The 72089-nt window shown below is 35.7% G+C and overlaps 2 protein-coding genes across 4 annotated transcripts; one reads left to right on the forward strand and one right to left on the reverse strand.

The window, feature by feature from the left end:
* The first annotated feature begins 17789 nt into the window (after nt 1–17789).
* LOC110665990 (uncharacterized vacuolar membrane protein YML018C) lies at nt 17790–21336 on the forward strand. 3 transcript variants are annotated; one of them, XM_021826321.2, is made up of 8 exons: nt 17826–18131; nt 19317–19718; nt 19868–20085; nt 20179–20249; nt 20339–20440; nt 20627–20744; nt 20846–20981; nt 21090–21336. In XM_021826321.2, the coding sequence occupies exons 1-8, from the start codon at nt 18060–18062 to the stop codon at nt 21150–21152; spliced, it is 1182 nt and encodes a 393-aa protein (XP_021682013.2). In that variant the 5' UTR covers nt 17826–18059; the 3' UTR covers nt 21153–21336. The 3 variants fall into 3 exon arrangements, with proteins under 3 accessions (XP_057995282.1, XP_021682013.2, XP_021682012.2); XM_021826320.2 differs by having other exon boundaries at nt 17833–18140; XM_058139299.1 differs by having other exon boundaries at nt 17790–18140; nt 19868–20249.
* Nucleotides 21337–22457: 1121 nt separating this feature from the next.
* LOC110665989 (ubiquitin C-terminal hydrolase 22) lies at nt 22458–26975 on the reverse strand. Its single transcript, XM_021826319.2, has 3 exons — nt 25829–26975; nt 25441–25565; nt 22458–23781 (listed from the first exon to the last, which is right to left on the reverse strand). The coding sequence occupies exons 1-3, from the start codon at nt 26707–26709 to the stop codon at nt 23009–23011; spliced, it is 1779 nt and encodes a 592-aa protein (XP_021682011.2). The 5' UTR covers nt 26710–26975; the 3' UTR covers nt 22458–23008.
* Between the last annotated feature and the right edge of the window lie 45114 nt (nt 26976–72089).

The raw sequence follows: 72089 nt of genomic DNA on the forward strand, positions 1-72089 counted from the left end.
TCATATACAAAATCAATGACCTTCCCATCACTGGAGGAACCAATATTGGCGGATTTGACAGGTACTGTTTAATATTTTCAAAAGCCTCTTGATAAACTTGATCCCACTGAGCGGTGTTATTCTTCTTGAGTAGTTTAAAAATGGGCTCAGCTTTAGTAGTGAGATTGGAGATGAATCTCGAAATGTAGTTCAGTTTTCCCAAGAAACTGCGCACCTCCCTTTTTGTCTTTGAGGATGGCATTTCTTGAATGGCTTGAACTTTGTCTGGATCCACTTATATTCTCTTCTCGCTTACTATAAATCCCAATAGCTTACTAGACCTAACCCCAAACACACACTTAGCCGGCTTCAGCTTTAGTTGATACTTCCTGAGCCTTTCGAACACCTTTCTCAACACTTGTATGTGACTTTTTGCCCCTCTGGATTTGATGATCATATCATCCACATATACTTCTACTTCCTTGTGCATCATATCGTGGAATAATGTGGCCATGGTGCGTTGGTAGGTAGCTCCGGCATTCTTTAACCCAAAAGGCATGACCCGATAGCAAAATACCCTACACTGGGTGATAAAAGCACTTTTGTCTTTGTCCTCCTCATCCATGGGGATTTGATTATACCCCGATGCCCCGTCGATACATGAACACCTTCCCAACCCTGCAGCATTGTCTACCAGCACATCTATGTGTGGGAGGGAAAAATCATCCTTCAAGCTTGCCTTATTGAGATCCCTGTAATCAACAAATACCCTTACTCTTCCATCCTTCTTCATCACCGAGACAACATTAGCTATCCACTGGGGGTATTTGACCACTTCCAGGAATCCAGCATCATACTGCTTTTTGACTTCATCCCTAACTTTAAGCAGCGTGTCAGGGTTCATTCTTCTCAACTTCTGTTTCACTGGAATTATCCTAGGAATTAAAGGGATTTTATGCGTTACTATATGAGGATCCAATCCAGGCATGTCATCATAGCTCCACGAGAATACATCAATGAATTCCTTGAGCAAACTGATCATACTCTCTAATTCTCTGTTATTCACGACCTTAAGTTCCCTCTTCATTTCCTTAGTCCCTAGATTTATGGTGTGCATTTCATCCCCACAAGGCACCAGGGAAGGTTCATCTCTTTTGCCCTGTTCTTCTACAAACTCTTCTTCAGAATCACTCGAACCAATGGCAGTTATGGGAGTTTCAAAGTTAACATATGGAATTTCAGAGTCAATTGAATTATTAAGTCTGGATTGGTCAATGGTCCTGGAGAAATGAAAGTGGAGTATATATTAAAAGAAATAGATTTTAATGGCAAAAGGAAAAGAGAATTGGACACGAAATGTGCTATTAATTTATTAATGCATCAATCATAAGAAAAGGGTCCATTTACAGTATTACACTTGCCACTATGGACAGAATGATCAAGTGTTGATAACAAAATGTACTTTACTCAAGATTAAGCACGGGGATATCTTCTGCTTCTAAATTATCAAGCTCTTGCCCCTCAGCGATTGGTGAAATCAGTACCTCAGATAGGGAGTCTAGTTGTATGACGTAGATGGATGGTTCCTAAGGAGACTCTTCACTTTCATCCCTAAATTCTATCATATTCACACCATTGCCTGCACCGTGATTAGGTAATGGGTTTGAAGTGACATTGGGAAGAGAGCCATTTCTCTTAATTTTTAACCACCCATTTTTTATCAGAGCTTGTACCCTTCCTCGAGAGCTCCACAATTATCAGTTGAATGCCCCACTGCCCCACCGTGATATTCACATAGGGCACTAGCATCATACCACCTAGGATATGGTGGTTGAACCAGGTCAAGGGGAATGGGCACTATCTGATTTATACCTAATAGGTATCGGTAAATTTCACTAAACGGGAGGGGGAGAGGTGGATCAGGATTCCTTGGTGGTCTTGGGTTGGGTTGAGGAGCAGGCAGTCTGAAAGAAGTATTTTGATCAGAAGGTCTGGGATTGTAGACAGTTTGGGAAGGATATTGGGGGCGAGGATATTTCGGGGATGGGGGAGGAACATTCGCTACCATTGGGTTTTGGGTTGGAGGATATGGATTTTGGGCTGGGGTATATGGGCGAAAATTGTTTTGTGATGGTAGGTGAGTTTGCCTCGAAATGGAGTGGACGTCCCCTTCCTTCCTTTTCCAGAAATTATTAGACTTTTTTATGGAACTCTCCCCGACCACTTCTTGTAACCTTCCTAATCGGAGATTCACTTAAATCCTTTCTCCAGTCTGGATGATATTAGAAAAACTATTAGAAGTATTCTCAATCATTAAATTGAAGTATGGGGCCTTCAGTGTCTCAATGAACAGAGAGGAAAGTTCATTATCCGTCACCAGAGGATAAACTTTAGCCGCCTTTTCTCTCCACCTCTGGGCATACTCCTTAAAGCTTTCCCTTTCCCTCTGCACCAGGTTTTGGAGGTCTCTCCTTGTGGGGGCAACATCACAATTGAACTTGTATTGCTTGAGGAAAGCATCAGCCAAATCTTTCCAGGAGCATAGTTTGCTCCTATCTAGTTGTATGCACCAACGTAAGGCTGTCCCTATGAGACTTTCATGGAAAAAGTGTACCAAGAGCCTGTCATCTTCCGTAAGAGCAGACATCTTAGCTATATAAGTGGCTAAGTGGATACGCGGGTCTGAGTTTTCACTGTATCTGTCGAATTCCGAGACTTTGAATTTCGGTGGGACAATCATATCTGGTACTAATCTCAGTGACAACACATCGACTGAGCCGTACATATTTAATCCTTTGATAGCTCTTAATCTTTCCTCCAGAGTGGATAACTTCTCATTTTCTCTTACTCTACTTTCTCCTCCTACTGCATGAGCTATTCCCCCAGTTGGAAAATTAGTTGCGGGGTAAACTGAAGGGATTGTTGCTGAAGGATGAAATTCCACATTCAGGACAGCTTGGTGAGAAGAGATGAGAATTTTGCAGGTAGGGAATGTTGGATTAAAGGTGATTGTTGGATCAGGAATAGGAGGCTGAAAGGTGAAAGAGGTTGAAGCTCGATGGGAATCAACCATCATTGCTAGTGGGGGAGGTACCAGTAAATTTGGTTATGGTGAAGGTCGAATGGTTTCTCTACTATGGGACATCTCCTTCATCAGTTTCCTCAATTCTGAGACTTGGTCTCTCAATTCCGAAACTTGTCCTTGTAGGCTCTGCACTTGTTCCTGGTATTCCATTATCTTCTTTGCTCGGGACCTTGTTAGGTACACTCTTTTTGGTTAAACTGCTTGCTCGATCGGGTTTGCTTTGTTTGGAGTAATGTTGATTTCCTGTGGAAAGTTGGTCTGCAGAATAAATTCAGATAATTTTGAATTATACTGCTGGCATGGCAATATCTATACACCTGACAGTATGACTCAAAATTAGCCTCATGTTATTTAAGAAAAATTTAAAAATATATGCAGAGTAAGGTGAAAGCAAGTATGTCCCTTTTTGTCCTAAAATAGGGAGAGTCCTAATACCCGGTAGGTACTATCTAATTGGATAGTTCTATCTTATGAGGTAGTTTGCTATGGCTTTCAACTAATGTAATAGTTTAGCTTAAGGTCTAATTTTCTAAAGCCACAGGTTCCCAAATCGTCCCTACTGTAAGCAGTAGAGCCTCATTCCACCACTATGATACTAACGGGAGAATTTCACGGGTATCACAGTAGATGGAATAAGTTCCAATCTGAGCAGAAGCCTTCACGGATACTAATGGGGTAAAACCCACGGGTACCGCTAAATGACTCCCTCCTATTTCTTAAAAGGGTAAGAAAACTCGGGTATAAGGCTGAAGTGTGTGAGGACATTGTGTAAGTAATCAGTGTGTGAAGGGACATATTTACCTCTTCCCTATACAGGGGGGTGTTTTAGACAAAAATTGCTATAATAAATAAGATAATAAAAAAAAAGTAAAATGGTTAGAGAGAATAAAAATAATCAATATATTAGGACTTTCGAATTTCATAAATTAGCCCCCCCCCCTCCCCCCTCCCCCCTAATTACTATTTTAATTTACATGAGCATAAAATTAAATCTGCTTTTGGACCTCTAAACCAGGGTTAAGGTGAAAAGTCCCCAGTAGAGTCGCCAAGCTGTCACAAGGGTTTTGCGGTTGCCCGACGAGTACTCACCAAAGTGGGAAAAGTGAGGAGTCGCCACTTTAATTTTGAGGGAAATTAAAGAAAATCATTTTTTTTTTAAATAAAACCCACTTTGAAAACAGAGATTCTAGGTTTGAGGTCCGTATACGGGTGGGGAAGGTGTTAGGCACCCCACCTCGTCCCTCAACGAGGGTAAGCAGATTTAATGTTATGCTCTTTATAAATTAAAATTGATAATTAGGGGGTTGGAATGATGATGTTAATCCTTTAGACGGATAAAAGGAACATTTGATATTTTACTATTTTGGGTTACCCAAGAATATGAGTACATGAGATGACCCTTAGTTAGTAGGTGTCGTGTAATGGGTTTTTGTTGGAGTTGATATGAATGCTGAAGTTTGTGGTATTTTAGTTTGGATTTAAGCTAAGAGAATTCAGGTAAGAACTCTCTCCCGATCTCTTAGTGTATTTTGTTTAAACTTTAAGCAGAGGATTTCGGGTAAGAACTCTCCCCCGATCTCTACCTATTTTATTAAGATTTTGGGCGGAGAACTTGGACAAGAACTCTCCCCTAATCTCTTAGTGCATTAGGAATTTAAGTTGAGAATTCGAGTAAGAACTCTCCTCAAATCTCTTATTGTATTAAGAATTTAAATTGAGAGCTCGGGTAAGAACTCTCCCCTGATCTCTTATTGTACTTTAAGTTGAGAGCTTGGGTAAGAACTCTCCCCTAATCTCTTATTGTATTTTAAGTTGAAAGCTCGGGTAAGAACTCTCCCCCGATCTCTTAGTGTTAAGAATTTAAGTTGAGAACTAGGGTAAGAACTCTCTTCCGATCTCTTAGTGTATTAAGAATTTAAGTTGAGAGCTCGAGAAAGAACCCTCCTCCGATCTCTTATTGTGTTGCGTAAAAAATTAGACTGAGTTCAGGTAAGAACTCTCCCCCGAACTCTTAATGTGTTCACGTTAAAAATTAGACTGAGTTCGGGTAAGAACTCTCCCCCGAACTCTTAATGTATTTATTAGGATGGTATTTTGCAAGAACTTTGAACTAAGGATTCTGGTAGAGGGTCCTTCTTAACCCTTTTTATATGGGAATAAAGTACCGAAGGTGCAGGAAAACCCGTGTAAAGCTTTTCCTAACCTACGGGACCTTATACCTAGATAGTAGAGGTAAGACCGAACTTCTTACCGATCTTCCGCATGATCGTTTTATCAAAACTCTTTGATTTGCGACATCCGAACTCTTTTTAGTTGCTCGCCCGGGATTCGAACTTCTTTTAATCCCCGATATATTGTCTTATCGCCTGGGATCCTTCCGAGGCCCGATCTCTTAACTTGTTTATTTGACCGAATCTTGTTTCCAACCTATCCGATCTTTGCTACACCTATCTTCCTTTATCATTTTTCATTTATTCAGACCAAAACTCTCATGTTAAAGTACCCCTGCCTATATAGTTTTTTAGAGTATTTACGAGTCGTCGATGACTCAAACATCTATTTTTAAAATGAATGAAAACTAAGAGATGATAAATGGAGTTTACGAATGAATAGAAAAAGAAGGCACAGGAAATAACTTCGGGCCTAGATAACCTATTCTAAAACTTAATACGACTGGATATAAAAGAAACTTTTAAAAGAAAACTGGATAAAACAAGCCAAGGATATTTAACAAAATAATAGTTTAGGCGCTTACCTATGGAAAGTTAAGGAGACAAGCGAGCTGACTCCGGTATCCACAAATCTTAGAGAGGTGAAAACTGATGGCTGAAGGACTTGAGCTTACCCGAGATAATGAGAATGGGTCAGAACGAAGTTAAGCTCAATGGGTAATGCACTGATACTAGGCTGGAGGTAATGAAGCAGAATGAAAATGGTTTCATAGAGCAGTGCATTGGCACTGAAAATGAAAATCTCAGGATTTAGAGCCCCTTTTAGTGAAATACTTCAGAAAACTGGTTTCTAAAGTTTCTCAATACTTTAGAAGCTGAAAATGGCAAGACTGAATCAAAATCCAGAGTCTTTCCATAATAATCACCACCTCCTCTTTTTTTTCCATCAGTATTGCATGCAGGTATTTATAGGGAATGGGTGCTCAAAATGAAGGGTCAAGATCTCGCCAGGGGGGGGAGACGGAGGGCTTAGATTCAAAAGGACATAATATGATGTCTAAGAATTAAAGAGAATCAAAATGTAGGGTTGGGATTCCGTTCAGAATATCCATCCTTTCTCTTCTTAATCCAACAGTCCAGGGTCTTGCCTTATAAAATGGATCCAAAGGCTGGGAATAAAAGGCACCGAATCTGCCATCTGCTTTTGATCTAAGGGCTCTAGATCTATCCTTACAATTATAATCAACGGTGGAGATCGGGATGTACGGGGCTGCTTTAACTGTTTTAGCATCTGGCAGCTAGGAAGGCGTCCTTGCAATTCAGATGTGTGGTGAGGATCTGATCATGCCTGCAAATGCTTTAACTAACTCGGATCTGACGATGAAGAGAGTTAATTAGAAGTTATTTAACCCCTTTGCGTTCTCCGATCTCTATAGGTCGTCTCCCGTTTCTTCCGATCTTCCCATTATGACCACCCCCTTTTGGGATCATTATTCTGATCTCTATCTCTTGCATCGGGTCCCCTCTTATTTCTCGATCTCTCTCATTCCTGATCTTTCCTCTCTATCTAACTTGCATTGGTTAAAGCAATAGATTCTTTAGTTATCGATGCATCCGCTTTGGGTTTTGTATGCAATAAATGCCAAGGCCCTATATATATGCAGCAATAGGAAATCACCTTTACACTTCACTTTTCATTTTTTAGTTTATTTTCAATGCACCGCTTCCCCAATTCTAGCTTTTTCGGTGATAATTCTAATTATGATTGGCTATTTTGATCTTTTTCTGACTATTTCCTTTGCCCCTCGCCTGAAAGTTTATGATCCCAGCAATCGGAGAGCTATGAGAACGTCATCTAATGACAGTGAGGGAACCGAACTAATTTACCGATCAAGATCAAAAGTGACGGCTATGCCGATCTCGAATCGGTCTATCAGTACAATCAGTAGACCGATCTCAGACAAAAGGACTGCTAATTTCAATCTTGATATCAGTGACCGCCTCTTGAAGTTCATTTGGCTTCCAACCATATCGAGCGTCCCGATTGCAACTCGGTTCTGGTCAATGACATCGGCGATGACTCCACTCAATATCATGAGAGTCATAGTCACCCTATTTGAGCTGCACATCTATCCAATATTTGTGGCTAGCTTTCTGATCAAACACATCTTTTGATTTATCCATAAGACTAGGCTTTGACATAGGCCAACATTCTGGGCCTCAGAGTAGTCTTAAGCTAGGTAGAATGTAGTGCTGATTTTGAGAGATCGCCCAAATGATGTAATTGAGATCGCCAAACTGATGTAATCAAATCTTTTGAGATCGCCCAAATGATGTAATCTGATCTTTTAGAAATGAAATGAAATTTTTATTTGAATGTTTTTGTTTTGTTATTGCATTAGTTATTTTTGCGATCTCTGATAAGTGTACTCGATCTGATCCCTAGACAAATCGCCATTCACCGATCCATGGGTTTGAAAATTTGTTTAATCTGATGACCTTAGTTGACCGATCTCATTTATCAAATTTTTTATTATGTTTCTGGAACCTTCTTGCGACGTGTCAAAGAGGTGGCCGGGTCCCACTAACCAATACGTCACTTGGGACTTCGTGAGCATTTAATGCTCAGACGGGTATAAATAGGGGAAAGGTGAGTCATTTGTTTTCTTATGTCATTTTCAAACCTTCCCATAGTGATTTCAACACTTCCTCTTGTTTTCTAAAGTTTTCAGGCACCGATTTATACTCCGATAAGGGTTTCGATCTTTTCTCGGTTAATTTCTCTTTATTTTCTAAAAATGAGTGGTACCGACAGTTAGAGATATGCTAGTCCTCCCTCCATTCATATCTCGTGGACGTCGGACGAAGTTGAGGTGGTCAGGCCGAGTGGGCACCTTGAACTTTCTACAACCTCTGTCTCAGCCCACGGTCGGGCGGCCCAATCAAAACAGGCCTCTTCTTCATGGAAAGAAAACCTACTCGTGGATGAGTTGCCGTCGGTCCTCCAGGAAACCAATCTGCAGTCCATTAGTCAAGAGTACAACCTTCGGACTGACTCCTTTGAGCTTAGCAGATGTCATGGCGATCTCCAAACCGATCATTTCTTTGAAGAAAATGATGTGATCAGGATGTATGAAGAACAATTAAAGGCCAAACTTCAGTTTCCCCTGGATGACTTCTTTAAGGCCTTTTTGAAGTTCCATCATGTATGCGTAGCCCAAGTGCACCCGAACTCATGGCGGATTTTGGTGGCTTTCAGAGGTTTATGCCGAGCCAAAAAGGTCGAGCCTATAGTAAAGATTTTGGCTGAGTTGCATAGGCTCACTCGATGGAAGGACAACGAGTATTGATTTTTCCAAGCCAAACCGTATTGTGGGCTTTTTACCGATCTCCCTTCTTCATTGAAGAATTGGAAGAACCTGTTCTTTATTTTAAGGAGTAAGATTTCGAACGACTTCAAGGGTATCCCATGCAGTTGGCAGCACCTGGTCCCTTCAGTTCCAAAGAAGATCGCCCTAAATAGAGACGAGGACATCATGATAAAGGAATTAAAGGATCAGGCGGCCACTCATAAGTATTCATGTCTAGATGCCATTATGGCCGAACTAAAGTGGTGGCTAATGTAAATGATCGCCAATGAAGATTATGAACTGCAGCTCTTTGACCTTGGACCCGGGATCGGTATAACCTAAATCTTTAGCCTCCTGACTTAGGTGATCTCACTAACTTGTTTTCCGTGCAGGTATGGCTGGAGGCGAGGGCACGAAGGAGAGCCGCAAGCAAAAAAGAGAGGTCATTCCAAAGGTGTGAGAAATAAAGATTGCTATGATATCCCAGACACTAGGGCAAGACTCAGTAGAAGTCTCGGGCTCTTCGTCCCGACCTTCGGGACAGCCGATCCCAGAGGTAGAGATCGCTCCTTCCCCTCCTTGACAGAATGAACCACCACCTCTGCTGATCTCTTCAAGTGCGGAGAGAGGGTCTTCCCAACCTGTTGTGAGGACCCTCTATCGTGGTGCCCAGGTCCTCATCCAGTCGCTAGAGAAGAATCGCTCGGTTCGGGGGAATCCTGGCCTGGCCAAAGTTTTGGGTGCCACCATCTGCTTTCAGGACAATTGGAATAGGCTGACTCCGAATAGCATCGACAATCTCCTGGCTCAAATGATGAGCTTGAGCATAGAGAGCCTTGTGAATCAACACATAATCAGAGAAAAGGCTCATCTCTTAAGACAAGAAATTCTGAAGGCGGTCTAGGACGTGGCTTCCGCCAAATCCTAACTTTCGTCTGCTCAGGACTACATCACTGAGATTGAGGGTCGGACGAAATCTTTTAAAGATAGGATAGCTGAACTGGAGCAAAAACTCGAAGAAGCTCGGGCCTATTGAACTGCCGATGTCACTTGCCTTACCGAAGAGATCAAAGTGAAAGAAGAAGAGGCCGTGACGAGGGAAGCTGGTGCTTATTTGAATGCACATGGCGATCTTCTGGCTGAACTTGTAAGGCGCTATCCTGAGGAAGACTTCTCCTGGATGGTGGATCTTATCCTTAGGGGTGAGGAGGAGAGTGAGGAGGAGAGTGAGGAGGAGCCTGAGAGAGAGGGAGAGGATGAGAGAACTGATAATGTACCTGGGGAGTAGGCTGGGGAGACCCTCCTGTCGAATGACTTATACATTTTATTTTGAAATGAATTGAAGTTTTTTGTTCAATTTCTTGATGAGATCAGAAAGTGTCCAAACCAAACTGTCTGAGTATTTAATTGATTGAATATAGTTGAACATTAAACTTAAAAGCGACTATTAATCAGAAGATAAGAGATCGGAAAAAAATTACACGTGAACATGAGATCGGACTAAGTCATGACCAAATACTGGATGAAACTTTAAAATATTATAATTGCAGAGATTTGACACAGACTTGAACTTTTAAGGTCAGAACCATTATTAGACCAGATAAAAACCTTAACTTCATTTTAAGGAATATCTGGTGCATTCAAGCGAGAAGTCCGACCACAATATTAGCCAAATGAAGTTCAGTAATATTTGTACGGAGAGATCGGAGAATATCAGTAGGCAAGATTGGATGGTCCGGAGACCCAATGTTGACTCGAACTTATCTGATAAAGACTAAGAGATCGAAAAACAATCTATCTTGAGCGTGAGATCGATTTGTTCCAGGGACGAGCAATCGGTAAGTTCGGAAAAGCTACTTGTGATTGGGACATCGGTAGAGAACGGATAATAAAGTTTCGATTTTAAAAGACCCTTGCCTTCGGAGGTTGTCCAAAATATGGTGTCTACAATGTATATTAACTGTATGTGTGTAATGTAATTGGTATTGAGCAGTTGTATATTAAAGTTGTACAGAAGTGTTGTAAATTATTTAGTTTTGTAAAATATTATAATATAAACCTTTTATTTTAATATATGAATGCTTAATTATTTTCTCCTTTTTGAGATTTGATTTTATGAATTAAGTTTAGAATTGAGTTTGGAATTGAATTGTGTTGAAATATATTGGAGGTTGGGGTTGAGATTAAAAATTTATCGGGAGTGTTTTCACAAGTTTTTGAAGAACTGTTTTTCCCAAATATAGACGGCACTCTATCGAAATTTAAAAAAAAAATTTTGAGGCAAAATAAAATTTACCAAAATTTTCACCTAGTATTTAAACTCCAACTAAAAGTTTTAATACCAGTCAAAATTGCTCACCACCTTTAAAAGAAATTAAAATTATTTTAAAATCCCTTGTAGTATATTTAATAAGTTATCGGTAGGCGAAGTTCGGTAATTCATTAAGTATACTACGGGATCATGTTATGCCTTACGGAGGGGTAAGGTGTGACAAGTTTAATTAGTTTATGAAGCTTAGTAGAATTTAAATTATGAACTTTAATAATTAGAGTCCTAAGAGGACTAGATTTTAGTGGCCTATATATATGAATAGTTGGTTGATCATTATATGGAATGTATTGCAGAGAGCCCATAAAGTGGAGATGTGTGTTGAATTCCATGAGTTTTGTTTGAGTGATTTTGAAGGTGAAAAAAATAATTGGTGGTTGTAATTACTTTTCCTTGATAGTGAATTTAGTTGGTAGAGTAGGCTTACGATGATCCACATTAAATTTTATGCTTTTTATTTTGTGTGGGTGTGATTTTTACACAACATAAACGTTTAATGTAATATCTAAAAACTCTATTCAATAGAAAAGTATAATAGTCAAGTTTGTGACTAATTAAATTATAAGAAATAGTGTTATAAAATTTGTATGAGTATCAATGATGAATATCGAATTTTTTTATATAAAGGACCTATAAAATAATAATAATTAAAAAAAAAGAGAGTGATCCAGTGAAACTTAATGGGAACAGTAGTTCGATACTTCAATTAGTTTCTAACTTTAATGGAGATATATAAAGAAAGAAAAATAAAGAAAATTGAGATAAACAAAGAATAAAAAAATGAAAAAGGTTCATTGTATTGTCAAAAGAAGATAATTGTTTGAAAGAATGTCCTTTATAAAATAGGAGGAAGCAGGCTCTACTTATTAGGTTATCATAATAAGTTATTTGTAAGTTTCCACAAGGTTATTTAGTGTTATTGAGGCAAATATGATCAGCAGATATTTTAGAAGGATAGGCGGTTGATGGTGTCCTATCCCTGTCAAACATTAAATGTGGACTCTTTTAGAGCTTATTATGTGATGTAGGGTCAATTGGATGGAGTCAATCAGTCTCTATGAAAGTGGGGAGGCCTTTGAGCAATATAAGTTGGTAAGGAGAGAAGCTAAGAAAATGGTTAAGGAGTTTCATGTTAATCTCTAGCCAATTTGTACCAAAAGTTTGGACATAGGAGGACTAGAAGGAGATGTACAAGCTAGGACGTATAAAGGAAAAAAAGGGTAAAGATCTAAACCATGTCAAGTACATTAAAGATGATAATCAACAAGTTCTGTCAGGAGATAGTAAGATCAAAAAGAGATGGAGGCTCTACTTTCAATTATTCAGTGTGAGCTGAGGATTATTTTATAAACCTTAATTTTCCTTTGGCAAAAAAGAACCTTAACTACACAATAAAATTAGGTTCGTTGAAGTTGAAGAGGTCATGAAGATATAAAGAAGGGAGAATTTGTGGCCCAAATGGTATCCCTATATAATTATGGAAGTACATACCTTAGGGAGATTGGAGTAGATTAGTTAACCAAGCTATTTAATGGCATACTAAAATCTAGAAAGATGCCACATGAGTAGAGGAAGAGCACTTTGATACATATGTTTAAGAACAAAAGAGACATTTAAAGTTGTACAAACTACCATGATATTAAATTGATGAATCATACAATAATGATTGAATGTAGACTTAGGACACTACTAAAGTATTAAAGAGTTAGTTTGGCTTTATGCTTAATAAATTTACACATAGCCTATCTTTATGCTAATTAAGAAGATTAATAGAAATTTATAAGGGAAGGAAAAAAGATCTCCACATGATATTTATTGACCTAGAAAAGGCATATGATAGCATACCGAGAGATGTTCTTTGGTGGCTGTTGGAGAAGAATGTAACGACTCAAACCAGGGGCTGTTACTAGGACTAGGGATAGGGTCAGCTTAAAGCTGTCAGAACCTATAGTAAGCTTGAAACCTGTGAAATATACATACATTCTTATATCTCACCATCTTAACATATATCAAACCATTACACTTTAGTCTTTTCATCCATACATAAACATTCATAACATAATAATGGTTCATAATTTGAACCTTAACATACATAAGATCCAAAACGCAATGGTTCAACATGTGTACCCTCACAAGGGTTAACATAACATATAAATCATCATACTTAAGCAATATTACATACTTCCAAAATTTTTTAATCACTAGCACAGTACTATCTATTCATAAATTACATGTCCATCTACCCATATATCATACATAAGGAAGGGCTAAGACTACCACTAATGCTCTCTCTTCAAGGAACTCTTCTAGTCTTGCAACTCTGCACATGGGAGTTAGGAGGATGGGTAAGCTTACACAAGCTCAGTTAGTAAACTAACCATTATTAATTATGTCATTCATTATGCAATGCATCATTCACATAGATTTTTACATCACAGACATTTCACATAAGATGGACATTATCACCAGTAACTCTCTAAATGTTCCTTTTAAACATGACCTGTGCCATGTACCCAAGGGCAACTATTAGATCTCCCTTGAAGGGCAACGTTAAGATCTCCCCTTACGATTTACTTATAGATCCATAACATTGCATAACATAACATGGGGGGAGTAATAGGTCATGCAATATCCATAAATGCACTAACAATAATTTATCCAATATGCAATATCTTTGTATTCTAGATACATACATCCTCAATAAAAATGAGGTAATACATAAGATGCTCATTAATTACCTGTAAATAGTTTTCATTTTGTTAAGGTTAGAGTTACTCACATTTTAAAGCCTATCAACCTCCTTACTTGAATGGGAGCTATCCTCGGATCCTTACTCTTCCAAGTCTCTCAAGCCTGATCCTATAAAATTGGATCCTAGAGTATTATACAAGGCTCTAAAACTCTATACATAATATAAACATCCTATTCTAAGCTCTTAAGAACCATGAAATTAGGTTTTAAAACCTTACAATCAAAAGAGAAAATAAGTGGACAGAACCGAGTATGGCTGCCGAAGCCTTGGATTTCAACTGACGAACCTTAGAATGTTAGGTGCCTATTTTGAGCAGTAGCCACTGCTGCTGCTGAAGTCTGGGAAATTTCCAAATTTTTCAGGAAAATGCAAGCTTCGGCTACCAAAGCACTGACTTTTGGTAATCAAACTTGGAAATTTTCAAAATTTTCAAATCAAAAACCTGTAGATCCATTCTCCCAAAAGCCTTAAAACTCTTTTCAAGGTTCTAAAACACAATGTCATCACATATACAGATCTCTAGCACCTAGAACAACTAAAAAACATGCTTAAAACCCACATATATTTGTCAAAAACTCAAATCCTAGGTTTTACCCAAACCTAAAATGCATAAACTTCATTAAAACTTAACTTAAAATAACTTTTTATGAAATTAAAGCTTTAAAAACCTAATTCCTCATCAATTCTCTTAGATCTACCTATTAGATCAAGAAAAAAAGAAAGTTACATCTTTTCTTAGAGCTTTGAGGTGAGAGAACCAAAGCCTCAAAGCTTGAATCTACTCTTCTACACTTCTAAATGGAAGAATCCACCTCCAGATCTTGATAATTCTCAGGAAATCTCTTCAAAGAGTTCCTTGTATGCCTCAGTAGTTGAGAGAGACAGAGAGGAAAGAAGAAAATCTAAAGTGTTTTGAGTTGAAAATGAGCCGTGATCCCTTTTATACCCTTGCTATCGAGGGACTTTCAGCTGCCAGAGTCGGTTTTGCCCAAATGGGCGGCTGTCGAAAGTCTGTCCTTCGGCTGTCGAAACTTTTTCTAGCCAAAAAAACCACTTTAAAACTTTTAAAGAACAAAACCCTTAAAATAGTCTTTCATTTTTAAATGCATTTTGAACATTCTAACACATACATTCTCACTTCTTACCGTCACTCTCTTGTCAGTGAAGTCTTACTCTTCACCGAAATATTTCATCAAGGACAGGTATTCCGACATCGAAAAATGGCGAGTGTTACAAAGAAAAAACTCCATCTTAAATATATAAATGTCATTAAGGATATGTATGAAAGGGCGGTTACAAGTGTAAGAAGAATGGAAAGGGATGCAAATGAGTTGCTTGTATCAAGGACTGACTTTGAATCTATACCTATTTACTTTAGTTATGAATGAACTAACAAATTATGTTCAAGATGATATCCAATAGTGTATGTTATTATAGATGATGTTGTCTTAGTGGATAAAATTAGTGAATGAGTTAACCAAAATTTGGAGTTGTGGAGAATGACTTTTGAGAATAAGGATCTTAGGCTAAGTAAGACAATATCAACGTCGCAAGTTTAGTTCTTATATAAGGAATGGAAGTGAGGTTGATTAGACAGAATTTTGGTACCAAAATGCAACTAATTTAAGTATTTAGTTTTTATATCTAAAAGAACGGCGTGATGGAGGATGTAACTCATAAGATCAAATCATGATGGATGAAATAGAGGAGCGTGATGAATGTACCATGTGACCATAAGATCCTTGATCAAGTGAAAGATAAGTTCTATAAAACTATGGCTAAGCCAGTTATGTTATATGGAGTTAATGTTGGGCATCTTAAGGTACAATATAGCTACAAGATGAGTGTGATAGAAATGTAAATGTTAATATGAATGTCTAGTAATATGAAAATGGATAAGATTATCAATGACCACATTCGGTAGAGAGTGGATAGTAAACATTGGGAATAAAAATGAGAAAGGCACAATTAAAATGATTTAGCTATGTCCAACACAGTGTATCAAATGTCTCAATATAGAAGTGTAATAAGTTAGATTGAAATGAGTAAGAAGGAAAAGGGAAAATCTAAAATGGTCTGGAAAGAATTAGTATCAAAACATTTATAATTTTTGGATGTTGATGTAGAAATAGTTTTAAATAGAGTTAAATAGTGAAAAAAAAAAATCAAAGCTAACTATTTTGAAATTAAGGCTTAATTATTACTTTGTTATTGTTAGCATAAATTTTCTAATTTAAAAAGAAGAATAATGTTAAAATTTCTAAAAGAATAAATGTTGAATAACAAAATTTTTTTTTTTAAATTGTCAACAATAATTTAGAAAATATTGAAAAAAATTGCATTGCTATTGAAAAAAAAAATAAATTGATTAATAAAGGAAATTTCGGGAAGTCTCTATGTTTGAAAATCATGACTTTTCCTTTTTTCTTTTTTAATCTCAATAATCTATGTAGATTAAATTATTTTTATAACATAATTAACAAACAATGATAATTTAAATGATAAATCAAAACCCCCTTTTAGAGACAAAGATAACAAATGTAAAGCCTGATACTCATCCCAATGATGATGCAAAAAAATTTGCAAAATGAATATGCTACAATAGTGAAAAAAGAAATCCAAGAATTCTTCTTGATTAAGTTATAAGTAGTGCTAATTCAGAAAAAAGCATGTATAAAAATAGATTAGGCTGAAGATCAGGACAAATACTTAGGTAGGTTTTGCACTACATATAGAGTTTAAAGGTAAAAAGACATCAAAACTTTTTAGCAATATCAAAAGAACTGTCTGCCACAACTCTTGGGATAGCTTCAATATTGATTCTGATAACAACTTTCAAACCCCTTCAACACCTTCAACTAGTCAAAGATAAAACTTTTCTGAATTACATCTCTCTCTCTCTCTCTCTCTCTCTCTCTCTCTCTCTCTCTCTCTCTATATATATATATATATATATATATATATATATATATATATATATCTATATATTTTTTCAAGAGTTCTCATTAAATTTAAAAATATTAATAAATATGTCTTTAAACTTAAAAATTAATATGAAATCTTAGAATTTTAAAATTTTTCATAATAAAATTCTTTCTGACTCCAATAGCCAATTTATAAGTAACATATTGATGTTGACAATTTAAAGTGGTAGTAAGATAGATAATTGCTATTACTTTTTGGAAACAAAATGTCACTTGTTAGGTGCTATACACTTGGTGCTTGTGGCTGAAATTCTTTCATGATCAATTTGTGAAAAAACTTATAATTGGTTTGTCATTATCATATAAAATAAAGAATTATCAACAGCACTCTGGATTCTCCACATCAGAGCATTACCTATAAATTGGCTATTAAGAATTAAAAAAAAATTTATAATACAAAATTTCAAAGTTTAAAAGGTTTTACTTTATCTTTTTTAGTTTAAACATAGCTCTGTCTAGTTTAGGTACAATTAAATTTATCCATATATATTTTTTCGTTTGCCACGTTATCAATATTCTAGTTTTTTTTTTTTTAATGTTTTGGGCTCTAACGAAATTTAAAATAATAACTTCATAATTAAGATATCCACTCTTATTTTTAATCTTGAAAATGATTAGATTATCATTAAGTCAAAACTTACTCATAATTTTCTAGTCTTTACACACAAACTTGATCACCCTCCAAAATTGTGCTATAAAAATAATAGAAGTCTTCTTGTTGCCATTGTAGTGTGCTGCTTTATTTGTTTGGCGTTAAGTTTCAATTTTAGATATTGACACAGGCCTGATATATAACCAAAAAATTTATATAATAAAAGAAATTTATATTGTGGACTCTAATTAATTTGGACTTAAGGTTTAATTTTGTTGTTAAATAAGTTTCAAATGGATCCAAAAATCCCTGAAAATTTTTAATTGGTCTTTTCGTTTATTATTAATTGTGCTTTTTAATAAAGTATATTTGTTTGGTGTTAATTAAGTTTCAATGGGTAAAAATCCCCTGAAATTCCTTAGTGGGTATTTTTATTTATTGTTAATTATCCTTTAAAATAAAGAAAGAGGACATCATCAATCTTTGATGGTGCAACTGTCAAAACCAGTGGAAGAAAGAAAAGAAAGACTAGTGAGCTAATAATATAACAATTTTTCTCTTTGCCGATCATAAATCCTTTTATATGCCTCATGGCCTTGTGCTTTTTTGCTTTTTATTTTTTTGTCTCCATTTTATTCTAAAGGGAGAAGAAGAAGGGACACCACTTGCTACTTGCTTTTTAATCATCAATTCATCATTGTGAAAGGGCTTTCTGTAGAGAGATAGAGAGAACATTATAATTAAGGAAGAGAGGCAAAGAGACAGCTTATGTATGAGAAGAAGAGATATATTCTTTAGTTCATGACCAATTGGAGAAATGGGTTGGAAATACAAAGGAGGTTTGATACTTATCATCACAGTTGTGATCGTTTGGGTCACCTCTGCAGAGGTAACACAGGTCAGCTCTCTCTCTCTCTCTCTCTCATGATAATGGCTTTATGTATATATTTGGCTCAGTGGGTTGTCAGTTGTTCCTGTCAAGATCTTCAAGTTACGATAATTGATCTATTTTAGTTAGACACACACTTTTGTGTAGGGTTGGTGGCCTTTTCTTGGTAAAAAAATCTTAACATAGCCTTCTTGAACTAAGAAGCAAGAATGAAATTATGCTATATTGGCATTATTTCTTGGTGACTGCTATCCTAGGTTAGCTTTTACTTGAATTATTGTCATCAAGAATCGTTTTTGGTAATGATTATCAACTTTTTTTTAATAAATTACAATCTATCATAATTTGTTAATGGGTTCATATATTTTTGAAAATTATTTCTGAAATTTGATTTTGTCGATTAATATATCCATCCATTCAAAAAATTCATCACAATTTGCCACTGATATTCAATGAAAAGACCTTATTATTCTTAGGTTGAAATTAATTAGTTTCAAATCATGTCACCCTCCCTCTGCTATCTTTCCTCTTATGCTTTCACCATTGATAGCAGCGGCTAAAACCACAAAGAATCACTTCAGTTCTCTAACACTTGCATAGCTCTTTCACTACAGAAGATAATAACCAATGATAGATAGACCATTTAGTTAATAAAATAAAATCTCAAAAATCAATTAGTATAATTTTTCAGATATAAAGACTGACTCATGAATAATGATAATACTTGTAAATTAAATATAATTATTTTTATTGAACATTAATAATAATGATAAATTGTTTTGACAAATGAATGAATGAATTAATTAATTTTAAAGATTAATTAATATATAATTTTTTGGAAAAAATTAATATATAGCTTTTAAAATATAAAATTTATTTAATAAATAATAATAATACTTAAGTACTAAATTATAACTCTCTTTATTTTTTCCCTTTTCTTCAAATGATCGTTGTTCTGGTGTTAGTGCTCAGTGACATACAAATCGACCACTAGGTTGTCTATGAAGTGCACTAAAAAGCTCACACTTTTTCATTCCCTTGCGTACCTTTATTTTCTTTATTGATTTCTTTCTGTGGTGGTCTAGGTTGGATTTTTTTTTTTTCTCTTTTTTTTTTTTGTTGGGCTGGGTTCGTTTTCCTAGGATTGGCTGCTGAGATTTCACCTGACTGATAATTGTTCAACAGGGTGTTTTCACAGAATATAATCACCCATTTGCAGTTACATATCTGGGAACCTCTCTTTTAGTTGTTTATCTTCCTATTGCATTCATCAAGGATTGGCTGCTAAAGTTTATGAGACATCAGTCAAGTAGAAGTGATAAAAATGAAGGAACCACTGATAAGCCATCTGCAGGAATTGATTGTTCTGTCAAACAAAATAAGACACCAGATAATTTTGAAATTGAATTCCATGGAACTTCTGCTAATAAGGACTGTGCTATAGATCTTTTCTTAAAGGAGGATGGAAATTCATTAGTCTCTCAGAGCAACAACAATGTAGACAGCCTGAAAGCAGACAGTAAGCTTACTGCCTGGGAAACTACTATTGTTGGCTTATGCATTGCTCCTCTGTGGTTTCTCACAGAGGTAAGGCTTGCTTGTTTCCAGTTTACATTTTCTTTTTGGCAGCTAATTTCGTTTAATACTATTAAGAAGTGCAGTATTGGAAGCAAAATCTTAAATTTAGAGGGGACCTGATCTTAGCTGAATTAGTTTGTTGATTATGTCATCTGCAGTATCTAACAAATGCGGCACTTGCAAGAACAAGTGTTGCCAGTACAACATTATTGTCTTCAACTTCAGGCCTTTTTACTCTTTTGATTGGCGCGCTTCTGGGTGAAGAATCCATCACTGTAGTCAAAGCAATTTCTGTTCTGGTGAGCATGGCTGGTGTTGCAATGACAATTGTGGGCAAAACTTGGGCTGCTGGTGGATCACCATCAAGCACATCTAAGTATGTTCTTCTCCTCATTTGGCGAAAATGGTCAAATTATGTAATTATTAGTTTCTTTTCTTCACTTACATGTTCTATAATCTTTGTGTTCAGAGATCATAAGCATTCTCTTCTAGGAGATCTTTATGCTGCTCTATCAGCTTTGACTTATGGACTGTTTACAGGTTGAGTTTACAATCCCTTGTAAATATTTATGCTTTCTTCAAAGCTTTATTCTTTATGATTATAAGAAACTAACAGAAGAAACTTGCAGTGCTTCTTAAAAAGTTTGCAGGAGAAGAAGGGGAAAAGGTAGATGTGCAGAAGTTGTTTGGCTATATTGGATTGTTCACACTCACTACCCTTTGGTGGATTGGTAAGAACAATTAGGTTTCTTGCCTTGGTTTCTCCAAGTAATCCATGGCTTTTTCTTTGCATGATTGGACACTGTATCTGCACATTCCAGGCACTTAAAATTCAGCACTTACTCTCCCACCTTCAGAGTATCTTTGTATAATATGTTTTCTGTAACCATTGATTGTTTTAACATTTTCATCTTCAGTGTGGCCTCTCACTGCCATGGGTGTAGAACCCAGTTTCAAATTTCCACGTTCTGCTAAGATGGAAGAGATCATCCTTCTCAACAGTTTTGTTGGGAGTGTCCTATGTGATTATTTCTGGTACTTCTAGCACAATAATCTTTGTGAACATGATTTCTATGCTTCTTTATCTTTTTTTTTTTTTTTTTTCCCTTGACCTGGAAGCTAAATCACACTTGCAGGGCATTGGGAGTCGTTTGGACCAGCCCTCTGGTGGCAGCACTAGGCGTTTCCCTTACCATACCACTTGCCATGTTGGAGGACATGATGATCCATGGTCAGCAGTATTCAGCAATTTACATCATTGGTTCAGCTCAGGTAATATATCTGAAATATCATGATTACAAAAGAAATTATTTCTTCAGTAGTTCTATAATTTCCATTGATGGATGAGTAATTTATATGCTAATCGGTGATGTCCCACAGGTACTTCTGGGATTTATAATAGCTAACCTCGCAGATTGGATTTCCCAAAGGCTAAAATGGTAGTCCTTGACATCACCAGAATTTTTCAAGTACTGTTTTTTTTTTTTTTTTTTGATATTGTTTTTCCCAGTGTACTGACTTATTGCTTGAGCCCTTACTATGGATGTGATGATGAATAGTAATGATGTTCTTGGCCTTTTAATGGCTATATATTTAACAAAGATTACAGAGCTTATAAATATAGAAACCATGGCCATATCAAGTCAAAATTGCATTTTTGTTAATTGATATCAATAAGCCTCATTTCCCACTGGGTTTGATATTCTGCAATTGCAGCACCAACTTTGAAGCTCAGCTTGTAAAAATGACTGAAAAAGTTTTCACTAAAAACGCAGCTTTGCGGGTAAATAACTTGGACTACCAAAACTGACAACTCCCCTCCACCAAGGCTAAATTTGTTGCCTTCTCTTGGAACCCACATGGCACAGGCACTAAAATTGTAAGGAAAGATGGTTTGATTGTACGAAAAGTGAACATTATCAGCAATCTTACATGAGCAAAGCTTCTCATCAATATTGGGACAGGATAGCATATGCTTTATCCGTTCAATTAAAGCATCTAAAAGAACAAGTGCAACCAAAAATAAAAGAACCAGTACTGGATAGCCTCGAGGATATTATATTCGTCTTTCTTGAGTTTTATCTTTTTCTGAAAATATTAGTCCTTTACTACTACAGACATTGCTGTGAACAAAAAAGATTTTGTGCCCTGCTTTCTTCCTGTTGTGAAGACTCCGGAGGTGAGAAACATTGCGTCAAAAAATTAAATTTGGGTTTGCTATTGCATCTCAACATCACAAGCATTGCCAATCACACATTCCATTTGATCCTCGTAAAGAGAATGACATGATCAAATTGGTCACATTAGCAGATCTAAATCCCACCCCAGCACCACAAGGCATTGTTTTCTGGATGAGTTTATTCACTTAAGGGAACATGAGATATAAGATCACACAGGATAACTCTAATACTGTCACAAACAATACCGAGTTATCCAGGGCAAGGAGGTTTTAGAACGTTGATAATAACTCAAACGCTTTAATAAATAGGGCTATAATAATGTGTAAACATATACAAACAAAAAAGATAATAATGCTAATAAGACGCCTATAATTAAGAAAGTTTATTATTGTAATACTGTGTGACATGCCAGACATGACCCTACAACAAGCTACTAATTGTTGTGAGTCACTAATTTGCTATGAATTTATTTTGGGAACACACTTTCACCCTGGCTCCTTTTTGACTAAAGAATGAGGCAACCATCAAAAGTGTTCAAACAGCAGAGAGAGAGAGAGAGAGAGGGAGGAGCCAACATAAAGCATCAATTCTTTATATTTAGTCTATGAGCAAGCATGAACAGGCACAAACCAAGCATCAAAGTCTTAGCGGAAAAGAAATGAACTCATATCAGATTTTATATGCCATGTAAGGAAGATTAGTATACTGTTGAACTACACTTCCAAGCATTGCAACTTCTGAGAGGATCCATAAGAAAAAAGAATCAACCCACTAACAATACTTGAATGAGCAGGGGAAAAAACCGCGTAAGGGGAAAATTTTAAGTCAGGAATTAATTTAGAAAAATCCATACCTTCATAAATTTTATTTTTCCCAATGTTGAAGTGCCTCAAAAATCCAGGCTCAGTTTATGTTCCAAGTATAATAAGCCACCACTAGAACTCAAATAGTGTGCTGCTTCAGCTTCGTTAATTGAAAGAGCAGCTTTTGAACATTTGTTTTCTTGGCATATAAAACAAGCCATGACATCTCACTCATGGAGACTTCTATGCCCACCGTGGCTTCATTGATTACTATTTTTCAATGCAGTTAAGTCAACCACCAATTCTGGTCATTATATCACAAGGCTACTTGGTTCTCACTTGCTTTATAATAAAACATCTTCTGTACATAAAAAATCATGTAGCCTTGTGCAGCCCTCACAATATTCTCATTGACTTGAGTGACCCAAGCATCATCACACTTGTACCATTGATTACTCAAGCGCAAATAGGTCACGTAGTGACCAGCATCAAGTTTACCTCTGTGTGTGACAACAGCAAACAACTCAAACTCAGATGACATCTCATTTGAAGCATCTGGTTCATCTCCATCAAATGGGAAGATCCTGTTGCCAAATCTACTTCTCAAAATGGAAGAAGAAAGATAAGGTGTCATGTCCAATGAAAAAGGGAATTGCAAATAACGATCAACTTTCCTTGACATTTTCCTTATCGAAGAATGCTCAAATCTTTTGATGTGAAAACAAGAAACCAAAGGAAGCTTTCTTATAGACATCTGTTTGAGAGACTCCTGCCTCACCTGACATTGTTGGCAGAAGAATTTTTGGTCAGCTCCCAATCTTTCGGGTCTAGTAAACCGGTCCAAACATCCCATTAGGGTAGATATCCCACAGTTTTGGCCTGAATTCAAGCTATCTGCCTCACCATTGCAAGAAGGATGAGTCTTCATAGAAGCTGACTTTGCAGGACCCCCTTGGTGAGGTTCTAAATCCAGTGAGATGTCCACACATGGATCATATGTTGTGGATGTGAAACCACAAGCCATGCACATGACATCAGATCGCAAGATACCAGAAAAAACTCTATGAGTGATACAACAGTCTCCGTGGCCTGCACTTCCAAAAGCACAATCATCACGAACAATTCATAGGATAGACACTTTAACAAACAAATTTCAGGAAGGAATGTGCACAGAAGAGATTACAACATCATTTTTAGGAAGACAGCAAAAGACAAGATCCAGTTATAAACACAACACAGCTTTTTATAAATAATAATAATAATAATAATGTATCTTCTATTCCTTTCAGTTTTCACTAAGTTCCATTTCTTGACTATAACTGTAACAGCCACTCAGCCAGTAGAATTAAAATTCCCTCTCATCAGAAAATCAGTAATAGCTGGGATGGCACTATAGTGAATTATCAGATGAGCTGCTGTAATCTTTAGAGGTAGACTAGTAAATTTGTCACTTCCCTATTTTTACTTTGCAAAATGTGCACTTGTGACAGCTCATTTACATTTTATATCACGTTTAAAATTACTATTTATGGCCAATCAGCAAGATAAATAACTAACAACAAATTGGAAGATGACAAAAGTAGCATATTTGCCAAGAGATGGAAAACTAAAAGGATGGACAGATGCTTGAAGCTGAAAATAAAATATGCAAGCAGCTGACAGTACATCTAGATGATACCAATAATATTCCAATATCTTAGTCAATATAAAAAGCTTCACAAAGAAAGTGCGAAACAGAAGCAGCATGAGAGCTGAAATTTTCCAACGCATAAACAGAATTTTATGCTGAATGAGAACCTAATGAAACTTCTTCATTATTCTGGGACTGGGATCAGCTTTTTGATCAGACAAGACACTAAGAATCAAAGGTTGGATTAACATGAGCATTATGACAGGTGAGAATCCTATGATGAAACCAAGTAGGCTATGAACAAGTTGACTTACTGGAACAAAGCAGATGACATCACCAAGTCTGCATGTTGATGTTGAGAATTAGCCCTAATTCTGGGAGCAGTTGTCAACTCCTAGGGCAATGACAGAGACCTAAACCCACACCCTGCAGTTAAAAGTTATGGTTACTTGTGAATCGTTCACAGTATTTTGGATCATTTCGATCAAAGAGAATTACCATAAATAGAAAGTGAGGGTCATTAGCAACTTAAGAGAACTCTAGGTGATCTTGAAGCTTTTGCACGTTAACTGCTTCCATTCATGCTACATGACCTAATACTCACTCCCTCTAGTGCCTCAACCAAAGTGAAATCCAGGAAGTGCTCCAAAGCCTTCTAAGGGTTCCCTCATAATGTTAGCCATCTAAAAACTAACAATACAAGAATAAGAAATCCTAAGTTCACCAATGCAGAACAAAATCATTATATACAATTCAGAAAATGACGTAATTAACAATTTAGAGCAACCAAGTCTTAGAAAAGATAATAATAGAATTAGGCAAACTCAAATTCCCAACAAAACACAGCCAATATACCCTTGCACAATGCATGAGAAGATATGGGCCCCACATCTATTGGTTCTAATACCATAAGTGCTATAAATTATCAGAAAAATAGAACCCGGAAATCACTATATCCGCATTCCACATGTGTTAGCACAAGTGCAAAATACAATTTACAATAGCTTATTTTCTTAGTTGTAACTATTACACTACTAACAAAAGTAACTGGTACTCCTAACGTGGCATATATATCTGGCAGAAAGCATCAGAAAAACCAAAGAAGACAGAATCTTTACCCTGATTGTGGGGCTTGCGTCGATCCTTATCCACCTTTTCATGAATACCATCAAGCATGGAGATGAAAAACTCATGGGCATCCTGTTGTTGATAACTTGCCAAGTTAGATGCGTGTTGCCACCAACTGCAACCAATATAATTCAAACCAATAAGAGGGGGGAAATCTTAGGGAACCTACAAACTAATATCCAAATAAAAAATAAAAAGCTTGTGAAAATAAGATACAGAGGTACATAAATTCCAACTGCTGCAGCATAAGCAGATAAACACAGACAAACTAAATCCCAAGAAGTTCTCCCATAAGAACAAGTAAACTAATAATTTGGCACACTGAAAAACCCAAAAGGAAAAAAAAGTCGAAAACTTCACAATGCAAATGCTCGATACCTGTACAAAAACTTTGCGGGGCTATAAGGCGTCCGATCCCCGGAAAATATAGCTGAAAACATTGCATCCATGTCACAAGCCAAGCACAATCTCGCATTCTTGTTGCCATTACCATCACCAGTACCCACATTCCTCTTCCCACCTGCGTTACTATTGGTAACTCCATTTTTCTGCTTACAATAGTACCTATTATGCCGATCGCTCAAGAAATAATTCCTCAATGGCGGAGTATGAAGCAATGCCTGAAGCACCGAGTTCATGAAGCAAGTGTTTCCCAGGTTATTCAGGCCTCGCAAGCCTCGGGGCATATCAGACCCGTAAACTAGTGGACTCGAGCCGCTCTCCATCAACACGCGATCCCGCATATCAGGAGACCATGGAAGGTAATCAACTCTCCGCCGTTTACAGAGATTTTCGGGTTTCGCCGATTGGATTGTGGCGGATTTGAGCGTAGTGGATTGGGATAAGACCACCGCAGCATCAAAATCACGGTCATAGATCTGATCGCGGCACGCGCAGCAAAAGAGTTCCGCGCGATCAACGTCCACCGCGATCTCGTGTCCTGGAGGCATGGACGTGGCATGCGCAGCCGCATGTGATAGTTCGGGAGGCGCGTGGCACGAGATAGCCGCACACGCCACGCAAGCGTAGAGCCGGGGCCGCGCAGATTCTCCGCAAGCGCCACATCGAGGAACCTCGGAAGGTTCCCGGCGTATGGCGGCGCGACCGCACGGTGGTTTCGCCCGCAGACAATCTTCGAGGGACCGGAAGGGCATGGAGCCGTTCCGGGCACGGAACTCGGCTAAGTGGGGACAAGGAGGAGGGAAACTCTGGGCGTTGAATCTGTGGTGGTAGTGGTGGCGGTTGACCTTTGATGACATGGGTGGAGATTAGGGTTGTATGGCGGTGGCTGACGTTGGAAACCCTCGATTTGAAGAACATAATATTCATGGACAAAGAGATCAACGGCTGGGATCGAAGGAATGGGAGTGAGGGACCATGGAGAATAATGAGGATGAGAATGACGTGGTTACAGATTGTAAAATGAGATCTCGTGAGCAGTGATATTTCACTTCATTTTCTACTTTTATATTTTTCTCTCAATTTTTTATTATTATTTTTTTCAATCTATTTTCTTTCTAAAAAGAAAAATCATGCTCCTTACTCTTTTGAAGTTTGAAGCAGAATCCCATAAAGTGAAACTGCAAGAAAAAAAAAAAAAAAATATATATATATATATATATATATATATATATATATTTGAGTGGACACACGTTTATCAATTATTTATTTCTTTGTTAATTATATTATTGTAAATAATTACTTAATCTTACTTATTGCATATGGCTAATTAGATAAAAAAATATTAAATATTTATGTTAATTTTGTCTGAATATTTATATCTTTAAAATTTATTATTATTTTATCTAATAAAATAAAATTAAATTTAAAAAGTTAATAATAAATTATAAAATAATACATAAAGTTTTATTTGATTAATAAATAAAAATTTTGAATATAATAGTAATTTAATATAAATATTTAATATTTTTAGTCTATTAATTAAATTTTATATTTAAAAATAAATTTTGTTTTATATTTATTTTTAATAAAAACTTTATAAAAAAAATTATTACATAATTATCTTTTAAATGAAGTCAAATAAATATATGTATTCGAAAATAAAATATAAAAATAAATTCATATTTTTTTTAAATAATTTTCAAAAGAATATATAATTAAAAAAAATATATTCCACATGAATTGTAAGAATCATTAAATAAAATATATATTTTATATATAGTTTATTTTAGTTAATATATATATTTTATATAATAGATGTTACAATTCATGATAAATTGGTTTTAAATATAAATTTTTTATACTATTTTTTTTTCTTTTTTTTTTCCTCATGAAAAGAAGTGTAGAACTATGAATATTATTGCATTTAGTTTTTTTTCTCTTTGAATTAGAATTTAAACTCATTAGTAAATTTTTCAAAAAATTAGTAAGTAATAATTGAAAAAAAAATCATAAGTAGATCTAATTTATCATGCGAATCAAAATATATGATATATAATATTAATATATATAAATCATACAATTTATATGAATTCTTTATATTTTAAATTTTGTGAAAATGGAAAAATAAAATATACAAATTATTCACAAATTTTCATAAAATTGTTTTTTCTTTTCATTTTTTTCTTTTTTTTTGGAAAAGAAGAATAAAATTGTAGAACTATGTATATTTTTGCATTGAGTTTTTTTTTTTAATTTCTCTTCAATTAAAATTTGATATCATTAATGGCTGTCACGACCCAATTTTCTGGGTTGGACCGGTATTAGGACTTGGGTTAGTATGTGGCCTTCGAAGCTCATAGTAAGCCAACAATATTTCTACCCCAAACATAAAGTCCATAAAAGTAGTTTGATTTCAAGAAAACAAACGAATAGAGTCCGACCATAAAATTGGACTATCCAACGGGGAGCGTTAACTCCCCCGACCTGTAAACAATATAAACCATAATATAGGAAGCTCAGCTCACCCTCCCAATCCTCAATAAAATAAATCAACAATTAGGAGTTCAGCTCCCTCCATCACAATGGCTGTATCACATGCATCCAAGCATTCTCATACAGATAAGTTTACAACTCCAAAATTTAGTTATTACAATCTCATATAAAAATAATACACTACTGGTACATGCGGAGTTCTAGAATTAAATAAAAAATAATAAAAGTAAAATTAAACTTTTCTGATTAAACCTACAAGAAAAGAAAGCAGGTTATTTCCATAAGTTCATCTGTCACCTGAGGAAAAATAGTTGAACAGGGATGAGCGTTCGACTCATAGAGTAAGATATTGATTTTAAACATAATTTCTATAACTATTTAGATTTAAGGCATTTCCTATGTATGAAATACAGCATAATCATATAGTATCAAATAATTCAAGCAATACTCGCACAAAAGAAAATTTAGAGCATGCACACACCAGTGTGTCTCATCAATACATATATGGGAGCCGATCCTCTCTATAGTTCTCTTAATCTAATACTTGCCAGCGAGGTCAACTCATGCAGGAATTTCGCTTAATAATCCAAGTGCGAGGGTCAGCGAGATCAACTCAAAGCTATATTCACCCTGACTTATCCATATATAAAGATCGAGTCCCAGCGAGTCAAGCTCCAACCTTGACTACCCGTCCTACCATATCCATATTCATACCATACTCATGCCAACACATGCACACAATTCCAAATTACCATAAGGCGACATCCACAAACAAGTTCAATGAAATATGCAATAAAAGAGCATGACTAGCATTTAACTAAATAAATATATATACATATATGTGAATGCATAAATATGCCTTGAATATAAATTATTAATATTGAAATTATAAATAAAATCAATATCTACTCAATGATTAACCGAAGATTACTGAGGCGGTTAGGAAGAGGAGGAAGCTTGATTCTGTCACCTAAACAATTATATTTATGAATTTATTAATATTAAAACAAAATAAGGACTTAAAGAGTTAAAGACACGCTAAATTTATATCGAAATTTGGTGGAGTTTTTCCTGTATCTAGAACATACCCAACCTACAAAATAACTCAAACACACTTCCTAATCCAATGGCCTCAAGTCCACAACACAACAACAACATACTGTTTCTCTTGAGCCTGCCACAACAGCCAAAACTCACATGTTTACATTATTAACCTATTAAGCTTAAAACTAATATTTTGCAAAAACTATCCAAACTAACCCCAAAAATTCTATAATCAAGCCTTGCAGTCCTTAATAATATTATTATACTAATACAATTGGAATCACAATTTTTTAGCTACCCGAATATTTTATGAATTTTATTATAAACCCAACCTTAGGTAAAATGATGCATTTGGAATTCAGATTTACCTATGCCAATTCTGACACCTGTAACACATCTGGGGTATTTAAAAATGGTGGAAAGTACTATAATATTGACCCACTTTCGAAGTGGGTCAGGTAGCCTGCCTGTCTAGCCTGAAAATGCAGTTTCGATCGCCAGTGGAATTTTCTCAAAACGAAACGCCTAGTGAAGCTCACAACACCAGAAGTTAGAATATAATTTTTATTTAATTAAAAAGACTTATTTAAGACCCGAAAAATCACTGGCAAGCTCGTGAGACCCATCAAATTTTCAGTGTCAGAAAATTCTAAATTGGTATTATTGCGAAGCTCTTGACAAGTGGAGTGTGCTGATAGTCTCAGAATTTCAGTGAGGTTAACGGTTTGGGAGAAATCTAGACTAAAATAAAAAAGGGTTAAAACTTCTCGGGCTTTATTTGCACAAATTACTTGATAAAAATTTGTAAAATTCGTATCTATTAAAAGCTCTCGAGGAGTAGAATACAGTAGGGACTGACTGTAACACCCTCCCGATAACCACTCCGTACATCCTACTGTTCCGGTGACCGGTGTCGGTCCGGACAGCTAGAATGTCCGGAAAAATATTTAAACTAAAGTCAGGAACCATAATTAACTCAAAAATTAATAAGAAAAATTTAGTAAAAATTTTAGAAATAAAATACAACCAAGTAAAACGAGCCGGTGCCCAAGTAATGGGTAACCGGAGGGAAGTTGCGGTTCTCGCAACGAGGAGCCCTAGACCCGGGGGAAAAATTATAAAATAATTTTTGGGACTCCAGAGAAGGGTTATTGAGGTTCCTATGGCATTAGAATGCCAAGAAAATACCTAGAAAAATTTTTCAATCGGTACAGACAATTTTGACCCGTTAAGCCAAACGGAGGGCATTTTGGTCATTTCGCCTTCAGAGGTGATTTTTGGCCGACTTGTCCAGTTAAGTAAATAATTAATATGACATAAAATATGAAGAAATATTACTAGAAATTAAATTGAAATTGAGTAGTGATGAAAAGAAAAGAAAAATCAAGAAAAGCTCATTTATGACATCTTGATGATGTCATTTATAAACTATGACCAATCACAATTAATCTACCATTTGACTAAACTATTAAAAGACATAAAAGAAGACCAAAATAAGAAAGAAATTGCAGCAGCCACCCTCCCCAAAAGACCAGCCGAAACTCACCTCCATAGCCACCTCCATTCAAGCTTTTTCAAGCTTTAGATCTCCATCATTTCCACCATATTTCCCTAACCCCTCTTCATTAAAACTTTACCCCACACCTTAAACAAGCTCTTGGCAGCCAACAAGAGGAAGGAAATTGAAGTTTGGGGCTTGGAAAAATTCTGCCACTTGAGGTTAGTGCATCTATATCTTGAAAACTCTTTATTTTCATGGTTTGGGACTTGAAACTAGTAAGAATTGTGATTTAAATGAACAAAAACCTATGTGTATGAGCTTGTGAATTTCGGCTGCCCTAGCTATGGAATAGGAGGGAGTGTTTTTATGAGCTTGAAGTGAATTAGAGTTATGTTGGAAGTTTATAAATACAAGAACAATGATTAAAAAGCTAACTAAGACATATTGTATAAAAACATGGATTTGAATTAGGGTTTTGTGAGCAAAATGTAAACTTGGTTTAGGAAATTATTAGAGAGCATTTTAATGGTCAATTAGTGACCATTTTAGGTAATTTGACCAAAAAATGGACTGAAGAATGGGATTCCAAAGTGAGGTTGCAGTCGCCTAGACAAGAAAGATAGGGACTGAAAATTCAGTCCATTTGCACTGCCATAACTTGGGCTGTGTTAGTCCAATTGGTGTTTGGGCAATTGGACATGAAACTAGGCTTATAATGGCACATTTTTACTGAAGAAACCATGCCCAAAAGACCAAAGCAAGAGGACCAAAACTTGGCCCCAATCCGGATACCCTGCAACTGGTTCTGCAGAATTGACCAAATGAACAGTAACTGTTCATTTGGCCATAACTCACTGTAGATATAGTCAATTGACCTGAAATTTTTACAGCAACAAGTTAAGACATAGACAAACAACTTTCATGAAGGAACCTACCCTAAATTATGGCCAAAACCTAACCCAAATGGTAGTGGAAGTTATTGTTCCTGTTACTGTAGATATGGTATTTTCTACAGAATAGGAATCCGGCCAGCTGTAGTTTTTGGACCATATCTGGAGCTACAAAACTCCAAATGGAGTGATTCAAAAAAAGAAATTCAACTAGACAAAATAAGGAACAACTTTCATGTTTTACATTTCTTCAAATTCCCACAGTAACAGTGTCCAATGGAACAGTGAAGTTGACTCACCAAAACTGAAAATTCTGTTTGTGTTGGGTTACACTTTGAAATGGTATTAACACTTAATGCCAACAAGTTTTAAACACCAAATGTGGTATGTTGGGAGTGCCAAAGTCAATGAACATATTTTCTATCCAAAAGTCAACATTTTTGTTGACCAATGAGGTGAATAGTAACACCAAAACATGAAATTTACAAATTGAAGAATTTAAAAGTTTCAAATGCCCTAGTATACCTAACAAGATTGGTTTGGATAGTTTGGCATGCCAATAGGGTTCAGTTAGCAGTACTGCACATGGCAATATGCCATTCTGTGATTTCATGGCTTTTAGCCATTCTGACTTTGTATTGAGACTTGGCCTTTTGCCTGATATTATTTACAGCTTGTTAGTTGTTCTGTTGCACACCGGGAGATGCATATGTGACCGATGGTGTGACGGCCCGAGGTACTAGGTACCCAGTGCCAGTTTACCCGTTATCCAGTCCAGTAGTCTAGTGTAGGTTACTTGGGGCAACCAAATGAATAAAAGTGAACAACGTTAATGAAATCACGAATGTACCAATACCAAACAAAGAAAGCATACACATTCCATACACCTTTATTTTCTTGCTATTTTCTTCTATTATATTATTGCACCACTAAGCATCATTGCTTAGCGCGTTGCTTTTGCCACGCGTAGGTACTGGAGATCCCGATCGTGAGCCTAGTAGACCACAGACTGGGTGAGTCCGTCCTACAGTTCTGCTCAGTGTCCTTGTCACCTCAACTTCTGCAGTGCATTGGTAGGACACTAGGTGTCATTTTGGCATTCTGTAATTAATTTTGATTTTCTCATATGTATTTGGATCTATGTAATGTATTTTGATGTTTATGTAAATAATGAAAGTTATGGTTATAAATGCAAAACTTGAGCATTTATTTATTGTTTGTATATGAGGAAGGAATGATTGAAAAATATTGAGAATTTGATAAATGGAGTTGAGATGATGAAATATGAATATAGGAAGTGTTTTTCACAGGTTCCGAAGAACTGGTTTCTCCATTTTTAGCCTTGATCACTGCGGATTTTCTATAAAATTTTCGGAACCTCAAATAAATTATAATTTCAATAATGACTTAAATAAAACATATTTCACAAGCTATAATCAAAATTATTGATGAAAATTTATTAAGGTATAATAGAGTGTGCCGGTACACCATGTGGCATTACTTACTCGGGTATACTGTACACAGGTAAGGGGTGTCACAATGACCTAGTCTAATTAATGGCTGGAATTGTCGAAAATGGCAAAAGAATCCGAAGAGTCGCACGTGAAAAAGGATGTACTTTTGGGCTGTGTTTTTGGCTGGATGGAGGGGCAGTGGCGACGGGAGAGGCTGGCTAGAGGGGCGCCAGCGAGGGAGGAAGGAGTGGGGAGTGGTGGCCGGTGGTGGGGAAGGGAGGAGAGAGAAAATGAAGAGAGAAGGGAGGGAGTGCAAGGCCTGCGGGGAAGAGAAGAAGAAAAATAGGAGGGCCGATCCGATTCGATTAGTCTGATCCAATCCAGTTCGATTCGACTGGTTCGATTCAGAACACCCAAAATTTAATTTTTGCTTTGCACTAAGACAAAAAATGAGACCCAAAAATTTTGAAAAAAATACAAAAAAAAACTCAAAAAATTTTATGGAGTCCATATATACTTTTAAACTTGTCACGTGGTATTTAAATTAATTGTTAAAAATTATTAAAATTAATTATCTTGAAAAATAAAAACTCATTTTAAAAACCTAGAAAAATTTTAAATTAAATACCATAATATTAAATACATTGAAATATCAAAATTTTTATATAAAATAATTATTTAAAAATTCGGGATATTACAATAGGTTTTTAAAAAATTTAGTAAAAAATAAAAAAAAAATATATGTTTAAACTCAATTTATCATGAAATATAGCATATATTAAACTATATATAAAATATACATTTTAATTAATGGATTATATAATTCATGTAGTGTAACACCCTCTCTTTAGCTAGTCCGTGCATTCGATTGTTCCGATGATTAATGTCTGTCCGGACAGTCGAAAAGTCTGGAACTATATGTAAACTAGAGTGAGGAGTCATAAATAACCCAAATAATGGTAAAGAAAAGTTTAGAAAAATTTAAGCAATAAAATACAACAAAGTTAAATGAGCCGTGTGCCCCGACAATGGGTGATCCAACGGGAAGTTACTGTAAAAACAGCTAGTAGCCCTAGACCTGAGGAAAACCCAGTGAAATAATTTCTGGGATGCTAGAGAAGAGTTACGGCGCCCTAGGTAGCATTAAAATGCCAAGAAAATGTTAAGAGAATTTTTAAGATCGGTACAGACAATTTTGGCTCCTTAAGCCAAACGGATGGCATTTTGGTCATTTTGCCTTCAGAGACAATTTTTGACCAACTTGTCCATTTATGTAAGTGAATTATATGACATAAAATATGAATAAAAATTTATGAAAATTAAATTGAAAATGAGTAGAAAAGAAAAGAAAAGAAAATGAATTAAAATGGGACTTATGACATCACTATGATGTCATTTAAAAAGCTCCACCAATCACCATTTGACAAACTAATAAAAAGGGATAAAAATGAATAAAGATGAGATAAAAACAAAATAAATCAGTTGCCTTCTACACCATGGGCAGCCGAACCAAAGAGAAAGAGAGAGAGAGAGAGAAGAGAGAAACCTCCATTGGAGAACACTTCAAGCTTGTGTTCTACCCCCAAAACCACCTCAACACCGTAGTTTCCCTTCACAAAAATTTGTCCTCACACCTAGAGCAAGACTTGGACAGCAAAAAGAAAGAGAAAAAGTGGAGTTTTCAAGCCTTGGGAATTGGCTAATTCAAGGTTAGTGCTACTTCTTCCATAAATCCTTGAGTTTACTTTGTATAGATTATGAATTGAGTGTTAGTTTGGAAGAAAGAAAACAAATTATGTATGTATGAAAAACCCTCAATTTTGGCAGCCTATGGTACTTTAGGGTTTCAATGATTCAAGTGAATTATAGTTGTGAATTGATGCAATTGAACATGAAATTGATTATTAGAACATTTGATTGCATGTTGTTTGAGTAAATTAGAATTTTGGAGTTAGGGTTCGGGGCAAACTTAGGGTTTTGCCCATGTGTTAGTGAATGAAAGTCCTAATAGTCAATTAATGACCATTTGGTTATATTTGATGAGGAATTGAAGTGATTTATGCTAATGGAATTGAGGTTAGGTATGCTACCTTAGGTGACCTGCAGGACTGGATGTGAGTCCAACAAGTTTGGGCAGCTGTAACTTGAGAGGTGTAGGTTCAATTGGTGCAAGGACAATTGAACATGAAACTAGGCATATAATGACACAACTTTGATGAAGAAACCTTGCCCAGAAAACAAACATAGAATATCCTAAAAATTTACCAAATCCAGGTAACCAATTCTGGACCTGGTAAAAGTGACTAAATGAACAGTATTTGTTCATTTAGCCATAACTCATTGTAGAAATATCCAATTGACCTGAATTTTATATCAATGGAAAGCTTAGACAATTTAGAACAACTTTCATGTAGAACACAAGCCCAAATTCTGATCATAACCCATTCGATATGCTAGCCAAAGGTAGGACCCCTAACTTGCTAGAACCAGTTTGCCCAGAATTCTGGGTACAGGTCAATCCGGCCAGTTATGGTAAAATGGTCATAACTTGAGCTACAAAACTCCAAATGGAGTGATTCAAAAAGAAAATTAAAGAAGACATAGTAAGAAACAACTTTTATAAAGAAAGTTTTATCAAATTTTTACTGCAGCTAGGTCCAATGGAACAGTGAATTTAGACCTCAAATTCTAAAAATTTGAAATAAAACCTAGAAGGCTAGGAATTGAGTTTGGCAATCAATGCCAAAAAAAATAAAATGCAAAATGTGGTATCTTGGTAAACTTAGACTTAATAAATCTATTATGAATTAAAAAGTTAACCTTTGAAGGGAAATGGTCAAGTGAATAGTAACCCCAATGATATAGGAAATGGTATATTAAATTAGAAAAACTATTAGGATGGTTAATATAAATAATGTGATTAATGAATTTAAATTCTTAAAGTTGAGTGACTCTAGGATTTAAGGAAAATTTAGTTAAATTTGAAATCCATGAAATGTTCATGGATTACTTAGAATATAAATGATAATTTATATACATAGCGTAATGAATAAATGAATATATGAATGAGACTTTAGTTCTCATTATTGAAGAAAGGATAAGGAAAAATGCTTTGAGTACAATTATACATGAAAATAATTGTTATAAATTGTGATCAATATGAATGACATAATGAATGAATGAAATGATGAATGCATAATTTAGGTAGAATTGTATTTTAGAAATTTATACTTCTGCTAGTAATAAAAATTAAAACGTTATAAATTATAATTGGAGCATATAATGAAATAATGATACTTATGAACCCTTAATGGTACTAATGTGCCCATGTATTGCCTAGACACATATATCAGATTGGATAGATTGGCATGCCAATAGAGTATTATTTTAGCAGTACTGCGTAAAGCTTTATGCCTGTATTTATGGCTTTATGCCCACACTCATGACTTTTATGCCCGATCACTTGTTATCATGGCTTCTAGTCATACTGATATGTTATCATGACTTTTAGCCATACTGATTGCATACGTGGTTGACGTTCCGTATTTCACGTCCCATGGTATGACGGCCCGAGACACCTCGGTGTCCAGTGCCAACGACCCGTTATCCAGTTTAGTCAGCTTGTCATAGGTTACTTGGGCAGTAAAATTTGTTAAGAATAATGTGAATTAAATGAATGAATAAGAAAGAAACTAGAATTAGTTTTAAAATTTTATTTACTATGTAATGATTCAAAATACCTAGAAATAAATTAGTGAAATGATAACAAGATTTGCAAAAGAAGTAGAACGTAAATAAATATTACAAATGCGTTTCTCATAGTAAATTAAGACTAAATCTAATATTATTAAATAATTCAATGTTGTATAGATTATTACTATAAAGTTTATACACTAAGCATTTTCAAAGAATGACAAATTAGAATAACCGAAAATTAATATTAGTAATCTCACATGAAATTAAATTAATTGTTGAGCATCCAAATATTGCTTCGGCTTTATCTTTATTGTATATTATTTTCTTTGTTATATTATCACACCACTAAGCAGTAGTGCTTAACGCGATGGATTTGTTTCCTCGTGCAGGTACTGAAGATAAAGCCCAATGGATATTAGACTGAGATTTTGGAGTTTTGATCTACAGAGTGTTCAAGGTTGCTACCTCCTCAACAATGCATGTAGATAGAGCCCATATAAGTCATTTTATATATTTTGTATATTATAAATATTTCTTCTGTTATAATGTAAACTAGAAAATTGTAATTAATATTTAGGTATTGTAAATTAATGGAAATATGAGAATTTTGATATGTGAATGGAGCATGAATGATAATGTATGGAAATGAATATGAAATTGAATTATATAAAGGATATTCGAATTGATGAGATAATTATGATTAATATGGATAAGATTTTTATTTCAAAATATTATGGAATTTTTAAAGCAGGTGAATTGTGAAATACGCCAAATGCTAATAGAAACAGGGGAAACTCCGTTGGTTTCTCCATCCAAAAATAATTGATATTAAAATATAATGAGAACAAATTATTAAAGGAATAAAGTAAGATAAGATAGGGTGTTCCGGCACCGAGTGTGATATGTCTTGCTCAGCTACACTGTAGACGGGTGAAGGGTGTCACATGTAGGATATATTATTTTTAATTATATATTCTTCTCAAATTTATTTTGTAAAAATATTTGAATTTACTTTTATATTTTATATTCAGATACATAGATTTACCTGCTTTGATTCAAAAGATAATTACGTAAATTGAAATTAATAAAAATATTTTTTAGTATAAAGTTTCAATAAAAATAAATACAAAATAAAATTTATTTTTAAATATAAAGTTTAATAATGGACTAAAAATGTTAAACATTTATATTAAATCACGATTATATCCAGAACTTTTATTTGTTAATTAAATAAAACTTTTGGTATCATATTGTAATTTATCATTAACTTTTCAAATTCAATTTCACTCCATTAGATACAATTGTGACAAATCTTAAAGGTGTGGCTATTTCAGACAAAATTAAAAGTTATGGATGTAAATGTGAATTGACTTAAACGTTTGGCATTTTTTGGTCAATTGGCCACTGCATATTTATGTAATATATTCTCTCCATTTTTTTGTTATATTGAAAAAATATTTAAAATATAAAATTAATAATTTAAACTTTACTAATTATAATTTTCCTCTCACAATATAAAAATATATTTTATATTAATTAGAAATAAATATTAGTTATTATAGGTTGTTACAACATCAAAATTAATTTGAAAGTAATAAATGATATATATAAAAGTCAAGGTAATGTAATCTCACAGCTTGGAAGAAGGTTATGTTCGATAATATTAACTATTCTAATAATTATTAGCTGTTTTAATAGTTATCAACTGCTTTACTAGCGGTTAACTATTATATATTAGTTGTTAGTGGTTAGCTATTTATATAGTAATTTAAAGCAGAAGTGCTTAGTAAAAATAATAATTAGATTAGCTGTTAAATGTAGAAATAGTGATATCATCTTATTGAAACTAGTCAAAATAGTGTGCCTATTTAACAAAATATTAATCATCAGAGGGTCAAAATTAGGGCGTCTTACCTTTTCATAATCATCCTCCAGAATCAAGGCGTCTTACCTTTTCATAATCAACCTCCTTGAAAATGATCGAGTTTGAGCATAAAGCCTCCTTTTCACTAGACAGGACTTTTCCTTTACCATTGCTTTCCACTGGTCTTTTACCTTTGGCCTTGCAGTAGTCTGGTCTTCTTACAATGACATTAATGATGCCAACAGGCTCCTCTACTTTGGGTTTGGTTGGCTCTTTGTTAGCCAAACTCTCCTCCCATCTATTATGTACTCGGTTATCTCTGGTAAACTTCTTTAAATTTCTTTCTTTAATCAACCGCTCAATCTCATCCTTGAGTTAACTATATTCATCAGTTGTATGGCCATGATCATCATGAAATTGATAATATTTATTCTGATCTCTTTTTCCTACACTGTCCGGCTTGAGCTCCCTTAGCCACTTGATATTCTGACTAGTCATCTGGATCCATATGAGTACCCTTACTCTAACTCCCTGAGGGAAGCATAAGTTCGGTATCGCTCCCTTGTCCAATCTAAATCCCTATCTTGATTATAAGATCGCTTATCACCATTATAATTTCTACTTTCTAAACATTTATCATTGTTTTGCATCTATCTCCTTTCCTTTATGAAGGCAACATGCTCATCATTTAACCCGATATACTTTTTTGCCCTTTCCATCAACTATTAATAATTTCATGCAAGATTTTTGATCAGAGAATCAATGAACTTCACATTTCTAGACCCTTTTTTTTTATTGCTTCACATGTTGTTTTGTGGTTGAGATTTTCAATTCGAATTGCCTCATCATTTAACCTTGAAATGTAATCTCACGAGGACTCCCCTTCCATTTTTCTGACCTTTCTAAGATCGAAAGAGAGCTTTGTTGGAGGAATGCAGCTTACACATTTTTCCTTAAAGGAACTCGCCAGTTAGTCAAAGCTATCCATCGATTCCACTAGAAACCGCTGGTACCATTTTTAGATGAGCCCTATCAATGTGGTTGGGAAAACCTTGCACAAAATATAATTGTTAACATTTTACAACAATATAGTAGTTTGGAAGTTAGTAAGATGACTCTTAGAATCAGTTGTACCTTCATATTTATCTAGAGTGGGTAATTTAAATTTGGGTGGGACAACTTAAGATAATATATCCTCACAAAGAGGAGAACCATCACCTAGTTAAGGTGTTTTTGATTTTTTTGATCGCCTTGGTGATCTTTTGACTTAATGCACTTTTTTCACTATCAGACTCCTCCTCCCTGGATAACTCCAATTTTGATTTGCCTATATTACTTCCAGATTTGGCCTCCTGTGGATGATCTCCAATCGGTATGATAACTACTGTTGGTGGAGGAGGAGGAGGAGGAGGAGGAGGAGGAGTAGGAGTAGGAGGTGGTAGTATAGGTATTACTGTTGCACTTCCTCTATTAGATTGCTCATACTCCCTCCTTAATAATGCCAACATAGCCTTCATTTCTTTAATCTTCATGAACATAGGATCAGATAAATCTGAGGTTCTGACTGGAGGAGTTTTCTGATTATTTACAATCACAGAAACTTCACCACCCCCTGTTAGGGTGCCAGTATTATTGGCAGTAGCTTTAGAAACTACCTTACTGGTTTGTATAATTGTCTCTGTGACACCCCTTACCCGTCTACAGTATATCCGAGTAAGCTATGTCACACGGTGTACCGGAACACTCTATTTTATCTTAATTATTTTTATTCTTCCTTAATTAATTTTTATCATAGTTTTGAATATAACTTATGAAATATAGTTTATTTAAGTCATTTATTGAAATTATAATTTACTTGAGGTTCCGAAAATTTTATAGAAAATCCGGCAGAGTACAGGCTAAAAATGGAGAAAACAGTTCTTCGAAACCTGTGAAAAACACTTCCAATAATCATTTCTAGCAATCCCAACTCCATTTCATCAACAAAGTCTCAATATTTTTTTCAACAACATTTCCATTTCTCAATCATTCATCTCATATTATAATCATGTAAAAGTCATAAATAAGTATTCACTTTTTCATTAACAAACACAATATCTACTATTTACATTCATACCAAAATACATTACATAAGTTTCAATTACATATGAGGAAGTAAAAGTTAATTACAAAATATCAAAATAAAACCTAGTGTCCTACCAATGCACTGATGACAGTGAGGTGACACGGACACTATGCAGAGCTGCAGGAGGTCTCACCCAGTCTGTGGTCTACTGGGCTCTCGATCAGTATCTCCAGAACCTACGCGTGGCAAAAGCAACGCACGAAGCAATAATGCTTAGTGGTGCCAATAATAAAATACAAAGAAATAATAAAAAAATAAACATGCAGTGAATGTATCGATGTCTTATTGCAAATAAATTTTCAATGAGTATTTGTAGTCTTACTTATTGTATACTTGTTATATTCATTATTTCGTTAAATTTATCCACTTTCATTTTTGGTTGCCCAAGTAACCTATACTGGACGACTGGACTAGATAAACGGGTAAACTGGCACTGGGTATCAAGTACCTCGGGCCGTCACACAATCGGTCACATATGTATCTCCCGGCAGCAATGTAATAGCCTAATAAGTCAGATAACATCAGGCACAAGGCCAAATCTCAATACAAGGTCAGAATGGCTAAAAGCCATGAAATCACAGAATGGCATAATGCCATGTGCAGTACTGCTAACTGAACCCTATTGGCATGCCAAACTATCCAAACCAATCTGTTAGGTATACTAGGGCATTTGTCACTTTGAAATCTTTCAATTTTTGAATTTCAAGTTTTGGTGTTACTATTCCCTTCATTAGTCAACAAAAATGTTGACTTTTGTATAGAAAATAGGTACATTGGTTTTAACACTCCCAACATACCACATTTTGCATTCAAAATTTGTTGGCATTGATTACCAATACCATTTCTAAGTTTAAAATTAAAGGAGCAGAATTTTCAGTTTTTATACCCTATAATTACTGTTCCATTAGTTACTGTTGCAGTGGGAATTTGAGAAAATGATAAACATGAAAGTTGTTCCTTATTTTGTCTAGTTGAATTTCTTTTTTTGAATCACTCCATTTGGAGTTTTGTAGCTCAAGTTATGGTCCAAAAACCACAACTGGACGGATTGAAAAATTTCAGAACTGACCATATCTACAGTGCAGTAAACAGTAAATTCCACTATCTTGTTGAATAGGTTCTGGTCATAATTTGGGATAGGTTCCTTCATGAAAGTTATTGGTCTATATCTCAACTTGTTGCTAGTAAAATTTCAGGTCAATTGGACTATTCTACACTGAGTTATGGCCAAATGAACAATCACTGTTCATTTGGTCATTTTGCAGAAACTGGTTGCAGGACACCCGGGTTGAGGCAAGTTTTTGGTCTACTTGGTTTGGTCTTTTGGGCATGGTTTCTTCACCAAAGTTGTGCCATTATGGGTCTAGTTTCATTTCCAATTGGCCAAATACCAATTGAACCTACACAGCCCAAGTTGTGGCTGTCCAAATAGGCTGGACTTACATCCCAACCTGCTGCTCTCACTAGGCAGCATACCAAATCAGTTTTCTAATGCTATAATTCACTCCAAGTTATGGTCAATTTCCCTCAAATGGTCACTCATTGACCATTAAAACTTTAGTTTATGTCCATTTTAATCCACCACCAAAATTAAATTTCAAAACCCTAACCCTAATTGACCAAGCCTCCAATTCATGCATCTTACTCCTAATTTGCTATACTAATCATATAATTTATAAGAGGGGCAGCTAATATGTCACTTTAACCAAAGAATTCTCCTAGCTCTAACTCATGTCAAGGCTGCCAAAATTTCATGGAATATAACCATGCTTCATTAATTCAATTTTCATCAAATTTTCAACTTAACTTAGCTCAAATTCATGATTAGAAAGGTATAAAAGCAAAGTATATGGCACTAACCTCTTTGGTGATTTTCTAAGCTTGTTCACACCTCACTTTCTTCCAATTTCTCTTCTTCTAATTGCTGCCCAAGTCTTGCTCTAGTGGTAAGGGAAATTTTTAGTGAAGGGAGGATAAGTTTTTAAGGTGAATTGAAGTGGGAAATGAAGCTTAAGTGAGCTTTAATGGTGGAACCTCTTCTCTCTCTCTCTCTCAACGTTTTTGGCTGCCCAAAGGTTGAAGATGCAGATTGGTTTTTCAATTTTTTGGTCTCTTTTATCTCTTTTAATGAGTTTAACAAATTGTGATTGGTGGATAGGTTTTTAATGACATCGTATGATGTCATTATTAGGTATTTTCTTTCATTTTCATTTCTTTTCATTCCTACTCATTTTCAATTTAATTTTTAGTAATGTTTATTCATATTTTAGATCATAATAATTATTTACCTAACTGGACAAGTCGGCCAAAAATCGCCTCTGAAGGCGAAATGACCAAAATGCCCTCCGTTTGGCTTAACGGGTCAAAATTGTCTGTACCGATTAAAAAATTTTTCTAAATATTTTCTTAGCATTCTAATGCCATAGGAACCTCAATGACCCTTCTCTAGAGTCTCAAAAATTATTTTATAATTTTTCCCCTGGGTCTAGGGCTCTTAGTTGCGAGAACCGCAACTTCTCACTAGATTACCCATCGCTAGGGCACCGGCTCATTTAACTTGGTTATATTTTATTTCTAAAATTTTTTCTAAGTTTTTTTCTTATTAATATTTGAGTTAATTTTAGTTTCTCACTTTAGTTTAAATATTTTTCCGGACGTTCTAGCTGTCCGGACCGACATCGTCACCTAACAAAGAGAATGTACGGAGTTGCTACCGGGAGGGTGTTGAAACTCTTCCCCTCTAATTTAAATTTCGTCCTCGAAATTTACCTGATGCAAACAGTTGAGGGAACTGTTGCCTCATCGTCTCTTCACTTTCCCAAGTTGCCTCCTCGGTGTTGTGGTGCCTCCAAAGCACTTTCACCAGTGGAATCTGCTTATTCCTCAACTCTTTCACTTCCCGAGCCAGGATCCGTATGGGTTCTTCTTCATATGTCAAATCCGGTTGTACTTCAATTTCTTCCATGGAGATGACATGTGAAGGATCTGAGCGGTATCTTCTTAGCATAGATACATGGAACACATTGTGGATCTTGTCCAGCTCTGGTGGTAAAGCTAGCCTATAGGCCACTGGACCCACACGTTCAATGACTTCATATGGGCCAATGAACCTAGGGCTTAACTTACCTTTTCTTCCAAACCTCAGTACCTTCTTCCACGGTGACACCTTGAGGAACACTTTGTCGCCAACCGTATATTCTATTTCGTTTCTCTTCAAGTCGGCATAGGATTTCTGTCTGTCTGAGGCAACCTTCAGATTGGCTTTGATTAGTTTTACTTTCTCCTCGACTGTTTCACCGTGTCCGCCCTACCGGTTGTCTTTGCCCAATTCAGTCCAGCACACTGGAGTTCTACATTTCCTCCCATACAGTGCTTCATACGGGGCCATTTGGATGCTAGCTTGGTAGCTATTGTTGTATGCAAATTCTGCCAGTGGGAGGTATCTATCCCAACTTCCCTCAAACTCAATGACACAACTCCTCAGCATATCCTCAAGGACCTGACATATATTTCATGTTATTGTTATCATTTTAGTTCAATATTTGTATTAATTCAATTGATTCAATTGTTTACCTGGATTACTCTTTCTGATTGCCCATCCGTCTAAGGATGGAAAGCTGTGCTGAAGTGGAGTTGTGTACCCAAGGACTCATGCAACTTCTTCCAAAATCTCGATGTAAACCTTGGGTCTCGATCAAATATGATGGAAAGTGGAATTCCATGTAGTCTAACTATCTCACTGATATACAATTCTGCTAACTTCTCCAGTGGGTAGTCAGTCCTAACTGGCAGAAAGTGTGCTGACTTCGTCAATCTATCCACTATCACCCATACTGCATCATGTTTCTTCTGGGTGAGAGGTAGACCACTTATAAAATCCATGGTGATCCGATCCCATTTCCATTCAGGTATGCATATAGGCTGTAGCAAACCTGATGGAACTTGATGTTCTGCCTTAACTTGCTGACATGTCAAGCATTTAGTCATATAGTCAGCTATGTCCTTCTTCATACCAGGCCACCAATACTGAAGTTTCAGATCATGATACATTTTTGTACTTCCTGGGTGCATAGCATAAACACTGGCATGTGCCTCTTTCGAATCATCGCTTTCAATTCCCCATTATCTGGTACACATACTCTTCTTTTGTAGTGCAAACACCCATCTGCTTTCACCTCATAGTCAGTTGCTTTTCCCTCTGAGATTTTTCTCATAATAGCCTTTAGCTTCTCATCTACCTTCTGCCCATCTAAAATCAGAATGTGTTTGGCCTCACTTGCAACTCACCAAAATAGCTCCATCTCGAACCAAAGATAGACGGCATTCAATGATCTCAAAGTCGTGATGAATTTTCTGCTCAAAGCATCCGCAACTACATTTGCTTTCCTGTGATGGTAGTCAATTACACAATCATAGTCCTTTAGAAACTCAATCCATCGTCTCGCTCTAAGGTTGAGCTCCTTCAGGTTGGCAAGTATTTCGTGCTTTTGTGGTCCGTAAATGTAGCACTTTTCACCATATAAGTAATGCCTCCATATCTTCGCATAAGATAATTGCCGTAAGCTCTAAATCATGGGTAGGGTAATTGCTCATGTGGCCTTAGCTTCCTGGAAGCATAAGCGATCACCTTCCCTCTTGCATCAATACACACCCTAACCCATTATGAGAGGCATCATCAGAGACCACAAAGTCCTTTCTCGACATTGTTTGTGTTAACACTAGTGCCTCACAAGATAGCCTTCAACTTCTCAAACTGGTCCGACACTTGTCATTCCAGTCAAATCGACATTTTTATGTAACAACTTGGTCATTGGAGCAATATCAAGGAAAATCCTTCACAAATCTCCTGTAATACCCACTAGCCCCAAGAAGCTTCGACCTCGCTTGTATTTCCGGGAGGCTTCCATTCCATCATCGCTTCTATTTTCTTGGGATCCACTCTAATCCCATCACCGACACTACGTGTCCAAGGAATGCAATCTCATTCAACCAAAAGTCACACTTGGACAACTTAGCATACGACTTCTTTTCTCTCGTGGTTTGCGTAACAATCCTCAAATGCTCATCATGTTCTTCATCGGTTTTGGAATACACCAAAATATCATCAATAAAGACCACTACGAACCGATCTAAGTGTGGATGGAAGATACGGTTCATAAGGTCCATGAATGCTTCTTTGGTGCATTTGTTAGGCCAAAGGGCATCACTAGGAACTCATAATGCCCATATCGGGTCCCGAATGCGCCTTTGGCACATCTGCATCCTTCACCTCAATCGATGATACCGATTCGAGATCAATTTTAGAAAATACTCGCTTCCCTTTAATCGATCAAACAGATCATCAATTCTAGGCAACGAATACTTATTCTTCATCACTTTATTCACCGCCAGAATCAATGCATAACCTCAAAGTCCCATCTTTCTTCTTTACAAACAAAGACCTTTGAGCTCCCCATGGTGACACACTAGGCGTATGAACCCCTTATCCAGAACTCAGAATCGATTTTCGGTTCCTTCAATTCTGTGGGTGCCATCCTATAAGGAGCAATAGATATTGGTGTCAGATCTGGCAGTTGTCTCAATAGCAAATTCAACTTCCCTTTCTGGTGGCAAACCAGGCAACTCTTCAGGAAATACCTCTGGGAAGTCTCTTACTGTGGGTATATCACTCAGGTTTGGCTTAACTTGCCTAGTATCAACCACGTGTGCTAGGTAAGCTTCACAGCCTTTTCTCATCATTCTTCTTGCAACTGTGGCTGAGATAACATTGGACAGGAAATCTGTCTTTTCACCCACAACAGTGATCTCATTACCCTCAGGAGTTTACAAAGAAATCTTCTTCAGTTTACAATCAACTATTGCCTGATGACGTGACAACCAATCCATTCCCAAAATCACGTCAAACTCGTGGAAGGGCAACTCAATTAGATCTGCCGAGAATTCATGCCCCTGAATCCTTAACGGGCAACCCTTGTACACTTTGTTCACGACTACACTGTGGCCCAATGGATTAGTGACCAGAATGTCTTGGTCACTCTCCCCTACTAGTATCCCCCTTTCTACGGGTAGGTTGATGCAGATGTATGAATGAGCGGATCCTGGATCCACCAATGCATGCACAGATGTAGTGTAGAGGGAGAACGTACCCCTGATGACGTCCGGGGCATCTTGCTCCTCCTGAGCTCTAATGGCATAAGCTCTTGCCGGTGGTCTACCCTCAGGCCTCTCTGCTAGCTCAGATGCAAGCCTCTGTGATGGTCCCATTGCCTCAGATTTGCCAGATTTTCTACCCCTTTGTGGTGCAGGAGCAGGTCTGTCTGCTTGTGTTGGAGTAGCTGTAGTAGTTCTGCGTGGACAGTTTCTCAACTGATGCTCTGTTGACCCACACCTTAAGCAGGCACCAGTCACTCTCCAACACTCCCCCTTATGCCACTTCAGGCAATGTGGACATGCGAGTTGCCGGGCTGGTCCCCTGAACCCCATCCCTGGAGAGCTGCCCACTGATGGTATGGACTGACCTCTCCTAGGGGTAAACTGTGGCCTGGGCCCCTAAGACTGACCCTGACCTTGTGGCTGACCTGAACTCTGTGCAGGTTGACCCTTGAACTTCTTCCCAGGTGCAGGAGATGAACTAGACTGACCCGGGCCCCTCTTCTGCTGTCTCTCTCTTCTGGTCTGCTCACTTATTCTTACTTTTTCAACTTTTATTGCAGCTTTCACTAACTTGGTGAAGTCGGTGATCCCCAAGGCAGTGATCATGATCTTTATATTGTCATTTAATCCCTCTTTAAATCTCTTACACCTTTCAGCTTCATTAGGGACTATCTCCCTTCCATAGCGGCTTAATCTGACGAATTCCTTTTCATACTCGGCCACTGTTAGCTGTCTCTGCCTCAGGTTAATGAACTCTCTTCTTCTCTCTTCCAGGTATACACTACCCACATATTTCTTCTTGAATTCGGAGAGGAAGAAGTCCCAAGTTATTACTTCTGGCTGTACTTCACTGGACACCGTATCCCACCATTCATATGCATCATCTTGCAACAGAGATACAGCAGCTTCTAGATTTTGCTCTGGAGTGCAGTGGAGTTGTTTTAAAACTCTGCCTGTTCTGTTCAACCAATTTTCGGCTGCAACAGAGTCATCTTCTCTCTTGCCAAAGAAGTCTACTACTCCAAATTTTCTTAATCTTTCCAGGTGTGATTTCTGCTGGGGAGGTGGTGGTGGTGGTGGTGCTGGCATTACCCCAGCCATTTGTTTGAAGAATTTGGTCATTTGCTGGAACATAGCCTGTGGAGGCTGAGCAGGCTCTGCTTGAGCTGGCGGAGTAGGTTCTCCCCTACCCTCAGTCTCAGCTGCTGCAGGTGGAGCATGACTCTCCACTTCTTCCCCAACTGCTCTCTGAGATGTAGGGTCCATATCCTATTCAAAATAACAATCTGCATTAGTGTCACCTCAACTCTTACAAATGCAATGCATGGTATGGACTCAATCTAGGCCCAGAAACGCCTAAACCATGCTCTGATACCACTAAATGTGACACCCCTTACCCGTCTATAGTATATCCGAGTAAGCTATGTCACACGGTGTACCGGAACACTCTATTTTATCTTAATTATTTTTATTCTTCCTTAATTAATTTTTATCATAGTTTTGAATATAACTTGTGAAATATAGTTTATTTAAATCATTTATTGAAATTATAATTTACTTGAGGTTCCGAAAATTTTATAGAAAATCCGGCAGAGTACCGGCTAAAAATGGAGAAAACAGTTCTTCGGAACTTGTGAAAAACACTTCCAATAATCATTTCCAGCAATCCCAACTCCATTTCATCAACAAAGTCTCAATATGTTTTTCAACAACATTTCCATTTCTCAATCATTCATCTCATATTATAATCATGTAAAAGTCATAAATAAGTATTCACTTTTTCATTCACAAACACAATATCTACTATTTACATTAATACCAAAATACATTACATAAGTTTCAATTACATATGAGGAAGTAAAAGTTAATTACAAAATATCAAAATAAAACCTAGTGTCCTACCAATGCACTGATGACGGTGAGGTGACACGGACACTATGCAGAGCTGCAGGAGGTCTCACCCAGTCTGTGGTCTACTGGGCTCTCGGTCAGTATCTCCAGAACCTACGCGTGGCAAAAGCAACGCGCTAAGCAATAATGCTTAGTGGTGCCAATAATAAAATACAAAGAAATAACAAAAAAATAAACATGCAATGAATGTATCGATGTCTTATTGCAAATAAATTTTCAATGAGTATTTGTAGTCTTACTTATTGTGTACTTGTTATATTCATTATTTCGTTAAATTTATCCACTTTCATTTTTGGTTGCCCAAGTAACCTATACTGGACGACTGGACTGGATAAACGGGTAAACTGGCACTGGGTATCAAGTACCTCGGGCCGTCACACCATCGGTCACATATGTATCTCCGGTGTAATGTAACAGCTAATAAGTCAGATAACATCGAGCACAAGGCCAAATCTCAATACAAGGTCAGAATGGCTAAAAGCCATGAAATCACGTAATGGCATAATGCCATGTGCGATCGCTAATCGAACCCTATTGGCATGCCAAACTATCCAAACCAATCTGTTAGGTATACTATGGCATTTGTCACTTTGGAATCTTTCAATTTTTGAATTTCAAGTTTTGGTGTTGCTATTCCCTTCATTAGTCAACAAAAATGTTGACTTTTGTATAGAAAATAGGTACATTGGTTTTAACACTCCCAACATACCACATTTTGCATTCAAAATTTGTTGGCATTGATTACCAATACCATTTCTAAGTTTAAAATTAAAGGAGCAGAATTTTCAGTTTTTATACCCTATAATTACTGTTCCATTAGTTACTGTTATAGTGGGAATTTGAGAAAATGATAAACATGAAAGTTGTTCCTTATTTTGTCTAGTTGAATTTATTTTTTTGAATCACTCCATTTGGAGTTTTTTAGCTCAAGTTATGGTTCAAAAGCCACAACTGGCCGGATTGAAAAATTTCAGAACTGACCATATCTACAGTGCAGTAAATAGTAACTTCCACTCTCTTGTTGAATAGGTTCTGGTCATAATTTGGGGTAGGTTTCTTCATGAAAGTTGTTGGTCTATATCTCAACTTGTTGCTGGAAAAATTTCAGGTCAATTGGACCATTCTACACTGAGTTATGGCCAAATGAATAATCACTGTTCATTTGGTTATTCTGCAGAAACTGGTTGCAGGACACCCGGGTTGAGGCAAGTTTTTGGTCCACTTGGTTTGGTCTTTTGGGCATGGTTTCTTCACCAAAGTTGTGCCATTATGGGTCTAGTTTCATTTTCAATTGGCCAAATACCAATTGAACCTACACAACCCAAGTTGTGGCTGTCCAAATAGGCTGGACTTACATCCCAACCTGCTACTCTCACTAGGCAGTATACCAAATCAGTTTTCTAATGCTATAATTCACTCCAAGTTATGGTCAATTTCCCTCAAATGGTCACTCATTGACCATTAAAACTTTAGTTTATGTCCATTTTAATCCACCACCAAAATTAAATTTCATAACCCTAACCCTAATTGACCAAGCCTCCAATTCATGCATCTTACTCCTAATTTGCTATACTAATCATATAATTTATAAGAGGGGTAGCTAATATGTCACTTTAACCAAAGAATTCTCCTAGCTCTAACTCATGTCAAGGCTGCCAAAATTTCATGGAATATAACCATGCTTCATTAATTCAATTTTCATCAAATTTTCAACTTAACTTAGCTCAAATTCATGATTAGAAAGGTATAAAAGCAAAGTATATGGCACTAACCTCTTTGGTGATTTTCTAAGTTTGTTCACACCTCACTTTCTTCCACTTTCTCTTCTTCTAATTGCTGCCCAAGTCTTGCTCTGGTGGTAAGGGAAATTTTTAGTGAAGGGAGGATAAGTTTTTAAGGTGAATTGAAGTGAGAAATGAAGCTTAAGGGAGCTTTAATGGTGGAACCTCTTCTCTCTCTCTCTCTCAACGTTTTTGGCTGCCCAAAGGTTGAAGATGCAGATTGGTTTTTCAATTTTTTGGCCTCTTTTATCTCTTTTAATGAGTTTAACAAATTGTGATTGGTGGATAGGTTTTTAATGACATCGTATGATGTCATTATTAGGTATTTTCTTTCATTTTCATTTCTTTTCATCTCTACTCCTTTTCATTTTAATTTTTAGTAATGTTTATTCATATTTTAGATCATAATAATTATTTACTTAACTGGACAAGTAGGCCAAAAATCGCCTCTGAAGGCGAAATGACCAAAATGCCCTCCGTTTGGCTTAACGGGTCAAAATTGTCTGTACCAATTGAAAAATTTTTCTAAATATTTTCTTGGCATTGTAATGCCATAGGAACCTCAATGACCCTTCTCTGGAGTCTCAAAAATTATTTTATAATTTTTCCCCTGGGTCTAGGGCTCTTAGTTGCGAGAACCGCAACTTCTCACTAGGTTACCCATCGCTAGGGCACCGACTCATTTAACTTGGTTGTATTTTATTTCTAATATTTTTTCTAAGTTTTTTTCTTATTAATATTTGAGTTAATTTTAGTTTCTCACTTTAGTTTAAATATTTTTCCGGACGTTCTAGCTGTCCGGACCGACACTGGTCACCGGAACAGTAGAATGTACGGAGTTGCTACCGGGAGGGTGTTAAAACTCTTCCCCTCTAATTTAAATTTCGTCCTCGAAATTTACCTGATGCAAACAGTTGAGGGAACTGTTGCCTCATCGTCTCGTCACTTTCCCAAGTTGCCTCCTCGGTGTTGTGGTGCCTCCAAAGCACTTTCACCAGTGGAATCTGCTTATTCCTCAACTCTTTCACTTCCCGAGCCAGGATCCGTATGGGTTCTTCTTCATATGTCAAATCCGGTTGTACTTCAATTTCTTCCATGGAGATGACATGTGAAGGATCTGAGCGGTATCTTCTTAGCATAGATACGTGGAACACATTGTGGATCTTGTCCAGCTCTGGTGGTAAAGCTAGCCTATAGGCCACTGGACCCACACGTTCAATGACTTCATATGGGCCAATGAACCAAGGGCTTAACTTACCTTTTCTTCCAAACCTCAATACCTTCTTCCACGGTGACACCTTGAGGAATACTTTGTCTCCTACCGTATATTCTATTTCGTTTCTCTTCAAGTCGGCATAGGATTTCTGTCTGTCTGAGGCAACCTTCAGATTGGCTTTGATTAGTTTTACTTTCTCCTCAGTCTGTTTCACCGTGTCCGCCCTACCGGTTGTCTTCGCCAATTCAGTCCAGCACACTGGAGTTCTACATTTCCTCCCATATAGTGCTTCATACGGGGCCATTTGGATGCTAGCTTGGTAGCTATTGTTGTATGCAAATTCTGCCAGTGGGAGGTATCTATCACAACTTCCCTCAAACTCAATGACACAACTCCTCAGCATATCCTCAAGGACCTGACATATATTTCATGTTATTGTTATCATTTTAGTTTAATATTTGTATTAATTCAATTGATTCAATTGTTTACCTGGATTACTCTTTCTGATTGCCCATCCGTCTGAGGATGGAAAGCTGTGCTGAAGTGGAGTTGTGTACCCAAGGACTCATGCAACTTCTTTCAAAATCTCGATGTAAACCTTGGGTCTCGATCAGATATGATGGAAAGTGGAATTCCATGTAGTCTTACTATCTCACTGATATACAATTCTGCTAACTTCTCCAGTGAGTAGTCAGTCCTAACTGGTAGAAAGTGTGCTGACTTCGTCAATCTATCCACTATCACCCATACTGCATCATGTTTCTTCTGGGTGAGAGGTAGACCACTTACAAAATCCATGGTGATTCGATCCCATTTCCATTCAGGTATGCGTATAGGCTGTAGCAAACCTAATGGAACTTGATGTTCTGCCTTAACTTGCTGACATGTCAAGTATTTAGTCATATAGTCAGCTATGTCCTTCTTCATACCAGGCCACCAATACTGAAGTTTCAGATCATGATACATTTTTGTACTTCCTGGGTGCATAGCATAAACACTGGCATGTGCCTCTTTCAGAATACTGGCTTTCAATTCCCCATTATCTGGTACACATACTCTTCTTTTGTAGTGCAAACACCCATCTGCTTTCACCTCATAGTCAGTTGCTTTTCCCTCTGAGATTTTTCTCATAATAGCCTTTAGCTTCTCATCTACCTTCTGCCCATCTAAAATCTGCTGTAACAGGTTTGGCCTCACTTGCAACTCAGCCAAAATAGCTCCATCTCGAACCAAAGATAGACGGGCATTCAATGATCTCAAAGCTGTGATGAATTTTCTGCTCAAAGCATCTGCAACTACATTTGCTTTCCCAGGATGGTAGTCAATTACACAATCATAGTCCTTCAGAAACTCAATCCATCGTCTCTGTCTAAGGTTGAGCTCTTTCTGGGTTGGCAAGTATTTCAGGCTTTTGTGGTCCGAGTAAATGTAGCACTTTTCACCATATAAGTAATGCCTCCATATCTTCAGTGCGAAGATAATTGCTGCAAGCTCTAAATCATGGGTAGGGTAATTCTGTTCATGTGGCCTTAGCTGCCTGGAAGCATAAGCGATCACCTTCCCCTCTTGCATCAATACACACCCTAACCCATTATGAGAGGCATCACTGTAGACCACAAAGTCCTTTCCTGACATTGGCTGTTTAACACTGGTGCCTTTGTCAGCATAGCCTTCAACTTCTCAAAACTGGTCTGACACTTGTCATTCCAGTCAAATCTGACATTTTTATGTAACAACTTGGTCATTGGAGCAGCTATCAAGGAAAATCCCTTCACAAATCTCCTGTAATACCCAGCTAGCCCCAAGAAGCTTCTGACCTCAGTTGTATTTCTGGGAGGCTTCCATTCCATCACTGCTTCTATTTTCTTGGGATCCACTCTAATCCCATCAGCTGACACTACGTGTCCAAGGAATGCAATCTCATTCAACCAAAAGTCACACTTGGACAACTTAGCATACAGCTTTTTTTCTCTCAGGGTTTGCAGAACAATCCTCAAATGCTCATCATGTTCTTCACTGGTTTTGGAATACACCAAAATATCATCAATAAAGACCACTACGAACCGATCTAAGTGTGGATGGAAGATACGGTTCATAAGGTCCATGAATGCTGCTGGTGCATTTGTTAGGCCAAAGGGCATCACTAGGAACTCATAATGCCCATATCGGGTCCTGAATGCAGTCTTTGGCACATCTGCATCCTTCACCCTCAACTGATGATACCCTGATCTGAGATCAATTTTAGAAAATACTCGCTTCCCTTTAATCGATCAAACAGATCATCAATTCTAGGCAACGGATACTTATTCTTCATCGTCACTTTATTCACCGCCAGAATCAATGCATAACCTCAAAGTCCCATCTTTCTTCTTTACAAACAGACCTTTGAGCTCCCCATGGTGACACACTAGGGCGTATGAACCCCTTATCCAGAACTCCTCAGAATCGGATTTTCGCCTTCAATTGCGTGGGTGCCATCCTATAAGGAGCAATAGATATTGGTGTTGTGCAGTGTCTCAATAGCAAATTCAACTTCCCTTTCTGGTGGCAAACCAGGCAAGTCTTCAGGAAATACCTCTGGGAAGTCTCTTACTGTGGGTATATCACTCAGGTTTGGCTTAACTTGCCTAGTATCAACCACGTGTGCTAGGTAAGCTTCACAGCCTTTTCTCATCATTCTTCTTGCAACTGTGGCTGAGATAACATTGGACAGGAAATCTATCCTTTCACCCACAACAGTGATCTCATTACCCTCAGGAGTTTACAAAGAAATCTTCTTCAGTTTACAATCAACTATTGCCTGATGACGTGACAACCAATCCATTCCCAAAATCACGTCAAACTCGTGGAAGGGCAACTCAATTAGATCTGCCGAGAATTCATGCCCCTGAATCCTTAACGGGCAACCCTTGTACACTTTGTTCACGACTACACTGTGGCCCAATGGATTAGTGACCAGAATGTCTTGGTCACTCTCCCCTACTAGTATCCCCCTTTCTGCGGGTAGGTTGATGCAGATGTATGAATGAGTGGATCCTGGATCCACCAATGCATGCACAGATATAGTGTAGAGGGAGAACGTACCCCTGATGACGTCCGGGGCATCTTGCTCCTCCTGAGCTCTAATGGCATAAGGTCTTGTCGGTGCTCTGCCCTCAGGCCTCTCTGCTGGCTCAGATGCAAGCCTCTGTGATGGTCCCACTGCCTCAGATTTGCCAGATTTTCTACCCCTTTGTAGAAATTTTATTTTATTAACTTTTACTCATATTTAATTAAAATTTCTAATTAGTATATCATAATAAGATAATATTATAAAACATTCATTGCGAAGTTTAGACACATTAAATTGTATAATTATATGATTTACTAAAATTGATTAAATTATATGATTAAATCTCATAATTTTTTTTATGTTAATTTTATAAAATATATAATTAAATAGTTATATAATTGGATCAAAATTAATTAAATTATAAAGATTAATTTTAAAGACTTTCGTTATGTAAAAACAATGTTAAGTAAATTATATATGAAAAAAAAAAATTTTAAACGAAAGTTGCTTTAAAACTTTCTTAAAAGGAAAATATTTTAAATTATATTAAAGTACTATACAAGAATATTATAATTTAATAACAAATATGATACAATAAATTTTATATATTTAAAAAATAAAAATTTACATTTTAAAAATAAGCTATAATTTAATTTTAAAAACTTAAAAATAAGTTGTTTTAGTTAGAGTTATGTAATTTTAGCTAAATGACATATTTTAAATAAAAAAAAGCTAAAAACTGATTCTAGTTCCTTAAATAGAAAAAATGAATTTGATTTTGGAGACTTTTTAAAATTAAAATACAAAATTAAATTTAATCTTATAAAACTTTAATTAGAGTTATTTTCAGGCCGTAAAGTATTAAATTCAAGACTCGAATAAAAAAATATATAATTGAATATGGCAATGAAAAAACAAAAGATAGATGCAAAAGGAACTTGCAAAAAGTACACATAAAGCATATTAATTCCGAACTATGTAACACATAAATGAAAATGTGGATACAGGAAAATGTAATGAACACGAGAAAATAACATTTTAAAAAAAATATAAGAAACGAAAATGCAGGAAAATGTATAAATACAAAAAATATCCAAATCATAGAAGATGTTCAACAAAAAATAAAGTCTATATCAATATTTAAACTTAACCATATAAAAAAAAATATGTTTAGAAGTTTCATACTCATAAAAAAATAAAAATAAAATAAACTATGACACACTTAAATGTTAAAAAATTGAAAGGATAATGAAATTTATGGCATTTTCTCTATTTCATTGACTTTCTTCTTCTTTATATTTGTAGTTGTATTTTCATTAAAAAAAAAAACGTACCATGATAATCAAAATAAAGCTAACTCCATTGTCTTCTCAACAAATGAAAGAGATGAGTAATAACTTAGTCAAGCATCTATAGTGAGATATAAAACAATATAATAAATCTCTTTGTCCTTTTTATGAGCATAAATCACAACACAATTCAATTCAATGTTAATTTCAATATCCAATAATTTTTATACCCATCACAATTTAAAAACATCAATTTGAATTTTTTTTTCCATGCAAATCCCATTTCAATCACAAATTTCTGAAACTGGATTTATTCAATCCATATAAAAAATAAAATCATAACTTAATCATTTTCCCGCAACTAAACTCATTTGTACCATAACACATTTCAATAATCATTAAAATAAATTCAATAATTGGTAAACATAATACATAAAGAAACTAAAATCCTTTAACCAAATAAAATATGCAAAACTTTAACAATATAAAACTAGTTATGCACAAACCTCTCTGCTGACTAATTTACTCCACCTTTCGTTTCTCCTTCGAAGATTTTCTTTTTAACTAAAACACATAAATTTAAAGTGCTTTAGTATCCATTTCTAATACTTAAATTCCAATAATTTCTTTGTAGACTTATCCTACCTATTACGGTTTATAATTTCGGGTCTTTCACATTTTTGTGTATAGTGGTACTATTTATGGCACTATTAAAGTCAAAATATTGACTTTTCCATACTTAATAGGTTTATTAATTCTAATTGCACTCATATACCATATTTTGGGTGTTAATTTTGTTGGCATTGATTGTCAATTCAAATTTTAAGTCTCCTAAGAGAAATTGTAAATTTTCAGTTTTGGGTTACTATTTTCTACTGTTCCATTGGTCTGGTTACTGTGGAAATTTGGCTAAATATCCTTTATCAAAGTTGTTCCTTATTGTCTTAACTTTAATTACCTTTTTGAATCACTCCATTTGGAGTTTTGTAGCTCAAGTTATGCCTATTTTTCTAAGGCTGGCCGGATTGGTTCAAACTCAGAAATTCTGGACAATTTCTGGTTCTGATAGTTTTGGTGACCCAAATTTGGGTGACAAATCAACTTGGTTATGGGTAGAATTTAGGTTGGTGTTCTTTATAAAAGTTATAGTTTTATGTCATATCTTTCCAATGCCATAAAAATCAGGTCATTTGGACTTTCCTAGACCAAGTTATGGCCACTGTTCATTTGGTCATTTTTGTACAGTGGCAGTATACTAATTCTGGGTTTGACCTAATTGTTTACTAACTTAGAGTCACTTTCTACGCATGGTTTCAATATGAAAAATGTGTCATTATGTGTTTATTTTCATCTATAATTGGCCTCACACAAATTGGAGTGGCAAAATTATAGTTTTGGTCCCTGAAAGGGACCTAGGTCAGGCTGTCCAGTAGTGACCCCTTACAAATCCGAATTTGACTTAACTTCTCACCATTCAAACACATTCTATATTACAAGATTTAACCATTTTAAACCTCACTAACTACCTTAATTAAAAGATAATTTAACAAATCAAGGTAGAAAGAAAAACTTACTTGTGAGCAGAATTGTATCCCCTCTTTTCTTCAATTTCTTTCAATTCTTAACCTTCTAATCTCCCTCTTGAGGTTCCATTTGAAGTTTTTATTATTTTTTACTAAGAATTTATGGCTTAATTTGGGTTTAGAAAGCTTGGTAACAAGCTTCCATAGAGAAAATTAGAGAGAGAATTGGGAAAGAAGAGAGGGACGACTAGGGAGGTTGAAGACAACTTTTCATTTTTTTTTTCTTTTTATGAGTATTTATTATTAAAATTAACTTAGTCAAATTCTTAATCAAATGGGAAATTAATTTTGAGGTCATGTAGGTGATGGCACCATGATGTAATAATCCTATTTTCTTTTCCTTTCTTTTTCTCCATACTTTTTAAATTTAATTCTATATTTTAAAATTTTCATTTCTCAGATTTTATTGGATAGTTAGGTCATGAGTCATCTCCAGGGGTGAATTGACCAATTTGCCCCTCACCGATCTAATCCGGTTTGCCAATAATACTGTGTTTTTTTTGAAATTCTGATCTAATTATTTGATCTGATTCTCTACCTTTTCCTGTGATTTTCACATTTCCCTTAGCTTCGTAATTTTTCTTAGTTCTGCGGTGTCACAATGCCCCGTACGAATTTAGGGTTTTGACTGATCTCACAGTCACTTCCTGGTGCAGTCACCCATCGCCATGACCCCCTACTCATTTAACCTTTTATGTTCTATTTTTCTAGTCTGTATTTAACCTTCTGATAATCACTACTAATTTCTATTTAGGGCTTTTCTAGGTGACTTAAATATAATTCTAATCCTCTTAATTGTTCAGACTGACACCGGTCACTGGAACAATGATTTGCACAGGACTATGCATATAAAGGTGTTACATGTCTTCTCATCATAATACTAGGAGGAGCTTTTTGACAGAAGATTAAGATTATTATAGATAAAAACTAAGTTCTTTGCACATTTTGGAATTAATTTATTTTTTATACATGAATGAATGAAAGAATAAGTACTATAATTCCTTTCACAACAAGAGGAGGAAATACGTTGTCCATACACTTTAAAAGCCAACCTTTTAAGTAAAAGTGCATTGGAACCAAAACATGCCCACTACTTTCTAGGATTTGCAGTACACCTACTTTGAATAGAATTAAGATATTCAAATGGCCCACTTTTAAGGGAAAAATTTACAAATTCATCATTTGCTCATATTCGCTCATCTTCATTAGAAAAAAAATCTTCCTAAACTACTTAATTATTTCAATGGATACTTCTCCATCCAAATGAGAAGGCACTCTATCTTCTCCCTCTAAAAGCCATTTTCACTGTAAAATCTTCAAAAACAGGAACATAAATTCAAGAAAAAAAAAAGTAAAAAAAATTTATAGAAAGAAGATGAGTATGTAATTTAGAAGTTTATCTTAGATTTAATGAATAAGCCAAACAATGAAAGGGAGTGTTGCACTTACTCAACGATTAATAAGAATTCAATGAACCATATAATAGAAAGGTGAAAACTCATCTGCTTACTTTTCTTCATGATAAAAAATAACCTTCTTCACTTTTTCAATCATAGAATCTCACAACACATAAACCAAATGAAGGCATGGCTTATCTATGTCATAAACTCTAATCATGTCATAAATGTGTCTAGTAAAAGCAAGAATATAATCAACCTTTTCCCACTAATCCTCATCCACCACTTTGTCATGAACAAATCTAACTTTGCCTTGGTCATTTCTTGGTATTGATGTAACATCCTAAATTTTTAAATAATTATTTTATGTAAGAATTGACTGGTTTGGAAGGCTCAGGAGGGGTATTGTGTAGTTGTTATGCTGTGGGCCCGTGGCTTTTTGGATTGAGAAGTGTTAGTTAAGTTATTTTGCAGGTTGGGTAGGTCCTAGATATAGGGAAAACTCCACCAAATTTTCAGCATAAACCTAGGATGTCTTAGGCTCTTTAGTTCTTTGTTTTGAGTTAATATTAATAAATTTCTTAAATATGATTATTTAGGTAATCCGAGTCAACCTTCCTCATCTTCTCAGCTGCTCCAGTGACATTTGGATAACTTGTGAGTAGATATTGATTTTATTTATAATTTTAATATTATTATTATATATTCAAGGTATGCTTATGCATTCACTTATATATATATATATGTGTGTGTGTGTGTGTGTGTGTGTGTATGTGTGTGTGTGTAGTTCAATGCTGGGCACGCCCTTATGTTGCATATTTTATTGATGAAATTATTGTAGATGTCGCCTTAAGGTAATTTGGAGCTCTGTGTGTGTGTTAATGTGCGTGTGGTATGGATTTGGATATGGGTAGGACAGGTAGTCGCGGCTGAAGCTTGACTTACTGGGACCCGATCCTTATATGTGGATAAGTCAAGGTGAGTATGGCTTTGAGTTGATCTCGCTGACCCCCACACTTGGATTATTAAGAGAAAGTCCAACTTGAGTTGACCTCACTGGTAGGTATTGAAATTAAGAGAGTTGTATAAGGGATCAGCTCCAATATGTATATATGTTGATATGACACACGAGTGTGTGAGTGCTCCAAATTATCTTTTGTGCAAATATTATTTGAATTGTTTAAAATTATGTGTGTATGTTGCATTTCATACATAGAAATATATTAGGTTTGGATAGTTATAAAAATTATATTTAAAATCAATATATTACTCTATGAGTCGAATGCTCACCCCTTATTTAACTATTTTTCCTCAGGTGATAGGTGAACTTGTTGAAAATAACCTACTTTCTTTTCTTGCAAGTTAAACTAGAAAAGTTCAATTTACTTTTATTATCTTTTGTTAAATTCTAGAACTCCTCATGTACCAGTAGTGTATTATTCTTATATGGGGTTATATTAACTAAACTTTTGGAGTTGTAACCTTAGTTATATGGAAATGTTTGGATGCATTAGATATTCATTCCTTTGGATGAGGGAGCTTAGCTCCCATTTGATTATTTATCTGCTCTGAGGATTATGAGAGTAAGCTGAACTCTCCATATTATTGTTTTATTGGTTTATAGGTCAGGTGAGTTAAGACTCTCCGTTGAATAGTCCAATTTATCGCTAGACTCTGTCCATTTGATTTCTTGAAATTGGACTATATTTATAGGCTTTATGATTAGGATAGAAATAATTAAGCTTATAATTATGGGCTTCGGGGGCCTCATGCTGACTCAAGTCCTACTACCCGTCTATCCTAGAAAATGGGTCATGACAAAGTTGGTATCAGAGCTTAGGCTCTAGATTCATGAGAAAGTGTGTACTTGGGGTTGTCACATGCGGAGTATAGGCTCTTATTTTGTCTTTTTCTATAACTTCTTATTTTTAGATTCTGCGTTATTCTTTGGGTAGTGTATTAGTACTTTAGTTTAGAGTTTTAGTATTCATGGAGTACATGGTGATGTGAACTTGAGCTATCAGACATGTTGAGGTCTGCCAGGGGGATACGTACTCTAAAAAATGTCATGTTTCTATCAAAATAAGGCTAATTAGCATGCCTATCTAGTGCAAGGCACGAGTATATAAATGTGAGTTATTGCATTATAGCTGCCTTAGATGGAGGTAAGGACAGTTATCAGTGGACAGCCCAGTCAGGGCAAGTTTATGGTATCAGTGGGTTAAAGAGAGATAAGAGATTGGAAAACTTGATCTGTTGGGATGTACCGTAGTGACCTATGTAATGCTCTCATTGTTTGTGTGGTAAGCTGTAGATTACAATACTGATATGGGATTATTGTGTAGAACTATGTTCATCTCTAATGTGTACTATGCGGATGTTTGTAGCTAGCTTTTATTTTGGTATGGATATGCCAAAATAGAGTTCTGTTTTTGCAAAGGAGTTTTGGACTCTTAGTTAGGGGTTCTAAACCCTTGAGCTAGAATATCAAAGGTTCCAGTTTGGTAGTAACTAAAATCAATGACTCGATTACCTTAGCATGAGCTAGAGTTACATCAGGAGTTGCCAAAAGATTAGAGGTTTCAGTATAATAACAAGTAAAGGTAGCACCTGTAGAGTGAGACCATCTAGTCTCCAATATGGGGTCTTGGACAGTTTTGGCATTACAATGGACATTTTGCCTAAAGTTTAGTGAAAATAATATCTTTGTTATGTGGCAGTAAGGCTCAGAATACGACTTTGCTTTTGGATGCTATGAATGGTGTTCATAGCCTGTGAAATGACGCTTTAAGGAATTTACAGTATGATAAGAGAGCAGATAACCTGACATGATTATGGCAAGGTGACAGATGTAGTACCTCCTTTGTAGTTAGTTGTGATGTAGGATATGGTCTTTTCCTTTCAGGAGGGACACAAGGTTACTACTGGTGATGGTGACCAACAGAATAGTGTCTCAAATGGGATTGTAGAGTGAGGTTGAGAGTTATTAGCTCAAGTATCCTAGAGAGTATACAAGTTCCATTATAGGAATCATAAGTGATCAGATCATAATGGATGTAAAGCCTTTGAATTTAATGACGGGTTTGGGTACCTAATATCTTAAGTTTTAGCTAATTGAGTGGATATGTGAAAATAGAATCTTTGCAGATCCCCTCTTTAAGGTAGTAGTGGGTAGTATGTAGTCTAAAGGATAGGGATAGAAATCACACAGTAAATGCATGGCTGCAATTCTCCGAGTTTCTTTTTAATTTCTTATTACTTAAGAAAAGAGTATACTCTAAACAGAATAATGTTAAGGGCAGTAAGTTAGCAAATGCGAATTACAGAACGCTAGTAAATATAGAAAGTGTATAAATAACAATTTTAACAGTTGGTTGCAGATGCAGCATAACCCGAATGCCAGTGGAAGTACTAGCTAGAGTGGTCAAAGGAACAATTCTTAGCAACATCATTAGATCTTTTAAGGGTTGTAATAGGGTCAAATAATGTAAAATTGTGATTAACAAAGAAAGGGAATAAGGAAAACAAAATATGAGAATAATATTAATCATGAAATTCAAAGTGCATCCAATATTCTTTTTTTTTTTTCTCTTTTTTTTCCATTTTTTTAATTTTTTTATAATAATTTTTTTTTTCTTTAAAATTAAGAGGAAAGAAATTCACAATGAATCTCAAGTGCTATCACAATGATTATATAAAGGGAGTACTTTTTATACTCTTTTGATTTTATACTTGTCCCTATTTCATGTCACACCCAAAATTACCTTTGGGATATTTTGGTGACCTTTTTTTTTTTGTTTTTTCAACTTTTCACAGTTACTTTAGCACTTTTCAAGACGTTTCAATCCTCCAAGTTTTTTTTTTATGTGCACTTAATTGCTAAAATATTATTCTCATAAATAGGTGGTAGTGTTTAGGTTATATGGCTAGGTAAATGATTTAGGTTCCAAAGAAATTAGGGAATTAAGGTTCAAGGGGGTTTGCAAGGGTTGAAATTAAATTAAGGTAGGTTAGGACTAAATATGAGGTTTAAAATATGAATGAATGCCTAAATCATATTCTTATCAAATGCAAGTTAAAAATTTCACTTTGAAGGATCTAAGATGTTTGTTCTAGGAACAGTGTGACGACAATGACCATTTTCTTCCTTAAAGGCTTATGCAGACACTCAAAAACTCAAAATAACTAATTAGAATCTGCATACCTAGATGAATATATTAATTTTCAGCTATTAAGTAAGAGAAAGAATAATGCTTAAGACTTTGTACCCAACTAGAAACTTTCATTCCATTAACCATCTATAGGCAAGTTAGATTGCTTGAATAAGCAACTTTTGGAATTCAAAGATTGGTTTAAAAATCCAAAAATTTTAAATGAATAAATGAAATGCATGAATGTATAAATGTATAATGAACCTATATGCAACTAAGTATGCATAACTAAGTATATGAAGCTATATGCAGTGTATATATGTGAATATGTACAAGTATGAATTAATGAATGAGTATGTCACTATATGCAAATGAAAAAAGAAAAATAATTTTTGCAAAAAATTTACCCTCTCCCCCATACTCAGAATGGACATTGTCCTCAATGTTAAAAGATTGCAAGGAATGGGATAATTTGGCTATAAATTCAATGGGCTCACTCAAACACTGTGCAGGAAATATGTGACTAATTTGTGCATAAAGAATGGATATGTAAGCTTAAAGTGGATAAGGAGTACCCTGTTTCATAAGTGGTAGCACAACTTGTGCTGAAAATAACACAAGCTGAAATAAGAATTATTACCTCATTGAAGATACAATCAATTTAATTAAATAAAATTTGGACAATTGCTGCACTCATTGCAAAAGAAACAGTGGAATGGAATCCATTAAAGCAATTAAACTCAAAAAGTTGAAATAGGGAGGTTAAGCTAAAAAATATAACCATGAGATATCTACTCATCAAGTGAAATTCCGAAGTAGCATATAAAAGCAAGTGAGCAAAGCATTAAAGATTCAAAAGAAAAATGTGCTTATGAGTAACTAAAAAAAAAATACTGAATAAGCAAATTTTTCAAGTAAAAGAAAAGCAACACAAGCAAAATATTAACTAAACAAGTCGCTAAAAACACTAATTAATTAAGCAACTAAAATAAAGACATGAAATATGTAAACTGAAACTAAAAGCTGGTCAGTCACGAATGATAACTCCTTTACCCTTGCCATCTGGTGGAGGTGGTGGTGCTTTTGGGAATGGGTTTGGTTTAGTTAGTTAGTGATTTTTTTTTTATATATATAAAAATGGTTTAGTGGGCTTTTTGAGCATGGGGTTGGTCGGAGGCCCATTCTGGTGAATTGGGTTATCAACTTGCAAAACCAAATAAACGATACAAGTTAGAACACAGGGATGGAAGTTGTGCCAGAAGTTGTGAAATTCTCTGCCCAAATTGTGCCCAGTGAACACAAGCTATGACACAATCAAAATCGATTGTGCCGTAGGTTGTGAAATCTTCTGCCCAAATTGTGCCTAGTGAACACAAGCTACGACACAATCAAAATCGATTGTGCTACAGGTTGTGAAATCTTCTACCCAAATTGTGCCCAGTGAACACAAGCTACGACACAATCAAAATCGATTGTGCCACAGGTTGTGAAATCTGCTACCCAAATTTGACAAAATTACACAGTACCTGAAAAATTGAAACAAATTAGATTTCAAGTAATCAGACCTTCATAACATGAATTCTAATTGCTCAACCTGCTATGTTCATCAAACACTCATAAAAAAAAAAAATTTCAAAGCACCAATTCACACATCCACATTCAAATAATTTTCTTTTTAAACCTAAGATGACAAAGTTTGGAAAAAAATTCCTCTTAAAATTAACAAAAAGGGCAATGAGTCCTACAAAATCCACCAGTAAATATTCAACAATAGAAAGATGAAAAGTACAAGGGAACAAATTTAAAACTAAAATTTAAAGCTGAAATTTAAAACTAGAACTAAAACAGAATGACTAATGCTCATTTGCATGCAATGAATTGTATCCCATCTGCACAAGAAAATTAGAACAATGTCAAACTCTGAATAAAGAGTATAGAAAAACTTTAAACAAATATATGAAAGAAATAAAGAATGAATGAAAAATTATAGGTTATGTCCAGAAATGCTAAGTTTAGGTCTTTAGCTTGACCTTACTCAACCAAAATTTTATGGAGAATGAGAGAGATAGCAGGTTGCTATCTTCTCAATTAGCTCACCAACTGAATAATGCCTCAACCTTTACTCATTTACCTTGAAATTACCAGATTTTTCACTAAAAATTTCCACAGCACCATGAGAAAAAACTTTCACAACTTTAAATGGACCTGACCACCTTGATTTTAATTTTTCTGGAAAAAATTTCAACCTTGAATTGAATAAGAGCACCAAATCTCCTTCTTTAAAGTCCTTTTTCTTGATGTGCTTATCATGCCATTTTTTTGTTCTCTCTTTATAGATTCTAGCATTTTCATAAGCATCAAGTCTCAATTCTTCTAACTCATCAAGTTGCAAAAATCTTTTGTGTCTAGCAGCTTGTAATTTAAGGATTTCCTTTTTCACAACATCTTTCATTGTAGGATTTAATCTTCTTTGGTGTTCAATAGAAGGTCTACTATTTGACTCTAGGAAAATCCTATGCATACAGATTGTTGGACTAATTCCCTTTATATCATCTATTGCATAACCCAAAATTCTCCTATATTCTCTCAAAACTCTCAATAATTTGTCAATCTCAATATCAGTCAAAGATGCGTTAATTATAACAGGATATGTTCCATTGGGTCCAAGAAAAGCATACCTGAGGTTGGAAGGAAGAGGTTTAAGATCTACCTTTGAGGCATCCTCTATGTAACACCTCTATTTGCATAGCTTGGTATATTTTACTATTCCGGTGACCGATGTCAGTCCGGACAATTGAGGGAATTAGAACCACACTTAAGACAACTAGATAAGCCTTGAATACAAATAATTAGTAATGCCAATTAGTTAAGTATAAATAAGAAAAATACAACATAAGAAGTTAAACGAGCCGAGAGTCACAGCGATGGGTGACCTTCTTGGGAAGGACTATGAAGTCGATTTAATCTCAAATTTCGAACTGTAAAATGTGACGCTGCGGTCCTTAGGACTATTGCGAACACAGTGGAAAAGAGAAAATCATGAAAAAGAACTATTAAGCCAGTCAAATAATTAGGTCAGGGATCCGGAAGAAATATTGAATTATTTGCAAACCGGGTCGAACCAACGAGGGGCAATTTGGTCAATTGACCCCTAGGGCTGACTCCTGACCTAACTGTCAAATACAATCGGAGAAAAGAAAATTTCAGAATCGGGAATTAAATTAAAGAACTAATAGAAAAGTAAAGGAAAAAGAAAAGAAAATAAAATAGGAGTATGACATCATGCATGACCTAATTACTTTAAATTTGTAAATTATGAAAATTAGAGATAATTGTGACATAAATAAAGTTAAAATTAAAAAGAAAAACAATTTTTTTATCCTCTCATCTCCTTGCCGTCCCTCCCTTTCTCTCTCAAATCTCTCATTCCTTTTCACCATTAACACCCATCTCAAGCTTTCAAAAGCTTGATTTTATTCTATAAATTCCCTAACTCCTTTAAGTAAATTTTATTCTTGGATCTTGACAAGCAACTTGTGAACAAAAAGGAAGATGAAAGTGGAGAATTGAAGAACTAGTGAATTCACAAATTGAGGTAAGTGTAATTTCAAGCTTAGATTTTTATCAAATGCATGAATTTAAGTTTAAATGTGATGAAATTTCATTAGAAATAAAGAAAACTATGCTTGAATAATGGGAGTGAGAATTTGGCAGCCATGGGGTTAGGAGATGTTGAAGTGTTTTAGCTCAATTAATTATGTTAGGAAGCTTAATTGAGTGATGGAGTGATGTTGGTATGCTTGGAATCAATTAAATGTAACAAATTGGTGAATTAGGGTTTGGACCTAGGGTTTTGGAAGACAAAAATTGGAGAAATGGTCAAATGGTGTGTTTGACCTTGTTTGAGCTGAAAAATGGTCATTTGTGACCAATTGGGATATGTTGGAAGTGTTAGAATTGAATGGAAATTCGGATTGCTTAGGGCCATTATGCAGGCAGCAAGACCAAGGTCCTTTTTAAGGACCAAAACTGAAAATTTACAAACCCAATTGGTGTGAGGCAAATTGAGAATGAAACTAGACACAAAATGACACATTTTTCATTTAGGAATCATGCCCAAAAGTGAACTAAACCTAGTGAACAAATTGACCAAATCCGAATTAGGCAATCTGACCTGTACAAAAATGACCAAATGAACAATATTTGGCCATAACTTGGACTAGGCAAGTCTAAATGACCTGAAATGTTACCAGTGGAAAGCTGAGATATAGAACTAAAACTTTCATGAAGAACACAAACTCAAATTATGCCCTTAACTAAGTCATTTAGTCACCCAAAATTGGTGACCTAAAACTGCAAGAACCAGAATTTGCCCAGAAATCTGGGTTAAGTCCAATCCGGCAACCATGATTCAAATGGCTATAACTTGAGTTACAAAACTCCAAATGGAGTGATTCAAAAAGGAGAATAAATTTAAGACAATAAGGAACAATTTCTTTGAAGAAAACTTAGTCAAATTCTAACAGCAAAATGACCAATGGAACAGTATAACATAAGACACCAAAACTGAAAATTCGTAAATTTGCCTAAAAGACTTAGAATTTGAGTAAACAACCAAAACCAACAAATTTAGTAACCAAAATATGGTATGTGGATAAAATTGGAATTTTCATATCTATTAAGTATTAGAAAATCAAAAAATTGACTTGAATAGTGTAGTGAATAGTAACCCTGAAACACAAATTTTAAAGAACGCCAAGTTTAGCGTATTAAAGCTAGGTAAAAGTAAATTTGAAATTATTTTTGGATTTATGATAAGTTATGATACTGAAACACTGTGAAACTGTGTGTTTCAGTTGAAAAGAATACTAGAAAAGAACTCGAGGGATCGAGTCAAGGCCAAGAGGCGACTCGCTTAAGGTTTGTGCACAACATCAATATGCTTTAAAATTCATTTACAAAATGCATGAAATGTCTATTATGCTTTTGCTTTGAATTTTTGAAAGTTTATTTGTGTATGTTTGAAATGGCAATAAATGTTAAGTAAATTGTTAAGATAAGTTTTGAAACTACAGTGTCATGACCATATATTTGAACACCTCACTAGCATGACTAGTGGGGGAAATCAGTTTCGAATTTTGATTCCTTCTCTGGCTGAAATGTTGAGGTGTGTGCCAGTAGAAGAAGAAGAAGAATGAGTTCCCATATATTTGAGCTAGCTAGCTTTATGATGTGACTTCTCCTTAGCCTCTAGCTATTGAGATGATATTTGTTTCGAATGGCATGATATAACTGTGTGTTTTTATGAAATTTGTTTTGAGACTTTTGAAATGAAATTGTTTGGATTAAAATCATGTTTTGAATTTTATATCTCATGTTCAGTTAAATTTTTGAATAATTATGTTTTAATTTTGCATAAAGATTATTTTAGTATGTTGTGCACCACTGAGTCCTAGTATTCAGCGATTGCTATTATTGCTATTGCAGATATTGAGACTAGAGGAGCAGCAGAGTGAGCTGCTGATGATTGAGGAGCTACCTACTCTGAAGTCTATCGGGTATATTTTATACCCTGATTGTAAAAATTATTTTGATGTATGTAAATGTATGTAACTGTATGGACATGTAAAATTGGTTATGAGCAGTTGTATAAAGTTGTATAGAGTTGTATATAGCTTGTAACAAATTTTGGTTTGGATTTTTCTTAATGTAAATTTTTGTAATGATGTATATAAATTGTTTTATCTTTAATGAAATATGAATGGAAGTAGTTTGTTTTAATTTGAATGAAATTGAATTATAGTATTTTAATGATGTTGAATTTTGGAAATTGAGAAATGATGTTGAAATTGGTTGGGATGGTTGTGGAAATTTATTGAAAGTGTTTTTTTCAAGTATTTGAAGAACTGTTTTCTCAAAATACAGACGGCATTCTGCCGAAATTTTTCTAAAATTTGCGAAAAAATAAAATGGACAAAAATTTATACCAGTTTTAAAGCTTCGAATAAATGATTTTAATTCCTACCAAAATGCTCGCCACTTCCAAAATGTAAGAAAATGGTTTTAAAATCCCTTGTAGGATACTTAATGAGTTATCGGTAGGTAGAGTTCGGCAGTTCATTAGGTATTCTATGGGATTATGTTATGCCTTACAGAGGGGTAAGGTGTGACACTCTACCTTTAATGATGGTGGTTTAATCTCCAAAGTTTGCACTTCTTCAAACTGAAAAATTGTGGCTTCAGGATGTGGTGGAGAGCTCTCCAAAAGCAGCTATATTGTGATTGTCATCATCAATGCTCCCACCATGGACTAAGCAATTTTCAAAAGGGTCTTGTGGATAGCTTTTTCTGAAATGCTCTTGAACAATCTCATCAATAATGTCTACCCGCAAACAAGACTCAACTTCTTCATGTTTCCTTTTCATGGCTGGATTGATGTTGAATATCATTTGATCATCTCCCACTCTAAGTGTCAATTTCTCACCCTTTACATCAATTAATGCACCAGCTGTTGCCAAAAAAGGGTCTTCCCAATAAGATAGGAATTTTTGTGTCTTCTTTCCATATCTAAAATGACAAAGTCCACCGGAATGTAGAATTTCCCAACCTTGATAGGCACATTTTCTAGAATGTCTTCTGGATACTTAATTGAACGATCAGCCAATAAAAGATACATGTTTGTGGGCTTCAACTCTCCCATATTCAACTTCTCATATATTGAAAGTGGCATTAGGCTGACACTAGCTCCAAGGTCACATAAGGCATTTGCCACACAATTATCACCTATATGACAAGGAATGGAAAACACACCCGGATCTTTGAGTTTGGGAGGTAACTTCTTCTGAATTATAGCACTTCATTGCTCTCCCAAGTTGATGGTATCATAATCTTCTAGCCTTCTCTTGTTGGTAAGAATCACCTTCAAAAACTTGGCATAACTTGGCATTTGGGATAGTGCCCCAGTGAATGGCACATTGATATACAACTTCTTTAGCTCTTCAAGGAATTTGCCAAATTGTTTGTCTAGTTTATGCTTGATGAATCTTTGAGGGTAGGGAAGGGTGGGCTTGTAAGGCTCAGGTGGGATGTATGGTTTCTCTCCCTCATCTTGCTCACTTTTGCTTTCTTCTTCTTTTTCATTTTTCTTGCTCTTAACTAAATTTTCTTCTTTTGTGCTGTCTTTTTCTTCTCTCTTGTTTTCACTTTCTTGACCAACTTGCTTACCACTTCTCAAGATCACAACCTTACATTGTTCATGAGGGTTTTGTGGTTAGCTAGGTAGTTTGCCATAGGATTTACTTCCTGATAAGCTTGCTTGTTGAGCCAATTGAGTCTCCAACATACTATTGTGGGTTTGTAATTGATCCATGGTTTGTCTCATGTGTTGCATTTCTTCCTCCAATTTGCCATTCATCTTGCTTTGTTCAGTAAAAAATTGCTCCATCATGCTTTCCAATGTTGGCTTCGTTCATGAGGTGGAAGGGATTGTTGTGCTCTTGCTTGATATCCAGGTTATGGCTGCCTTGTGGGCTGAAATTGAGGCTGAAACTGAGGCCTATTCTGCTACATATACTGCTGATTATGAGTATAATTTGAGCTTTGACCTTGTTGAGCAAAAGTTGTTTGTGGTCTCCATATTGAGTTGTTCACATTAGAGTAAGAATTTCCCATAGGTTTCTGTAGATAACCTCCTGCATAAGCAGCTTGTTCTTGCAAATAATCATCACCATAAGAAGAGTAATCAACTCCATCTGTGTAGGCAACTTGTTGCATTGTTGTAAGAGTTGAGGTTGTTGCCTTTGTGCAAAAATCACTAAGAAGCTGAGTCAACTGATCAAATCTTGCATTCATGTAGCTAACTGAGTCATGTTCATAAACTCCAGCCTTCTTTGGCTCAAGTGCTCTAGGATTTCCCCATAAATGGGTATTATGAGCAATCTTCTCTAATAGATCATAGCATTCTTCACTTATCATTCTCAGGAAATCTCCTCCTACTTGTGAATCAATTGTGTTTCTTATGGCTGGAGTAACTCTGGTGTAGAAATTCTGAACAATCATCCATTTGGGTATTTCATAATGACGACATTGCCTTTCAAGCTCCTTAAATCTCATCCAAGATTCATACAAAGTTTCATCATCCCTTGGCTTAAAAGCTACCATCAAATTCCTCAAATGAGTGGTCTTCCCAGGTGGGAAAAACTGAGATAGAAAAGCTTGAGATAGCTGCTCCCAAGTAGCTATAGTAACTTGTGGAAGTAAGTCATACCACTCTAATGTTGAATCCCAAAGAGAGAATGGAAATTAGGTGAGCCGAATCACTTCATCTGAAACTCTAGGCTGTCTTTGTGTGCCATATATCATCAAAAATTTCTTCAAATGAGAATGAGGATTTTCAAGTGGACTACCTCTAAATTGTGAATTCTTAACCATTTGAATGAGACCAGTCTTTAACTCAAATTGATTAGCTCCAATAATAGGTCTGTTATCTCTCACATCTGCACATCTAGGAAAAGCATAATCTAACTTGGATCTTCTCTGAGGATCATTTTGATTAACAACTTCATTCTGCTTGTTTTGCTCATTTCCTCCATTATCTCCACCAATAGCTCTATTTTGATTCTCCATATTTTCAATTTT

The sequence above is a fragment of the Hevea brasiliensis genome, chromosome 17 (genome assembly GCF_030052815.1).
Source record: "Hevea brasiliensis isolate MT/VB/25A 57/8 chromosome 17, ASM3005281v1, whole genome shotgun sequence".
In the NCBI taxonomy this organism is placed as follows: Eukaryota; Viridiplantae; Streptophyta; class Magnoliopsida; order Malpighiales; family Euphorbiaceae; genus Hevea; species Hevea brasiliensis.

Coding starts and splice junctions, on each gene's coding strand:
- LOC110665990 (XM_058139299.1), top strand. CDS start 18,060: ATGGGTTGGAAATACAAAGGAGGTTTGATACTTATCATCACAGTTGTG. Junction 19,719..19,867: donor CTCTGTGGTTTCTCACAGAG/GTAAGGCTTGCT, acceptor TGTCATCTGCAG/TATCTAACAAATGCGGCACT. Junction 20,441..20,626: donor CACTACCCTTTGGTGGATTG/GTAAGAACAATT, acceptor TTTCATCTTCAG/TGTGGCCTCTCACTGCCATG.
- LOC110665989 (XM_021826319.2), bottom strand. CDS start 26,709: ATGTCATCAAAGGTCAACCGCCACCACTACCACCACAGATTCAACGCC. Junction 25,566..25,828: donor CCCGCAAAGTTTTTGTACAG/GTATCGAGCATT, acceptor TATTGGTTGCAG/TTGGTGGCAACACGCATCTA. Junction 23,782..25,440: donor ACGCAAGCCCCACAATCAGG/GTAAAGATTCTG, acceptor TTGGAAGTGCAG/GCCACGGAGACTGTTGTATC.